The sequence below is a fragment of the Dysidea avara genome, chromosome 2 (assembly GCF_963678975.1).
Source record: "Dysidea avara chromosome 2, odDysAvar1.4, whole genome shotgun sequence".
Classification (NCBI taxonomy): domain Eukaryota; kingdom Metazoa; phylum Porifera; class Demospongiae; order Dictyoceratida; family Dysideidae; genus Dysidea; species Dysidea avara.
The window spans coordinates 49,642,202-49,714,290 of NC_089273.1; the positions used below are offsets into that span (position 1 = coordinate 49,642,202).

The 72,089-nt window shown below is 37.0% G+C and overlaps 5 protein-coding genes and 1 long non-coding RNA gene across 14 annotated transcripts; all 6 read left to right on the forward strand.

Annotated features, from left to right (window-relative positions):
• Positions 1–3,919: 3,919 nt before the first annotated feature.
• Positions 3,920–5,983, forward strand: LOC136247546 (uncharacterized). The gene is made up of 3 exons (XM_066039302.1): positions 3,920–4,092; positions 4,606–5,025; positions 5,475–5,983. The coding sequence occupies exons 1-3, from the start codon at positions 3,978–3,980 to the stop codon at positions 5,870–5,872; spliced, it is 933 nt and encodes a 310-aa protein (XP_065895374.1). The 5' UTR covers positions 3,920–3,977; the 3' UTR covers positions 5,873–5,983.
• Positions 5,984–12,664: 6,681 nt separating this feature from the next.
• On the forward strand, positions 12,665–14,564 carry LOC136247566 (uncharacterized). The gene is made up of 3 exons (XM_066039327.1): positions 12,665–12,837; positions 13,171–13,590; positions 14,053–14,564. Exons 1-3 carry the CDS (start codon positions 12,723–12,725, stop codon positions 14,451–14,453), a joined length of 936 nt encoding a protein of 311 aa, XP_065895399.1. The 5' UTR covers positions 12,665–12,722; the 3' UTR covers positions 14,454–14,564.
• Positions 14,565–22,404: 7,840 nt separating this feature from the next.
• On the forward strand, positions 22,405–24,652 carry LOC136247568 (uncharacterized). 8 transcript variants are annotated; one of them, XR_010697646.1, is made up of 8 exons: positions 22,405–22,922; positions 22,971–23,069; positions 23,211–23,304; positions 23,616–23,680; positions 23,741–23,769; positions 23,853–23,945; positions 24,376–24,440; positions 24,500–24,652. XR_010697646.1 is itself a non-coding variant. In XM_066039333.1 (8 exons), exons 3-8 carry the CDS (start codon positions 23,302–23,304, stop codon positions 24,573–24,575), a joined length of 372 nt encoding a protein of 123 aa, XP_065895405.1. In that variant the 5' UTR covers positions 22,407–22,922; positions 22,971–23,069; positions 23,211–23,301; the 3' UTR covers positions 24,576–24,652. The 8 variants fall into 8 exon arrangements, 4 of the variants coding, with proteins under 4 accessions (XP_065895405.1, XP_065895404.1, XP_065895403.1 ...); XM_066039333.1 differs by having other exon boundaries at positions 22,407–22,922; positions 23,211–23,312; positions 23,820–23,945; XM_066039332.1 differs by having other exon boundaries at positions 22,407–22,687; positions 22,742–22,922; positions 22,971–23,312; positions 23,820–23,945.
• A 1,029-nt stretch (positions 24,653–25,681) lies between these two features.
• Positions 25,682–27,098, forward strand: LOC136246244 (uncharacterized). Its single transcript, XR_010696326.1, has 2 exons — positions 25,682–26,385; positions 26,452–27,098. It is a non-coding gene; the product is annotated as an uncharacterized lncRNA (long non-coding RNA).
• A 21,357-nt stretch (positions 27,099–48,455) lies between these two features.
• Positions 48,456–56,873, forward strand: LOC136247548 (outer membrane protein A-like). Of its 2 annotated transcripts, XM_066039304.1 has the most exons (3): positions 48,456–54,066; positions 54,112–55,509; positions 56,610–56,873. In XM_066039304.1, exons 1-3 carry the CDS (start codon positions 50,123–50,125, stop codon positions 56,683–56,685), a joined length of 5,418 nt encoding a protein of 1,805 aa, XP_065895376.1. In that variant the 5' UTR covers positions 48,456–50,122; the 3' UTR covers positions 56,686–56,873. The 2 variants fall into 2 exon arrangements, with proteins under 2 accessions (XP_065895376.1, XP_065895375.1); XM_066039303.1 differs by having other exon boundaries at positions 48,457–55,509.
• A 7,118-nt stretch (positions 56,874–63,991) lies between these two features.
• LOC136247549 (52 kDa repressor of the inhibitor of the protein kinase-like) lies at positions 63,992–67,505 on the forward strand. Its single transcript, XM_066039305.1, has one exon. The coding sequence runs from the start codon at positions 64,730–64,732 to the stop codon at positions 67,490–67,492; it is 2,763 nt and encodes a 920-aa protein (XP_065895377.1). The 5' UTR covers positions 63,992–64,729; the 3' UTR covers positions 67,493–67,505.
• The last annotated feature ends 4,584 nt before the right edge of the window (positions 67,506–72,089 follow it).

Genomic DNA, 72,089 nt, shown 5'->3' on the forward strand with positions numbered 1-72,089 from the left:
ACTTGAACAATGTTTAGTATTCCTGACCGGATTTGCAAAAAGGTACCTTTTCACACACTTGACATACCAGCGAACAAAATATCATAATGGCTGCCTCCTTTCACTGATCAACTTTCTTTATATATCAAAATGTAGCCCACTAATGTAGGTTTAATCAAGAAAATTGCAACTAAATGTATGCATTGATACAAAAGTTATGAAGTTTCAAAGTTCAAAACATGGGTCAAATTTTATGTGTGATAAAGGTACCTTTTCGCAAATCCAGTCACATTTTTTGAGTTAATTAAGTTTGGTGAGATGTTGACTTCTACTATAATATAGCTAGTAGCATTTAATAAGTAAAAAGCCTTCAAGTTGGTCACATGGCTGACTTTGTTTATAAGTGCACGCATGAGATGAAAATACTCCATTGTTTTGGTCCTGTGATTGGAATATAAACAACTGTAATGCTATAATATTACAGTGAAACATATTATGTAAATATTATATTGTCTGAGATGTACATTTATTGTCATTGCAGGGAGGATAAGAACAGAGAAATGGTTGGCTGTGACAACAAAGACTGTGAACATGGATAATGGTTCCACCTCGCATGCCTTAAAAATTAATGAAGAATACCCCTCATACGAGCAAGTGGTATTGCCCAGATTGCTGCAAGTTACCTTAGTTTACAAGAAAGAACCAGAAAAAATAAATGTATGTATGTTTTGCTGTGATTTTACTTTGCAGTGACAAATTAGCTGTATTGTAACATGTCATAAGTAGTATTGATTTTAATTAATGTTGGTCACATGGCCTAGAATGATTGGTTTATAACTGACAGAAAGGAAAATATAATGTGACAACATCATATTATGGTGAGTATACATTGTGTGGTAAAGTAATACAGTTAAACCTGTGTATATATTACAGACACCTTGGGAGTTGTGATTGAACAGTAGTGTCTTCAGTTTAGATACTGACATACTGGTATATTTTGGGATTGTTACCAAAGTCAAAGGTGTCTTCATTTCGTCTGCATCCACTGTATAAGGTATCAGGTGACTACTGGTATTATAGTGTTGGATGGTGTGACTATTATCCAGTATGAGAGAATATTATTATTTTTATGGCAAATTCCATGGCATCTAATAAACATTAATTTTACGGCTTCTGATAAAGTCGATTGAAAATGTTTGTGATCATCACCAAACCTTCACATAAATGTAATGTCTGGCTCCTTTCACAACTTCATAGATTATAAGGTGAATGCCACTCCATACTGCTGCATGGTAACCATACTAGCAGTAGCATTAATTTCTTTACATCATGTATACATTATGTTTATTTAATTGCCTACTTCATTGATGTATGCAGTCACAATTTCTAACAACTTTTTACAGTGCCAGTGATACAAACAAAGAAGTAAAACCTGTGGCAAGGGTCACATGGGCGAGTGGTTACGGAGTGTGTGCGTTCATTATCTGGACAACCACTTAAGCACAACTGATAAAAGTACATGCAAAGGTACAACATATTTATACACACAAGCGGTTGCTAAGCAATACAATATTGAAAGTGACCTGAAGTGATGCAAAAGGATGAGGTGAGATATAGTGTGGCTTCTGTTGGTATAGTAATGGCTTCTGTTGCTATGTAGCTGGTGCTGCTACAAACCTGTCCTATGGCTTCCTTTCAAATGAGTTGGTGAACTCAAGGACAGTGCATCTTGAAGGGGAATGCATAAATACAGTGGAGCGTGTGTTAGCGGTTAACTTGTATAATGGCCAATGTCACAAGGTCCCATTATAATATTTTCCCATGGCATTAAAAATATTACTGAACATTCCTGTAAGTCCCATTAGTATTCTTCTAAAACTTTGAATGTGTACATGTTCCGTGGTTAGGTGACCTTCATGGAGCAGGAAGTACTATGGTGAATATATAGTATGGGATATGGTTTCTAGTGCTGGGTAGTGTGACTGTTTTAATCAAAGCCTTCTGGTTTCCATGGGACTGTATCTTTTGCAATATGTCTTGTAGCTGAGTATTGTAGCATTCCTACTGGCATTCCATGGCTTCTGATAACATCACAGTTTACTAAGTCAGTGTTTGTAGTCACCACTAAACCGTCAACACATATATGTAATGTCTGGCCCTAATTCTTTTATTTACAGTGGAACCTGTCTTTGTAGCCACCCATCCTAGTAATGGAAAATAATCTCAGTGCACATAATAATTATGCGGTTGATTTCTGAATCAGTTTATTGGGGAGGTGAAATTGGTCAATCCACATAATATACCCAGAATTTCTGAATCATGTTGAAATAGCAGATGTAGTAGTATATGGTAAACGATAATGTTCTATGACAGACATTACTGCAGTCATTATTGTGATTCATTTGTTATGCATCACAACAACATGTAAATGGTAATGCTAGGTGATGCCACAGGTCTAATGATGTTCGTGTTTGACTTAAACCTGGTCTTTTGAGTAAAAGTTCCCACAATTTTGTTTATGCAGAACTTATTGGCAGCCTTTTCAATATTATGAGTTGTTGTTTTATTTCAATCACTTATACTAGTCTTGATAATATTAAACTGCTCTTGCTATAACTGCTTCCATTATATATCTGCACTGACAAAGTGTGATGTCGATACTGATAAAAAGTCCGTGTAAGTGTGTGGCCTTGAGAGGCTTTTTTACACAGAAATCAGACTAGTGTTCATAGTTTTTATGCATGGGACCAGGAAATAATAAAGGTATGTAGTAAACATGCTAAAAGACTCATTGGATGAAAGTAGACCTGATTTCTTAAGTCATACGTGTTTCTTAAGTTATACATGGATGCACATTGTATTGCAAAATTATTACATACTTCAATTTTGCATTAAATTTTTATTAATGCTATTATAGAAAAATGCATACGGCTACCCAATACCTCCCTGTGTAAAGATCCACATGCACTAACTGTTTTGTTGTGTCAAGAAACATCATAGCATGTTGAGTTCAATGGTCTCAATTATGATACATCATGGTTATAACACAAAACAACTGAAGTAACATTGTTGACCAATCAATAAAGGCATTTACACATCCATAAATAAGATGTTTACATAAGCGTTAATAACCTTATTGCAAATTCAATGAAAACAGTTCATAGGTAATTATAAAGCTTCTCTTTACCACACATACAGTAAGTAGCTAGACTTTCTATTAGCTAAAGCATGCATCATTATCAGTGTAACTTTGCTACATCACCGTTCAATAATTATTGTGTAGAGCTTTGTTAGTCAGATAATTGTCTTAGCACCACACTTTAACAATGGCAGAAAGTAAGAGCATGTACCTGAGTTGAAATCATTAATTTGAAATCTGATTTGTGATTTGAAATCTCAATATCTTTGTGATTTGAAAATTCTAACATGATTGTAATAGTGTGATTTGTGAGGTTATTACTGGTTCTGAAGGACAACAAATCATGATTAACACTAGTTTTTGTTTTACTGTGAGCTTGTGTGTTCTTTAATGATAATAGTAATAATAATGTTTGCACAACTAGTTTTCAATCAATTTTAATTATTTGCGTGGGCAGAATTGCTATAGTAATTTATTGATTTGTAATTGCTAGCTGAAGGAGTACATGATTGCTAGAAATGTCATACACAGATCTAGAATTACAAAAGGTTACTTATAAAAAAGGAACTGGATGCATGCAGTTTATGGAAGTGATGAAAATGGAAATTAATGTTGAGTGTGTGCATGAGTTAATTTATGACGTTGATCAGTTTCCGTTTTTGGCAACATACTGTTGGCTTCTGTTATTGTAGTTGATGGCTTCTGTTAGGTGACATAATGATGCTTCTATATACTTATGTATATTAATTGGCTAGCTAAATAGCTACTGTATGGATTCAGATTGCTATAAAAATGTAGAGGTTATTAGTGCAGTAACTTTTCTACTAAAAAGACAGTATTGTGTGATCAGTATTTTGTCATGATGAATTTGCTTGTGATTTCTGTTGTTCTGTGTACTTTGACTTTGAGTTATGCTGCTCCTGTGAGAGTGAACCTGACTCTGTCTGGAGAAATGAGTAAAAGAAGTTCTCAGGGTATGTTTATATTGTATGTGACTGTTTTAGCAAAAACTCACATAGCTAGTTTGCAGCAGTGTACTATTTGTTAAGTACAAATATGTCTCAGCTAATCACTTATTTGTATGAATGATTACAGTGTGTGTGTGTGTGTGTGTGTGTGTGTGTGTGTGTGTGTGTGTGTGTGTGTGTGTGTGTGTGTGTGTGCTTGTGAGTGTGTGTGTGTGTGCGTGTGTGTGTGTGTGTGTGTGCGTGTGTGTGTGTATGTGTGTGCATGTGAGTGTGTGTGTGTGTGTGCGTGTGTGTGTGTGTGCGTGCGTGTGCGTGTGTGTGTGTGTGTGTGTGTACGTGTGTGTGTGTGTGTGTGTGTGTGTGTATGTGTGTGTGTGTGTGTGTGTGAGTGTGTGTGTGTGTGTGTATGTGTGCAATATGTGATTTAATTGTAGAAATAGTAATGCACTTATAGTATACTTGTTATTCATGTAGTATAGATACATATGTTACCTTAGTTGTAATTTATTTTAATTTTAGGGTTTTGCATCAAGTACATCTACGTAATGGCGTTCACATCAGCTCTACCAGATGCTGCGAGTAATCATGCAAAGTTTATTGGGATCAAAGCAAATGGCAAATCTGATAAAAATTCATTTGCTCTATTAGAATTGCCTAACCTTCCAGGAGATGACTATAAAGGAAACAAAGGTGACTTTTGGAAGGTATACATTCCTTATTCTGAGTGTGTAACAGCGGAAGATATAGGAGAAATCTCAATTGCTAATAGCGGTAGTGATGGCTGGAATATTGATTCAGTAGTGACTTTTGTTGCATCTGACCAACATCCACTGCAGTGGCAACTGAGCAGTGTTGATCTGGGTGTCAATCAATGGATTGATGATCAGATTTCTGGAGCTCAGAATTTTCCACTGACTCTTACACAACCTCTAAAACAGGGTAAGTAGCCAATAAAGCCTGTGTGGGCATGGAAAGGAAGTGTTAAGAAACACAAAAATAAACATGCATGCACGTATGTTAGTTACAAAGAGGATGAGGGGAACCACTCACAGCAATTTCAAGATATACATATATATTCTTTGGGCAGCCATGATACACTGCAGTAGCATTGCTTTTGACACTGCAAAGCAAAAATCACGTTCCAGTATTGCCTATACTAACTCTATCTGTAAAAAAAGTGAACAATGTTAATATCATAGACATTTCTTGTTTTCAAATCGTCTCCTAGCAAATGTGTCAGAATTTTTTCACTTATTTGCATCAATAATAATACAGTTCAAACATGCAATTTTCAATTACAATGTAGAATTAGATTTGCACGTAGAGATGATTAATTTATACAACTCATCATAGCTAGCAATATCACATGTGTTTATTTTCAATTTTAGGATTTTGCATCAAGTATCTCTATGTAATGGCATTTACATCAGGTCTACCAGGTGCTGAAAGTGATGATGCTAAGTACATTGTGATGAAAGTAAATGGCAAAGCTGTTACAGATTTGTTTGCTCACTTGCCTGACCTGCCAGGAGATGATTATAGCAAAAATAAAGGTGATCTCTGGCAGATAAATATTCACTTTTCTGAGTGTGTAACAGCAGAAGATATAGGAGAAATTGCAATCGCCAACAGTGGTAGTGATGGTTGGAATATTAATTCCATAGTCACTTTTGTTACATCTGACCGGCAGCATTGGAAACTGAGCAGTGTTGATCTTGATGTCAATCAATGGATTGATGATGAGATTGCTGGAGCTCAGTATTTTCCACTTACTCTTACCTTATGAACTTTGCATGGCTACGAATGACACTGTTCCACTTTTGTGACTAAAAGGCACACACTATGCAAGCTACATGTAATTGTTATGTGCAAATCAATGAAAAATTGTCATACAGTACGTATCATGAGTATGTGAACAGTAAAGTCAAGAGGCATAGATAAGGGACATACAAATCACCCTGTGAAGAGTTCAGCTACAAACAAATTACCCTGTAGAGAGATCAGCTAGAAACAAGTCACCCTGTAGAGAGTTCAGCTAGGAGAAGTCACCTTGTAGAGAGTCAGCTACAAAGAAACCATCATGTAGAGAGTTCAGTTGCAAACAAATTACCTGTAGAGAGTTGGCTACAAAGAAACCATCATGTAGAGAGTTCAGCTGCAAATAAATTACCCTGTAAAAGTTCAGCTACGAACAGATCACGCTGTAGAGAGTTCAGCTAGAAACAAGTCATCCTGTAGAGAGTTCAGCTACAAACAAATCACCCTGTAGAGAGATCAAATAGAAGTTACCTTGTAGAGAGTTCAGCTACAAAGAAACCATGTAGAGAGTTCAGCTGCAAACAAATCACATTCCTTAGGCAGCCAAGTATTGAGCAACATATATGCAATAGTAGTAACACTAATATGCATAATAGCATTTAGACCCTTTTTGTGGTGGATTTTGTGGATTTTGGAGGTGTCTAAGTTACTTAGACCCTTTTCATGATTACTTAGACCCTTTTCATGTTTATTACGTGGAGCGCATCAATTAATTTGAATCCGTGATTGTGTTGTTACAGGTGGAGCGATGGCTTGTTTCTACTAATTAATGATGCATTTCTCTTTTAAAAGCAGCTGTCAACAATGTTATGGTACAACAACTACATAAAGGGTCTAAATAAATTAGACTTCATACCACAGGGTCTAAGTAATTTAGTAACCCTCAGGTCTTGTAGCAGTGCCTGGACTTAGCTAAACGATAAAACATTTTTTTATATTTATCTATAGCCACCATCCAAACACATCCAATTCATCAACTTTAAACAACTGTAACTCGAACACTTATATATTGACCACACATGTTTCCATAGCATTACAATATAGCAGGTCAAACTTTGCAATTGATGGCATAGTACTATATTGAGTTATGGTCCTTTTAAAGTCATCTTGCTTTTGTCAAACTCAATCGGACTATCTGTTTCACCACATATTATCATGGTTGGCAGGCTTCAAATTTGTCACAATGCATATTAAACCGATTAATGGGATTTACATATTTAACTATCTACTGACTGTCAACTCCTAAAATATCATACTGTCCTCAGTCAACTCTTGATACTACCATATCAAGTAACAAGTTATACTACACTGGAGTGTTAGTTATCCACGATTCTTCCTGTAAACAACATGTTAACTAAAACAGCAAATCTGTGTGTAAAGAGAGCAGGAATCAAAACAGGCTGGTTTGAAGGAACAGCTAATAAATTGCTGAGTAATATCAGCGTCAATTAATTACATAAGAAGTAAATTAGTCTTAGTGTTCCAGCCAAAACTTACCCATCACCCTTTGATTCAGTTCATCTAACTTTATTTAGACTTATTATTTTAACTTTTGGATTAGACATTGTAATAGTGTATGCAGATCCAAAGTTGGACTGTAGTTGTGAATGAAGCATGCATATCCTTTTCACATTAAATTCTCTGGGTAAATATAATTAATACTATAGCAGAACCAGACAGCATAAAATCTGTTATTTCACTATGTTCTTCATGACTAGCCTCTTAGTCTTTCCATCACAAAAAGTTACAGAAAGTTTACACCTTGATGATTTATTAATTAAAGTTACCAAGGAAATTTAACTTGTTTTCATAAGTAGCTTGAGCAGTAGTCATGACAACAGCTAGTAGTACTGACTACTTAATTGAGTATTTTGATGGTATTACCACTATGGTTCATACCATTAAAGAGTTTGTATATTGATGGTTTAGCAACGCTTAGTAATGTTCAAGATTCAGGAAATGGACAGGACAAAAAAAGTCACCTCCAGTGACTTGTTATTTACATTTAACTGATAGAAAATTCATATTGTAAAAGTGCTGTACTGTATCTTCTAAAGTATGTAAAACCAGAATAAAATTGAGGAGAAATTATGAAAATAACAAAAACAAGTTTGAAAGTCCTAATGGTGGCTATATAATTATAGCAGGTTCAGCTCATTCCGATTCTCCACTTTAGCAAACCCTACTATCTACAGATGGATAATCCATAAGAGATTATAAGCACATGTCTCTTACAGCCAAGTGCTTATTATATAATCTAATCCAGTAATGCCATGCAAATAATAAGGTCTGGCAAAGCCCCACGCACAAAATATAAGATCCGTAAAAATAGTTTGTCTATGTTATTATGCAATCAGTCGTTAATCATTTGACATAATACATTTTGATTATTGAATATACTTTGAATTATGATATTGTCATCAGTCAACTCTTGATACTACCATATCAAGTTAAACAATATACTACACTAGAGTGTTAGCTATCCATAACTCTTCTTGTAAACAACATCAAATCATGATACCTTAATTATAATAGTTGTAGAAAGGATTTTTAATTATGATTAAAGTACTTGGTAAAGGCAGAGCCTGTATACCAGAAGGCCTTATAAAGGCCTAAAATGTTTATATTAACTGCACTAAGTATGTTTTAAAACTAGGAGGCCTTCGGGGTTATATGCCATGTTTGTTGCAAATCCTGTCCCAGTGAGTAGTGCTGATCCATTATTGCTCTTATGGCATTGCAACAGCTCCACATTTACCACTACAATAAATAGCTGTGTAAGTTTGCTGTGGAGCACCGAGTCATTGGTGATAAGAAAATACACCATCATGTCCATTCAATGACTCGTGGTATCTCTTAGTGGAATGAAATTCACTAGTATTGACAGTGAGCAATAACACTTGAACAATGTTTAGCGACCGGATTTGCAAAAAGGTACCTTTTCACACACTTGACATACCAGCAAACAAAATATCATAATGGCTGCCTCCTTTCACTGATCAACTTTCTTTATATATCAAAATGTAGCCAACTAATGTAGGTTTAATCAAGAAAAATTGCAACTAAATGTATGCATTGATACAAACGTTATGAAGTATCAAAGTTCAAAAAATGGGTCAAATTTTATGTGTGATAAAGGTACCTTTTCGCAAATCCAGTCACCTTTTTTGAGTTAATTAAGTTTGGTGAGATGTTGACTTCTACTATAATATAGCTAGTAGCATTTAATAAGTAAAAAGCCTTCAAGTTGGTCACATGGCTGACTTTGTTTATAAGTGCACGCATGGAATGAAAATACTCCATTGTTTTGGTCCTGTGATTGGAATATAAACAACTGTAATGCTATAATATTACAGTGAAACATATTATGTATATATTATATTGTCTGAGATGTACATTTATTGTCATTGCAGGGAGGATAAGAACAGAGAAATGGTTGGCTGTGACAACAAAGACTGTGAACATGGACAATATTTCCACCTCGCATGCCTTAAAAATTAATGAAGAATACCCCTCATACGAGCAAGTGGTATTGCCCAGATTGCTGCATGTTACCTTAGTTTACAAGAAAGAACCAGAAAAAATAAATGTATGTATGTTTCGCTGTGATTTTACTTTTCAGTGACAAATTAGCTGTATTGTAACATGCCATAAGTAGCATTTTATTAATGTTGGTCACATGGCCTAGAATGACTGGTTTATAACTGACAGAAAGGAAAATATAATGTGACAACATCATATTATGGTGAGTATACATTGTGTGGTAAAGTAATACAGTTAAACCTGTGTATATATTACAGACACCTTGGGAGTTGTGATTGAACAGTAGTGTCTTCAGTTTAGATACTGACATACCGGTATATTTTGGGATTGTTACCAAAGTCAAAGGTGTCTTCATTTCGTCTGCATCCACTGTATAAGGTATCAGGTGACTACTGGTATTATAGTGTTGGATGGTGTGACTATTATCCAGTATGAGAGAATATTATTATTTTTATGGCAAATTCCATGGCATCTAATAAACATTAATTTTATGGCTTCTGATAAAATCGATTGAAAATGTTTGTGATCATCACCAAACCTTCACATAAATGTAATGTCTGGCTCCTTTCACAACATCATAGATTATAAGGTGAATGCCACTCCATACTGCTGCATGGTAACCATACTACAGTAGCATTAATTTCTTTACATCATGTATACATTATGTTTATTTAATTGCCTACTTCATTGATGTATGCAGTCACAATTTCTAACAACTTTTTACAGTGCCAGTGATACAAACAAAGAAGTAAAACCTGTGGCAAGGGTCACATGGGCGAGTGGTTACGGAGTGTGTGCGTTCATTATCTGGACAACCACTTAAGCACAACTGATAAAAGTACATGCAAAGGTACAACATATTTATACACACAAGCGGTTGCTAAGCAATACAATATTGAAAGTGACCTGAAGTGATGCAAAAGGATGAGGTGAGATATAGTGTGGCTTCTGTTGGTATAGTAATGGCTTCTGTTGCTATGTAGCTGGTACTGCTACAAACCTGTCCTTTGGCTTCCTTTCAAATGAGTTGGTGAACTCAAGGACAGTGCATCTTGAAGGGGAATGCATAAATACAGTGGAGCGTGTGTTAGCGGTTACCTTGTATAATGGCCAATGTCACAAGGTCCCATTATAATATTTTCCCATGGCATTAAAAATATTACTGAACATTCCTGTAAGTCCCATTAGTATTCTTCTAAAACTTTGAATGTGTACATGTTCCGTGGTTAGGTGACCTTCATGGAGCAGGAAGTACTATGGTGAATATATAGTATGAGATATGGTTTCTAGTGCTGGGTAATGTGACTGTTTTGATCAAAACCTTCTGGTTTCCATGGGACTGTATCTTTTGCAATATGTCTTGTAGCTGAGTATTGTAGCATTCCTACTGGCATTCCATGGCTTCTGATAACATCACAGTTTACTAAGTCAGTGTTTGTAGTCACCACTAAACCGTCAACACACATACGTAATGTCTGGCTTCCAGCCTAATTCTTTTATTTAAGTGGAATCTGTCTTTGTAGCCACCCATCCTAGTAATGGAAAATAATCTCAGTGCACATAATAATTACGCAGTTGATTTCTGAATCAGTTTATTGGGGAGGTGAAATTGGTCAATCCACATAATATACACAGAATTTCTGAATCATGTTGAAATAGCAGATGTATAGTAGTATATGGTAAACGATAATGTTCTATAGCAGACATTACTGCAGTCATTATTGTGATTCATTTGTTATGCATCACAACAACATGTAAATGGTAATGCTAGGTGATACCACAGGTCTAATGATGTTCGTGTTTGACTTAAACCTGGTCTTTTGAGTAAAAGTTCCCACAATTTTGTTTATGCAGAACTTATTGGCAGCCTTTTCAATATTATGAGTTGTTGTTTTATTTCAATCACTTATACTAGTCTTGATAATATTAAACTGCTCTTGCTATAACTGCTTCCATTATATATGGACAATATATCTGCACTGACAAAGTGTGATGTTGATACTGATAAAATGTCCATGTAAGTGTGTGGCCTTGAGAGACTTTTTTACACAGAAATCAGACTAGTGTTCATAGTTTTTATGCATGGGACCAGGAAATAATAAAGGTATGTAGTAAACATGCTAAAAGACTCATTGGATGAAAGTAGACCTGATTACTTAAGTCATACATGTTTCTTAAGTTATACATGGATGCACATTGTATTGCAAAATTATTACATACTTCAGCTTTGCATTAAATTTTTATTAATGCTATTATAGAAAAATGCATACGGCTACCCAATACCTCCCTGTGTAAAGATCCACATGCACTAACTGTTTTGTTGTGTCAAGAAACATCATAGCATGTTGAGTTCAATGGTCTAAAAAAGGCATTTACACATCCATAAATAAGATGTTTACATAAGCGTTAATAACCTTATTGCAAATTCAATGAAAACAGTTCATAAAGCTTCTCTTTACCACACATATACAGTAAGTAGCTAGACTTTCTATTAGCTAAAGCATGCATCATTATCAGTGTAACTTTGCTACATCACCGTTCAATAATTATTGTGTAGAGCTTTGTTAGTCAGATAATTGTCTTAGCACCACACTTTAACAATGGCAGAAAGTAAGAGCATGTACCTGAGTTGAAATCATTAATTTGAAATCTGATTTGTGATTTGAAATCTCAATATCTTTGTGATTTGAAAATTCTAACATGATTGTAATAGTGTGATTTGTGAGGTTATTACTGGTTCTGAAGGACAAAAAATCATGATTAACACTAGTTTTTGTGTTACTGTGAGCTTGTGTGTTCTTTAATTTAATAATAATAATAATAATAATGTTTGCACGACTAGTTTTCAATCAGTTTTAATTATTTACGTGGGCAGAATTGCTATAGTAATTTGTTGATTTGTAATTGCTAGCTGAAGGAGTACATGATTGGTAGAGATGTCATACACAGATCTAGAATTACAAAAGGTTACTTATAAAAAAGGAACTGGATGCATGCAGTTTATGGAAGTGATGAAATGGAAATTAATGTTAAGTGTGTGCATGAGTTAATTTATGACGTTGATCAGTTTCCAGTTTGGCAACATACTGTTGGCTTCTGTTATTGTAGTTGATGGCTTCTGTTAGGTGACATAATGATGCTTCTATATACTTAAGTATATTAATTGGCTAGCTAAATAGCTACTGTATGGATTCAGATTGCTATAAAAATGTAGAGGTTGTTTGTGCAGTCACTTTTCTACTAAAAAGACAGTATTGTGTGATCAGTATTTTGTCATGATGAATTTGCTTGTGATTTCTGTTGTTCTGTGTACTTTGACTTTGAGTTATGCTGCTCCTGTGAGAGTGAACCTGACTCTGTCTGGAGAAATGAGTAAAAGAAGTTCTCAGGGTATGTTTATATTGTATGTGACTGTTTTAGCAAAAACTCACATAGTTAGTTTGCAGCAGTGTACTATTTGTTAAGTATAAATATGTCTCAGCTAATCACTTATTTGTATGAATAATTACAGTGTGTGTGTGTGTGTGTGTGTGTGTGTGTGTGTGTGTGTGTGTGTGTGTGTGTGTGTGTGTGTGTGTGTGTGTGTGTGTGTGTGTGTGTGTGTGTGTGTGTGTGTGCAATATGTGATTTAATTGTAGAAATAGTTATGCACTTATAGTATACTTGTTATTCATGTAGTATAGATACATATGTTACCTTAGTTGTAATTTATTTTAATTTTAGGGTTTTGCATCAAGTACATCTACGTAATGGCGTTCACATCAGCTCTACCAGATGCTGCGAGTAATCATGCAAAGTTTATTGGGATCAAAGCAAATGGCAAATCTGATAAAAATTCATTTGCTCTATTAGAATTGCCTAACCTTCCAGGAGATGACTATAAAGGAAACAAAGGTGACTTTTGGAAGGTGTACATTCCTTATTCTGAGTGTGTAACAGCGGAAGATATAGGAGAAATCTCAATTGCTAATAGCGGTAGTGATGGCTGGAATATTGATTCAGTAGTGACTTTTGTTACATCTGACCAATATCCACTGCAGTGGCAACTGAGCAGTGTTGATCTGGGTGTCAATCAATGGATCGATGATCAGATTTCTGGAGCTCAGAATTTTCCACTGACTCTTACACAGCCTATAAAACAGGGTAAGTAGCCAATTAAAGCCTGTGTGGGCACGGCAAGGAAGTATTAAGAAACACAAAAATAAACATGCATGCACGTATGTTAGTTACAAAGAGGATGAGGGGAACCACTCACTGCAATTTCAAGATATACATATATATTCTTTGGGCAGCCATGATACACTGTGGTAGCATTGTTTTTGACACTGCAAAGCAAAAATCACGTTCCAGTATTGCCTATACTAACTCTATCTGTAAAAAAAGTGAACAATGTTAGCATCATAGACATATCTTGATTTCAAAAGGCCTCCTAGCAAATGTGTCAGATTTTTTGTCCAGCTGGTCACTTATTTGTACCAATAATAATAAGTTCAAACATGCAATTTTCAATTACAATGTAGAATTAGATTTGCACGTAGAGATGCTTAGTTTACACAACTCATCATAGCTAGCAATATCATATTATGTGTTTATTTTCAATTTTAGGATTTTGCATCAAGCGCCTCTATGTAATGGCATTTACATCAGGTCTACCAGGTGCTGAAAGTGATGATGCTAAGTACATTGTGATGAAAGTAAATGGCAAAGCTGTTACAGATTTGTTTGCTCACTTGCCTGACCTGCCAGGGGATGACTATAGCAAAAATAAAGGTGATCTCTGGCAGCTAAATATTCACTTTTCTGAGTGTGTAACAGCAGAAGATATAGGAGAAATTGCAATCGCCAACAGTGGTAGTGATGGTTGGAATATTAATTCCATAGTCACTTTTGTTACATCTGATCGACGGCAGCATTGGCAACTGAGCAGTGTTGATCTTGATGTCAACCAATGGATTGATGATGAGATTGCTGGAGCTCAGTATTTTCCACTTACTCTTACCTTATGAACTTTGCATGGCTACGACTGACACTGTTCCACTTTTGTGACTAAAAGGCATACACTATGCAAGCTACATGTAATTTTTATGTGCAAATCAATGAATAATTGTCATACAGTACATGTCATGAGTATGTGAACAGTAAAGCCAAGAGGCAGGGATAAGAGACATTAATTTTAGCCCTAGGCTTTTGAGCACAAACAGCAGATAGATTTGAGCAGCAAGTTCTGTATTACAAGGGAAAACTGTATGCTTGCTGCTGTCAGATTGATTGTGAGTTGGTGTTTGGTGTCTACATAGTAATACAGTGGAACCTCTGTGTGTATTAAGGACACCTCGGGACCAACCAAAAGTTTACAGTATCAAGGTGTCCTGATTTTTCCCGGTCAGTTTACATGCAAAGGATAATTTGGGACCATTACAGACTGTACCAAATGTCCAGACTATGCAGGTGTATTTATAAACTTAAACATCCTTGTGTTAGCATATTCACATCAGCAATTCACCGGAAATTTATACAGTGTATACATGATAAGCAAACCCATCAGTGGCATAACCAGATTTCCATGTTTAACAACAGTGCAGTGGGCACAACTATTGTAGTATTCACTCACAAATTTCATCTGACAAAACTAAGATGCAAACACATATATCTCACACTCTACTTTATATAATGACCTAGCTAACTACGTATTGTGTGGCCCTGAGGAAAACAGATCCTGTAAAACACATGGTGCATGCGTGCATGCATGCATTCTGGAGATGTTCATGTACGGTGGTGCCCATTTTGTCCAGACCGCATACATCGGTCAACTAAATACTCAAGCTGTATATCTATTGATGCATACTGTTTGAACTCCGAGTCACATAAATTAATTTCGAGTCTGTATGTCATTTGGGCCAGTGGTAGATTCAATCCTGCCAATGGTACAATCACATCCAACTGATACCTTAGATTAATAATGCATGAATAAAATAACACAGGCTAACAATTGGCTTACTTATTACTTGATTGTTTAGGTACTGGCACAGAATGTCAGTATATTTCATCAACAATTTACTAACCTTCCTTGTCACACTACTAACCTTCCTTGTCACACTACTAACCTTCCTTGTCACACTACTAACCTTCCTTGTCACATTACTAACCTTCCTTGTCACAGTACTAACCTTCCTTGTCACACTACTAACCTTCCTTGTCACACTACTAACCTTCCTTGTCACACTACTAACCTTCCTTGTCACAGTACTAACCTTCCTTGTCACATTACTAACCTTCCTTGTCACATTACTAACCTTCCTTGTCACATTACTAACCTTCCTTGTCACATTACTAACCTTCCTTGTCACACTACTAACCTTCCTTGTCACACTACTAACCTTCCTTGTCACACTACTAACCTTCCTTGTCACACTACTAACCTTCCTTGTCACACTACTAACCTTCCTTGTCACACTACTAACCTTCCTTGTCACACTACTAACCTTCCTTGTCACACTACTAACCTTCCTTGTCACACTACTAACCTTCCTTGTCACACTACTAACCTTCCTTGTCACACTACTAACCTTCCTTGTCACACTACTAACCTTCCTTGTCACACTACTAACCTTCCTTGTCACACTACTAACCTTCCTTGTCACACTACTAACCTTCCTTGTCACAGTACTAACCTTCCTTGTCACATTACTAACCTTCCTTGTCACATTACTAACCTTCCTTGTCACACTACTAACCTTCCTTGTCACACTATTAACCTTCCTTGTCACAGTACTAACCTTCCTTGTCACAGTACTAACCTTCCTTGTCACACTACTAACCTTCCTTGTCACACTATTAACCTTCCTTGTCACACTACTAACCTTCCTTGTCACACTACTAACCTTCCTTGTCACATTACTAACCTTCCTTGTCACAGTACTAACCTTCCTTGTCACACTACTAACCTTCCTTGTCACACTACTAACCTTCCTTGTCACACTACTAACCTTCCTTGTCACAGTACTAACCTTCCTTGTCACATTACTAACCTTCCTTGTCACATTACTAACCTTCCTTGTCACATTACTAACCTTCCTTGTCACATTACTAACCTTCCTTGTCACACTACTAACCTTCCTTGTCACACTACTAACCTTCCTTGTCACACTACTAACCTTCCTTGTCACACTACTAACCTTCCTTGTCACACTACTAACCTTCCTTGTCACACTACTAACCTTCCTTGTCACACTACTAACCTTCCTTGTCACACTACTAACCTTCCTTATCACACTACTAACCTTCCTTGTCACACTACTAACCTTCCTTGTCACAGTACTAACCTTCCTTGTCACATTACTAACCTTCCTTGTCACATTACTAACCTTCCTTGTCACACTACTAACCTTCCTTGTCACACTATTAACCTTCCTTGTCACAGTACTAACCTTCCTTGTCACACTACTAACCTTCCTTGTCACACTATTAACCTTCCTTGTCACACTACTAACCTTCCTTGTCACACTACTAACCTTCCTTGTCACACTACTAACCTTCCTTGTCACACTACTAACCTTCCTTGTCACACTACTAACCTTCCTTGTCACACTACTAACCTTCCTTGTCACACTACTAACCTTCCTTGTCACACTACTAACCTTCCTTGTCACAGTACTAACCTTCCTTGTCACACTACTAACCTTCCTTGTCACACTACTAACCTTCCTTGTCACACTACTAACCTTCCTTGTCACACTACTAACCTTCCTTGTCACATTACCATAACCTTCCTTGTCACACTACTAACCTTCCTTGTCACACTACTAACCTTCCTTGTCACACTACTAACCTTCCTTGTCACACTACTAACCTTCCTTGTCACATTACTAACCTTCCTTGTCACATTACTAACCTTCCTTGTCACACTACTAACCTTCCTTGTCACACTACTAACCTTCCTTGTCACACTACTAACCTTCCTTGTCACACTACTAACCTTCCTTGTCACACTACTAACCTTCCTTGTCACACTACTAACCTTCCTTGTCACATTACTAACTCGGCTTCCATCATTGTAAATTGACCAACTAAAAATGCTCTTAATTTTATCTGTTTAAATTGTGGATACTAATAATGTACAGAAACAAGCAGATGCATGATTGCTAATTATACTGTAAGTGCACAAGTGACCACATACTTCAATTGACAAGCACTAAGGGCTATTACAGGGTCATAGCCAGACCTTTAATTTTAACTAGGCAGGTTTTGGATGAAAAGCAAACCTCTTTGTGTGGTGTGGGTACGTTTATATTAGGTATGCAAAGTATGTTGAAGCAGGGGGTCTAGAGGCATGCCCCTCTCCCCAGAAAAGTTTTTGAAAATAGCTACTTAAAAAGGCTGATCATGACTTTGGCAACTTATCTGGACTTGAAAGCTTTTGGCACTGAAATGTCACATTTTAACTGAAATTGTTAACCTTTTTCTTCACAAAGGGATTCTTCAGAACCCCCACATATGGGCCTGTATTAGGAGAGTACATGTGCTAGCTCTCAATATGCATGTGTGCATATGTAATAGTTATACCATGGGCAAGAGTGCTTTGCCTGATATATATGCACAAGCCCGAGGGCCACAGGCCTGAGGGTGAGTGCATATATACAGGAAAAACATGAGTGCCCATGGTATAACTAATATGTTCTACTTTAGCATGTAGACTCACCTAATTGGCAAAATCTTTACTTGGTATACCTTTCTCTTATATAGGGAACCAAGTAAGCTGTGATTGTGGGATTGAACTTCGCCAAACAAACTGTGATTGTGGGATTCAATTTTAATACATCAAACAGTAGTTTGATTTTATTATTGCTAATATAGCAATTTTAAGAGACTAGTGTTAATTATGTTACTAATTAATTACTACATTTACAAAAGTAAAAAAACAAACCACTGTTGATGTATTAAAATTGAATCCCACAATCACAGGTTGCTTGGCAGAATTCAATCCCACAACCACAGCTTGCTTGATTCCCTATATAAGAGAAGAGGATAACAGTAAAACATCAAAGAAATCTGATGATTTCTGGATATAGTGTGCACACCTATTAGTATGCAATGTCTCAAGTTAACGAGATATACGCACTGGTGGCAGTGTGTATATTTCGTTAAGGCAGTGTGTAACGAGATATACATATATCTCATTAAGGCAGTGTGTAACGAGATATACATATATCTCATTAAGGCAGTGTGTAACGAGATATACGCACTGCCTTAACGAGATGTACGCACTAGTAGCAGTGCATATATCTTGTTAACATTTTGAGTCAGTGCAATACATGATATATATGCACTGGCTTTCCTTTGATCTGAGGTGTGAAAGTGGTACATACAGTACATAAACAGGCCTGCTATGTATAATACAATATGTGACCGAATTTGACAAAACAAGGCTTCCACACAAATCCAATTTTCTGACTTCAACCAACTGTAACTTGACTACTCAGAAAGCTATTAACCTAAAAGTTGCCAACAATTCTTCCATAGCATGTAAAATAACAGGGCAAAATTTGAAACTAATGGCATACTCCTACATTGAACTATGATGCTTCAAAGTGGATGTGTGTGGAAGCCTTATTCAGTCACATATGTACCAAGACCATCAGTGCTAAAGTCATGGAGCATTATCATATATCACTCTATCATGAGCCACCTAATAGGCTTGAGTCTATTATGCTCCAAAATTTTCTTATTATGCCTTTTGGCATTTCCCTAATTTTCTGCCTATTATGCTTGTTTTTATACTTTTCAGAAATGCATTATGCTTTTATTTTGTGCTTTTTTCTAAATAAGAGATGTTCTTCATATGATAGAGCGCGAATAAAAAGTGTCACTTCAACTTTCAACATACAAAAATTAGCAATAGCTTGAAATTGCAATGTGCTCCAGAGTTTGTAGACATTTTAGAGCAAGGGATCTGGGGGCAAATCTATGGTCCCTTAGAAGCTATAGACATTTTATTGTCTAATATCTTTGTAGTTTTGTACTATAATTATTGATAAAAATAATATTATGATAGGTCTTGTGAGTTTTAGCAATTGGTATTCAAAGGACAGGAACTGCCCAGTACAATATTATGCAACTTGCATTTGCACCACCATGCCAAGAACATATTATTAACCTCCGGAGTAAACACTCTGTGGTTCTCATTCTCACTGTTACATGCGATGACTGTTCTATTAGAGTGTTTGACTGTTCTTTTAGAGAATCTCAATTTCTGAAATATTTTCAAGGTTCGATATTAACTTCAGCCTCACTGTAGACCTGCTTCACTATTTTCAATGTCCAGACATTCACTAGCTATACTGACTCATCACTAACTTTAATTATCAGAGCTTCTCTTATAGCTATTGTCTTCCAATCGAGCTTTCAATAATCATAATCATCATAGCTATCACATTTTATTCAAAATCAGACGATGAGACACATTAGATATAGAGTTAACTATCGATTAACGGACAATACGATGTTCGTACAGCTGCCACTCACTTCTTAGAAATCCTGCAGCTTAGGTTATTGTACCAAAAGGTAGGCTACACTAAGCAGTAATTATCCTCCAATAATCAGCTTTGCATGATTAATAGCTTGAGAATTGCTATTGGCAATAGTGGCTATGCTTGGTCCAATAAATTCAGGGTCGGAGGAGGGAAAATTGAGTTGGTCAGGCCATTGACTATAATGTTGAAATTGCTACTATATACATGACAATGAGAGAGGAGCTATTATATAGTGTGCAAAGCACACTCTGCGAAGTGCAAAGCACAAGCATTCTAGGGGGATCTGGGGGCATGCCCCCACGGGAAATTTTTGAAAATTAGACTCTCGGATATGCAATTTTTGTGATATTTCACTGCTAGCTAGCTAGCTATATAAATATGTTCAAGCCTATCTGTTGTTCTTCAGACTTTCTATACTATCCACCCCAAAAACACCTTCCCTGTAAAAAAGGCGCGCCCAAGAAACTACAAGTACCTGGAACTCAATGTAAAAAACAAAAAGAAAAAACAGCTTAGCTGAAGTGAAAAGTAACTGGTAACTTAAAGAGCTGATATCTGAAGCGGCCAAGAATACAATTACTAAAGTTTAATCCATGCAAGAACACCTTGGCTATAAAACAGGTGTATACATGAAAGTAACTGGCAACTGAAGTGGCTGATATCTGAAGCGGCCAAGAATGAATGGTCATATACAACTAATTCAAAAATTTAACACTGAACCTTTATAATTCAGCTGTGTTCTATATTCACTCTTGCTGCATCGTAAAGTAATTTCTTTTAACTCTAATTGGCTGGTAATTTGGCCGCTTTTTTTAATAGTCAGTATAATAGAGCAAAAAAAGGCGGCCAAATTACCAGCCAATTAGAGTTAAAAGAAATTACTTTACGATGCAGCAAGAGTGAATATAGAACACAGCTGAATTATAAAGGTTCAGTGTTAAATTTTTGAATTAGTTGTATATGACCATTCATTCTTGGCCGCTTCAGATATCAGCCACTTCAGCTGCCAGTTACTTTCATGTATACACCTGTTTTATAGCCAAGGTGTTCTTGCATGGATTAAACTTTAGTAATTGTATTCTTGGCCGCTTCAGATATCAGCTCTTTAAGTTACCAGTTACTTTTCACTTCAGCTAAGCTGTTTTTTCTTTTTGTTTTTTACATTGAGTTCCAGGTACTTGTAGTTTCTTGGGCGCGCCTTTTTTACAGCGAAGGTGTTTTTGGGGTGGATGTCACTCATTTTTGTCAGTGATAGACTCTACATTTGGTTTAAAAGGTAATTTTTTTTGGAAATGAACAATTAACATTAATGCAGAATATTATCTTGGAGAGTCAGTAAAATCCATACATAATAATGATTGTTTCATAACACCGTAAATTCGGAAGTATGAATTTACGGTGTAGTATGACTGTTCTATTAGAGTAAATTTATCTTTACTGCCTGCACGTGATGAATATATCTCATATCTGTGCATGTTAAATGCTTCAGACACCTAATTAAACTTGCAAGTGCCTAATTAGTTCACAGTTGCTACACAGCTATAAATACATTTGTAATTGTTATCATCATAATCATTTATCATGTTATAACCATTTTTTAATATTTTGGTCACAACTTCAGGATTAGAGCAGCAGAGAAAGGAATAGAGGACTCAACCATCAATACTTGTATATGGGAGATGGAACAGTATTGCGATGGACAATGCCAGTACTAACCCCTCAAGGGTGTTGCAGTACAGTATAGATGCAAGACCAGAGCCTCGATCGTCACCTTTTGACTGTGGTCACAACTTCAGGATTGGAGCAGCAGAGAAAGGAATGGAGGACTCAATCATCAAGACTCGGGGAGATGGAATAGTATTGCCATGGACAATGCCAGCACTAACCCCTCAAGGATGTCACAGTGCAGTATCGATACAACCACTCCAACCAGTGCATAAGACCAGAGCTCGATCATTACCTTTTGACTGAAATTTTTATACTTGATGAAGCAATTAAAACAAAAAAGTTGTAGTACTTATACTTTCCTGAGGGAGCATGCCCCCACAGTCCCAGACTCCCTTGCCTGTTCAGCAGAATAATAAGATTGAGCCTTACTACCACTTTCACCTTTATTCTTGGCCTGAATGTACATATCAGCAACATAATACAGTAGCTGTAGATAATGCTAGTTAATGCCCCTAGGCAGAGCTATAGGGGTGGGAATTTTTCCCTACTATCATACTATCATAGTAGTTCTTCTCGCAGTTCTTTGCCTGGCCATCATCAACTGCTGTCAAAACATTAGTCTCGTCCCCCAGACTCTTCCTCAAGCATGCTTATCACACAAAAATAACTTAGTTTAGCAGTGCACAAACGATTATTCATTGACAGTTTATACTATAATAAAGTACACTTACCGCATTGTTGAACCATTTATACCACCAGAATCCACCAGATTGACAACTAACACGTGATCTATTTAGGGGAAATCTCGTGGAAAGTCCCTGATTACCTTAAGCAGACACTCATGATACGTGGTTTTAAATTGAATGGTTTAAGAATGTAACTGGATGGTGAGGCGTACTTTAATCGGCTCGACTTTACTGAGAAACTCGAGCCCCTTGTGAGAAACTACATCGCTTGAGCAACGCTTGAAAAAGTAAGAGTCAAGAGTACTGAGGGACTCTATGACATATGCCGGTCTTGATGCTAACGAAACGAGGAGTGAAGTTTGTGCAACGTGTCACATCGCCACACACTGATTCACCGTATTTGTGCGATAGGGTTTTTGGACCTGTCCACCACATGTTGAAAGGAAATTCATTCCAACTTGTGAAGTTATTGGTATACTCATTGTTGGGGTCCATGGGGACATCGATGATCATTTACCAGTCAGCTGTAAGTAATTTCACAACAGAAGGAAAGGAACCATTTCCATACCCCTATGGCATACTGATTTTCCAGGTCAGTTTATGTACACCCAACCACAGAAATGTAGAACTTTGGTTGCAGGTGGAAAATAAACACCTTTTTACTCAGTTACAAGAGATTCACCCAGCTGGGATAAAATGTTGAAGTGAATGTCATTAGTACCTACTTGCGGTTCATCAGGTATTGGACAATTCCAATTGTCCAGATTATGCAGTTGTCCTCATGTTCAAGTTTACACGTTTAGGCAAGCTCCACAACATCCTATAATCTATTACTATATCAGTGTGGAATAATGCTAATATGATATTTTTCATATTCCAGGCTTTAGGTGTATTGTATTTAACACCTGCTTGTTGGTTTTTGCCGGCCATCTGGGTCATACCGGTTTATCCACTAGCAGTAGAATGTGATCATGGTACGTATGTAAGTTGAGACCGTGCAGGAACAAAGATACAGGTATCATGAATTTCAGGTCAATTAACGTTCAGAGGAATTGTATTATTGCAATTGTTCTTTTTGTAGTTATCAATTATCAGTGACCAGTTTATGATAGCGTACTTTTGTTTGACTAATGACCAAATGTTCTGGTTTACATGCTTACCCAACAGTTATGTTACTCACTTAACCTGCATATGGGATATATATTTTTTAGTTCATTTTGATTATTCATCCTTTATTGGTACAGCCTGGCATATTGATTTTTTGCACATTCTCTTTTTAATTCAGTACCTGCTGGATTGTTTCGTCAGATATCAAAACAGATGTCTTTGGTGTTGCGACCGATGTTCCAGGTCAGTTTGCATGTGTGTTTAATTTAAGGTTGACTTCAGTGCCTGCTTATTCTTTTACAGGTCTCGGTATTGAGTGTCATGAATTTCAGGTCAGTTGACGTACAGAAGAATTGTATTATTGCAATTGTTGTTTTTGTAGTTATCACTGTATACTAGTGATGTGAATTTGCAGGTCAGTCTACTCAGATGTATCAGGCATAGTGTTGATGGGTTCGAACAAGTATCCAGTGTAGACTGTAGTGGCATCAAGGGTGTTAATTTCCAGGTCAGTTTACATGTTGTGATGTTAGTGATTTTTTCCTAGTACCCAGATGTTAAGTGTATTGTATTTAATGCCCACCTGTTATGTTTTTAAATTATGGTATATCAGTGTAGACAGTGCAACAGTAAGCCTTCTGTGTTGTAGTAACTATTTGTTTCATAATATTATGCTGTTGTCCCAGAATGGCACAATTTTTGGGCAACCAGTGTGAAGTCCAGTGGTACAAACATTGTATTATGACCAAGTTGTGATAGCGTACTTTTGTTTGACTAATGTCCTAATGTTCTGGTTAGACTAATGTCCTAATGTTCTGCTTACCCAACAGTTATGTTATTCATTCACTTAGCCTGGGATATAATTTTTGTTTATTTTGATTATCCATGCTATTATTGACACAGCCCGGCATATTGATTTTTATTCTCTTTTAATTCAGTGCCTGCTGGATTGTGTCGTCAGATATCGAAACAAGTGTTTTTGGTGTTGCGACCGATGTTCCAGGTCAGTTGCATGAGTGTTTAATTTAAGGTTAACTTCAGTGCCTGCTTATTCTTTTACAGGTCTCAGTATCGTCATGCTGACATACAAGAAATCATCACTATTGTTGGAACTATTTTTAGTCAAGTCTTGATGTGATGTTAATTAACGTTGTTACACATTGTTGTATGTTTACCATATGGCAAGAAATTATCATGGCCATCATGAAATTTGAATATTGTGTAAGTTGTGTGGAACAATCCCAACTCATACATGGTCACTGGCAAACCATGAACCACATTCGAGCCACAACACCACCAACCACATTCGAGCAATCCATTACAAAATTTTGTTGCACCATTTGTGTGTGCATAATACTTAATGAAAGCCACACATTAGCAGAAATGCGGTGACTACTCTATTAGGGAGTTTTGTCGTAATTCAACTTGCATCTCCAGTATAGTTGTAGATCTAACTTCAGTATTCAATGGATCCTTGAGTGGTGGTTCATTATGGTATGTCTGCTTAATTAAATCCTTAGAAATGCTAAGCGTGTTCATATGGCTTTCGGCGACATTCGTGGTCATGTGTGGTAAATACCTATCGCCGAAGATTTTCTTAACGTGATTCATACCACCAATGAATTTATTACCACTTATGGTGCATTTTGTAGTCTTCTAATGGATCGTGGTATAGTAAGCTACTGGTTTACTTTCAATTAACTGAAATCCACAAAATTACTATAATAAAACTCTCTAATAGAGCGTTCAAGAATTTCTGCTAATGAACACAAGCTACATGGTACACGCTACATAGAGGTGGTAACCCCTAAAGGCTTGTTACCTTTTGTATTCACCTTACCAGCTTTTGTGGTTAATCTATTAAAAATTACATGTAAATAGAGAATTGAAGAGTATGCTTAAAGCACCTTCGCTAGTGATTTTGTTCTTCAAACCATAAGACAACTGGCGATTTATAAACGCTCGCGTGGGGTGTACTAAACGGAATTTAAAAGATTTCTGCTTAAAACGCCATCCCTAGGGAACTTACGGTTCAGCACGCTGTCACAACTTGTTTATTAGGCATTAGAGTTTGTGTCCACGTCGTGTCTTTAAAAGTTATTGTAGGGATTAGAGATTTGATTGAAGAAAATAGGTGGGGTCTATTCTAGTCTCGCGTGGCCAGACCCTTTCCTCGCAGCCGCTTATCGATTGGAAATTATAAGCGCCGCGCTACAAGGGTCTGGAATAGTTCACAAACTTAAAAAAATCTACAATCCCCAGTGGTTGGGGAGTGTAAATTGGCTCACGCGATCCCTTAATCGCCAAAGTGATCTGATTACTGAAGAATGAGCTGAAGAAGGCCTCTGGGGATGACGAGTATCGACCCGTGTAGGTTTTTCCTTCTACCTACTACTGAATCTTCAACAAGTACGGCTGAATAAAGACAAACAAGCTCAGTTCATCTCGAGTTACAAGGAAAGTAGGCGAAAGGTTTTAAGCGGATTTGTCGATCAAAACAGACTAAAGATTCAAGGGAACACACGTTGCATTTTGTACCTTTGTATCTTAGGTGTTACCCAATCATTCAATTGTCACCAATAACGTGTCGAAAAAACTCATGTTCATGAACTATTCCATACCCTTGTAGCGCGGCGCTTATAATTTCCAATCGATAAGCGGCTGCGCGGAAAGGGTCTGGCCACGCTAGACTAGGTCTATTTTACGGAACGGAACGGAACGGAACGGAATGATGGACTAAACTGCGGAAGGGAATGCTTTCTCAGATTGAAGCAGCTTACCATTGCTGTACAAGTTATCAGTGGCACTTCCAGCAGGTAATCAAACGTACCCCAAGAAAGATAAAACGAATTTAAGGATCGATTGTGGGTTCTTATTGGTTGTCATTAGTAACGAAGTACTAATTGTGGGAATAGCTGACTCAGTGTGTTCATCTTCGGATATATCAAGTAGGGAACTTAATGCATGACTTGTTTTTACTAGTATGTGAGTTATTTTTACTTACTTGACTTTAGAATGTACAGTCTGAGGCCCAGCCTTTCTAATCGGCATAAATCAGTATGTGTATAGCTACACTACAAAGGAAACAAGTATGGTGACAAGCTGAATCAACTCAGTCTAAGCAGAATCTAAAGGAATTTTGTGCAGTGTGTGAGGAGCAAACATTCAGATACCTCAAGGAGGCTATATTGTGTGAACATCAATGATTCATTAACAGAGTAGTGGACTATTGTCAGATATCTCAGCCTGAGTACTGAGTTGAATTCTGGATGGGGTCTATTTTACAGAATGGAATGCTTTCTGAATCAACTTGCAGCTTGGCTAACTGCTATCATTGCTGAAATTGCATTTTATCAGTGGAACCTCCAGGAAAATGGAATAGGATAATTATAAAACATTAATTGATTGTTTAGGTAATCATGACTTTATTCAGTCTAATAAACAGAATATATGGTTGATTGAGTGAGGTATCACTTTCAGAATGTTCAGACGACCAGTGATGAGATGCATGGATTCATCGAATTTTTGTTGTGGTTGGAGACATTAAATATCCAAAAGCAAACTGACTGTATAATATTAATTCACTTTCTTTATATTTTCTCAATTTTGAGCCTTTATACAAATAATTGAATTTTCTTTGTCAATAGAAATCCTAGAATAAGATGGGAGAGAAACTTATCTTTGTTTACCTATACTGTACAACCAAGAGTTCGTAATACTGATTTGTATGGGGGAGAGTGTCTAACTCTCAGTATGGCCTGTACAAACACCCTGCGTAAAGTTCACCTTTCATCAAATCAACACCTTTACTGGGGGATAGAAAACTGTTGATTAGTGTTGCTGAAGAAGGTAAAGCCTTTGTTCTGAAATAAGGCCGAGGTGTTACTTTAAGCAGGGTGTTTGGTGAATGCATTCAAGTTGGACACTCTCCACCTTATTATGAACTCTTGGTACAACTTCAAAGGAAAATGAAGAAAACATACAGATGAATCAATAAAATCACTACAGTGAGGTGAATTACAGACTAGTGAGATCTTGGTTAATTAATGACAGCGGTTGGAAATTAAGTGTGGTAGTTTCTTGTTCTTGAATATGTTGCAAAGTGGAAGTACAAATCAAAATGGGATATCAATTTCATTATGAAAAATTTGTATACATAAATAATCTAGCATTACTATTTCATTTGTCCTCCACTTAAACATGCTACAACAGTACTAGTGTCAATACATTGGCAGTGAGTCTACCTTGAAATTTCAACTCTAGGGTAGATCCAACACAGAGCAGCCTGCACTGTAACAAATACATGTGATCCCATTGTAATTTCATGGACCAGCTGGACTGGGAATCACTTGAAAATAGACGAACAAATTTAACCTGTTTTGTTTGAAGTGAAGCATGTGAAATGTTACACTTAAGAAATCCTAGGATTCTTAGGTGGTATGTAATTAATGTGAGTGTTCCATTTCAGGTCTGACTAGATACATTGAAATTACACACACATCCTGGTCCAAATCACGTTTGCCTGGTGGCTACGGGCATGGTTTCACATGCGGCTTATAATCGAGATTTGGCTGATCTTGGAGTTTTGGCATTTAGCCTGATTCAAGGCTAGCAGTCAGACACATCCTTGAATTGTGCAACAGATAAAATCAGCTCACTATTGAATACGGCATTAGTCCACTGCACCAGCTGTTAATATATAAATAACTCCATGCATACACTTCAGTGATGTTTGCAGAATATATCCTCCTTGCGGTCTGCCAAAATATTTGCTCCTCACACACTGCACAAAATTCTTCAAGTTTTAATTCAGCTGGCTCTTTCCTGTTACCAGTATCTTCCTGCTTGCTTTATTTATACACTGACTTATGACTTGAAAGACCGGCCCAGACTGTTTTCTAAAGTCTAAATAAGAAAAACAGCTCACATAAAGTTCCCTTCCGTATGGATGAACATCACTGATACAGCTCATCCCACAATAATACTTCGTTACTAATGACAACCAACAAAACTCACAATCGATCCGTTAATTCTTTTTATCTTATGTTTAATCACCCACTGGAGATGCCACTGCTAACTTATAAGGGAAGTTTCAGCAATGGTAAGTTGCAAGCTTCAATTTGAGAAAGCGTTCCGTTCCGTGGTTTAGTCCATCATTCCGTTCCGTTCCGTTCCGTAGAATAGTCCCCACCAAGAAAATACGCGTATAGGCAAACCAGGATTGGATAATGTCAGTGCTAGATGGACTATACAAACACGGCTATGTTGACTGGTTGACTGGTATAACGTGACAGTAGTTGTAACATAAGGTAGAGAAATAAAGTGAAATACGCCTATTTTTTATTTTGCGATGGTTACTTTTTTATTTTAGCGAGGTCGCAAGAAAACTATGATGATGATAACGACTCCTAAAGATTTTTTTATCACGTAACGCAATACAAATCTATTGAGAGATGTTGCGTAATTTAGGACTAATATTGTGAAACCGGCCCTACACGTAAATAACTCACAGTAGTGGCCGCGCGTCTTTTAATTGGGCGTGCGCTTTGTAGTTTCTTGGCCGCGCTACTCACTACCGTGAGTCTTGATGTATAATTGTAGACCTGACATACAGGGGACACAGCCTGTCGGAAACTTGCTGTATGGTTCATTTAGTTATAGATAGCAATTAGAAATTCAAAGGGGGTCTGGGGGTAAAACCCCCAGGAGCTGCAGAAGTTTTGTAATTTAAAGGTTTGAAAATGCCTTAAAATTTAAAATTGATGCTAAACTTCAAAGTAAAACTAGCTAGCAACTTGCAACTTTCCCCCAAAATTTCACAGGGAACTCATGCAGCATGACCCCCTTTAGCTAGGATATAATTAACTATACAGTGAATTCACGCAGCTACAAAAATACAGTATACTACTATACTGGTTTGTATGAAGTGAACGGATCATCACGTAAATATACTGGTGGACAGTCACGAGACCAACCAGTATTCGAAAATGGCGCGATGTGGGTGAGACTGAGAGTTTGCTCAGTATCTCGACAGGACGAGTGGGTAGTTGAAGAGGAGTGGTTTCTACTCAACATCTCATCCAGATGGCCACCATGTAATGTATGGGTGTACAGCTTCTTGCCGCGGAATGAGTCATCTGGTTTGTCACACATATGTTTTGTCACTGCCAGCCCTTCGCCCAGTAAAAGAAGTCAAGAGAGACAAGCCAAGGAATGCTAATGATTATTTTATGAAGATTGAATTGTGATATAAGTGTGCTGGTTTACAATCAAAAGAAGGCACCTGTCTTACAAGTGAAAATGAACTGTCTGCACACGTGATACTGTACGTAGAACCCACAATCATTTCTGTACGAGACGATACGATTGCTATGCTGTACTGTAAGGTAATAGGAGGTACTATACGTGTAGTTCTGTGCTTTAATTAGGCTGAGAAACTAGGTAACTACTCTTGTGCATTTTCAATAACATCTGTAAAATATACGTAGCTTCATGTAGATGTGATCGTCCAAAGATTGCATGAGAATAATGTAGTTCAGTCGAGCTGGTCAGTTAGTTGGTTCAACTCCAGATTATTGGTTCGGGCCTGACTAACCGGACCGTGCGATTTTTTTTTTTTGGACGCACTTCTGACTTAAAAATTTTTTCATGTTTTGTGAACTTACCGTTTTTCTTTGTTTTACGGAAAGCAACATTGTTTGCGGAGAAGGGAAAGGTCACGCTGAGACTATTCGCCCCTCTGTATTAAGTGAGTTGGTCGTCTTCAAAGATGTTGTGAACAACGGACGAGATGGACATTTCTTCCCTGCCGCCCGCCTGTCATCTCACAACACTGGCGTGACTTGTTGAAAACTTCTAGGCTATGGGTAAACACCTCGAACGGGCTCTGCCTTCTGTGTACACCCTCCAGTGCCTAACTGGTAAAGTAGATAAAAACAACAACACTGAACAACAACAACTTAGAGTGAAGGCATGTAAGGATAGAAGGACACTTGTAAGAAGGTGTCACAAGTAATAATGACAGTTGGGAACTGAATATGTATTGTGTGACTATTGAGAGCTGTAATGGTAGACTATGGGTATCTAAATGTTTGTGTTATCTGTATAGCAACCAGAACTGAAGGTCTACATGCACGTCACTAATTACAATATGTAGCTACTCAGTGGATTTGAAAATATTGCTACTTGTGTACTATAGGAATAGTGTTTTTTTGCTATAACATCTATGGAGCTCCACTACAGTGAAACCTCTTTTTATGATTGGACACATCTTATCCAGTAGTCTAACACTGTACTCCCTGTTCCATCAATCATCAAGGATGTACCAGGGGCAGATCCAGACTTTATAAAATGGGGGGTTCCACTCTGGAATTGCAACTTCAGCGTAGCTGTAAGTCAAAGACCAAAAAAAAAAGAAGGTCATTACCTGCTGACAATAGCTACCTCTCACCATAGATGTTCTCACCTACTACATTATAACTCCACATGTAGCCTGCTACACTGCTCCCCTTAAGAATACCGTGACTGCTCTATTAGAGTATCACGGTCTTGACTACTCTATTAGAGTATCTCGAGTAAGAGAGACTCTTTCAAAAGGGGTTCCATGGAACTCTTTGGACCCCCCTTGGATCCGCCCCTGATGTACCCAGGTTTAGAATACAAGAAACAAGGTTAGGCCCAGAGGATTTAGTGTGGGGCCTTAGGCCACTCCAAATAAATTCTCTGTTTCCTGTCCACCGCCTGCATCTAGTTACTGTCAGCTCTAACTATTCCATATTCTTCCATTATTTTCCCGTTATTCTTGCATACTGACAGACACAGTAAAAGCCATTTTGAAACAGTGTCAGCAGTGCTATATCAAGTCAGCACAAACTTCATGTTTGTGCTATTTTTGCAACTTAAATAGGAAGAAACAAGCTTATGCATGCTTTTATGGTTGTACTAGGCAGACAATGGCTTGAAAAGCTGCCAATCGCCCACATGGAAATATGCTTGAGTCCAGGATGGGAAACAGAGAATTTATTTAGAGTGGCCTTAGCTATATACTTGCATAAGTTAGTGGTGAATATGTAGCAGTTGGTATATTATGGTGAGTAGTGGTAGCAATATTGTGGTAATTCAGTGGCAGCTGGTCCCGACCACTGTGGGCACATCCCTGAATCATTTAACACTATCCCTTGATAGTCAAGCAATCTTGATTATAATTTTAGTTTAGATTTAGCCTTAATAAAATATACAATCTTTTGAGCATCAGGTTATTGAGGTTTCACTGTACTTGTGTTAGCATTTATTACACTTGTTCACAGAATTGATGCAACAGCTATTCAAACTTGACCACTACTCAGTATAAAACAATGTTTTTTAATACTATGACACTGCTCAAATTCGGCCATTGCTAAAGGTGTGGTGGTGTTTAGCTACGTAAAAATGGTACTTGTATTATGCATGAAGTATATAATTATACTTAAGGCTTGGGACCTGGATGTTATATCATGGGGTGATCTTTCAACAAGGTCTTAAAATACACATGAGCTATGTTTGGGACCTACTTGAGTTGGTCACTTTAAATGAGATAATCTTATTAATGAGCTTGTCGAGTATACCTTAGCTATGTTTAGGATCTAGCTACTCAACGTGGTCACTGTAATGAGGTAGTCTTAATGAGGTCATGCAATACATCTTTAACTAGGGACATACTTGACATCATCACTATAATGAGGTGGTCTCAATGAGGTTGTCAAGTACACCTTAACTATGTTTGTTACCCAACGTGAGTATTACTATATTAAGCATTATAAGGTATCACTGTGTATGTATGCACTTGTCGTGTTCACATACTGATTTGGCTTCCACGAACACAAAATTAAACTCATCTTTTGAATTGTGGGCTAAATAGACTACCACATTGGAACTAGAGAGTCTGATTTCTATAGTTTTGGCACTTTTATAACCATGGCTTTGTTGGAAATGATGTTTAGTGAGCTGGAAACAATGAAGGGCCAGTCGCATATACACAAGAAGCCAGTACAATACTTAACGCATTACTGTAGATTCATACATGAGATAACTTGGAGTGTGTGTATGAGGTCTGTAAAATAGTGTACTAGGAAAAGTAAATGCTATCACATGTTTTAAAAAGCTGCTAAAGATATGTGACTAGATTTGTTAGCTCACGTACGTACGTACGTACATGCTTGTGAAATTCTCAGGTATCACATTAAAATGTTCAAAAATGACAAAGCTATGTCCATCTATACCTTCGCTGCTTGAAGACATCTTACATTTGACAGCCTTGTACAAAGGCAGCTGAATGTATTGCTCAAGTGGAGCAAGGGAAATTATGTATGGATATAACAATCAAGTTGCAGGGTAGTATACCAGAGTTGCAGATTGTGCCAACTGGTCAGATTTGGTAGATCCAATCAGATATTGCAAATCAATATATGTGACCAGATTTGTGAAAAGGAGTCTTCCACACACATCCAATTTACGTAATTTGACGATTAATAACTTAAGGTTGGAAAAAGATATTGACTTGAAATTTGGTCAGTAGTAAGTACTGACATAGCTTAATGGATGGAGACAATGTCAGGTTTATATGTTAACTGAACACTAAGTTATGGTCTCCCAAGTTTAGAGAATTGGATGTGTGTGGAAGACCCCTTTTGCAAATCCGGTCACATATGGGCAAGAATTTTTTATTAATCTATAAAAGTACTGCAGGTCAGTCAGGCTGTATTTTAGGCTGCTTGTGAAATGCAATTGAGCAATTTGCATATCTGATTTGCAAACATGAATGTTCACACATGCTTTAAATATGTGAATAACTAGCTCAATATGTCCATGGCATTGTCTAATGATCAGTACAGTAAGTTGATTGCATTATTACAAAGGATGTGGTTGTAAAGAATAGCTCACGTGCAAATCGCTAAATTGCATTCTGAAATCGATGGTAGAACTGAATTTGCATATGCAAAGTAGTTGTTAGTGTAAACAATTACTATATATAACATACTGGTATATGCATGTCTCTATTGGGTCACCATTTTCCAGCATTTTGTATTCCAAGTTGTATGTTTCCAATGAGGGAATGCCGTCTTTTTCCTTAGCCTTTCTGCGTACTGGCATACAGTGTGTAAAGGAACTCTTGGCTGGACAGCCAGCTGTAATCTTCCCTTTTCCACGTGACAATCCCGTTCTTCTCCGTCCAGCAGAAGCAGGTTGAATGGGAATTCTCTTGCCATGTCTTATTTGGCCACCCTGTATTCCTGTTTTGGTTCCCATTTCCCACCCAAATTGGTGAAAGGCTGATGACAACTTTGCAAGAGATCGATAATCAGATAATTTCTCAAATCTGGTTAGAAATTTATCGACTCCACTCATTAGTTGTGGATCACAGGAGGTTGGCAGTTTTTCTTTAAGAGTGTTCATTGCTTGATCTAATCTTACACACATATCATTGCATTGCCTTTCCTTGCTTAACTCAGCATTGCTTGCTTGTTCATAGTTTTCCTTATCTAACGCTGGATCAAAGTCCATGGCACCAGTTCTTATCAAGTCCCAATGCGAACCTTCCATAGTTTGCTCTTCAACTTTATCTTCTTGACTAGTAAGTCGTTGATCTATTTGCTTTTGATTGATGGATGCATAATATTCAATGTCATCATTAGCATTTACTCCAAGAGCTAATTTAGCTAGATTATGTTTAGCAGTTGCAGACATCATGGTGACAAAATTGCATGAGTCATCTCCATAAGTAAGTATGACAGCAGCTTGATGCGCACATGGGGAACCATCTTTACCTTGCAGACATGTACATACCCCTATTGCAACATTGGTGTCGTAGAATTTGCTTCGATCTGTTTGGCTTGGCACTTTGTACCACCCTTCTTGGTCACTTTTTGTTATACTATCTTGGCAAACTTTTTTCACATTTATCCCTTGAAATCTCAAAGCAATGTAAGTTTGTAATCGGCCATTAGCTATACTTACCAACTTTCGCTTGTAGTACAACTCCAGTGTTTCAATAATAAAGTAAAACATTTGTACTAAGTTATATGCTTTAACTCGACAAAACACCATTTCTTTTATTATTTTTATACCTGCTTCAGCATAGTTATTTTTATGATTTCCTCTTATCAATAAGGACTGACCATAACAGTGTGCCCAGCTGAATCGCTTTTCCCATATTTCCTTAAGGTGCTTGATAAAATTTGGATATTTATTTGCAGTTACTGAGGTAAGTAGGTGTTCGAACTGTGTCTGTAATGCAGATTCTGTTTTGCAGTACGTAAGAGATCTCACATCTTTAATTAGTGATAGTCTATCAGCATTTGTTATCTTGTTTTGGCCATTGTGAAGCCACGTCCACTGTCTTTGTAAGAAATGAAAGGTGCACAATAATATCCGAGCTGATGGCCATTATTTCAAAAGAGCAGTATGCTCTACTACACTGTCGTCAATCATGAACACCGCTGGACCAGTTTGCATGCCACTTCCAAAAAATGCAGAGCTAGGCAAAACCTGTTTGACTAATTCCAATGCTTGGCATACAGTGTCTTCTGTTTCATCTGATACCATGAAAACTGCTAGTGGTATACCCGAGCAAGCTGTTGTTGTTGACAACACAAATAATGATGTGTTAAATCTATCTAATGACGATGATGAGTCACAAAATACTATTTCGCTTGATTGGCATACTTCTTTATGAGCTCTGGCCATCAGTGGAGTGCAAATGGCTAATATCATTGGATTAACTCTCTTCCTTTTCTTGCGTTTAGGTTCTTCACCTGCCTCTGTATCTGTGTCGACTATATCATCAGCTTCTGAAGTTTGTTCATACCACTGTAACATGGCCTTCCCACCTATTTCATTGTTGGCAGTATTATATTCATCGACTTTCTCTTGAAGCTTTTCAAATAATTCTTTTCCATCATCTGTGCCATAGTGTGTTTCCCTCCATTTTGTAAACAGGCGACAAATATCTGACAGTAATGGATTTTTTGCCCTGTCAGCTAAAGACTCTTGTGCATCCATCTCTGTATTAGATTGTATGTAAAGCATTTGTTCATATGCATGACGTGCGGACAATGGGCTGTGACCATTTTCAAAGAGTTCATAAAATTGTTCTTTAGTGTCATCTGAAATATCGCGGAAACTTAGAGCATGAGCTGAAGTAATAGGGTGGTTGTGCATAAACTCAAGGTTTAACACAGTATTATGTGTGAGCAGATAGGGTTTAAAGTTTTGTGCCATTCTTTGCTTTTTAGTTGGTATTTGTACAGTTAATGTAAACTTTGATGAACACTGAGTCTTTTTGTTCCTAAGTTCTCCAGTTAATGGTCTTTTGGCCTTTTTACACTTTGTCATTGCTGATGCTGCAATTTGTTTTGGTGTTAGTTTTTTCCTAAAATGTTGGCAGTGTCTTTCTGTTTTGTACAAAACACGAGAACACCCTGCTTTAAATGTCCGAGTTACACGGTAAGTTGTTAGACTATGAGCTTGCATTCTGTCCAGCCATTCTAATGCTTCAACTTGATCACTAATATTTATATGGATCTGGCATGAAAAATTGAATGGAGGGGCACCATCAAAGCATTCCTGTGGTACGGGTTGAAACAACTCTATGACATATGTGTACTTCTCATTTGGTGGAAACACTGTTTGAAGACTTTCACACAGGTTTTCCCAAGCTAAAACATCACAATTTGAATCACTATCTGGTAGATGAATAGGTTTTTGGAGTGGGCTATCTGGTTCACTACCACCAGTTGAATCTGTTAGCATATCAACCTGATCAGTAGCTTCACCAGTTTTAATATTACTCTCTAGTGTAATACTTTCAATATCGGAATCATTAACCTTAACCAAATTACTCTGTTCAGGAATCACAATCAGTTTGTTGGTATGTAGTTCTTTGACCATATCATTTCGTATGGAATGCATGTTTTCCTACAGATATTAGTAAATAACATTTTATCATTACAGTCTATAGCAGTACATGGCTCAAGAACCATGTGGGTATCAATTCCTATTCTAGATCTGCTGTTTACTGAGTGTTGATGCAATAAAACTTTAGTTGTTATAACCACTAATACTCAAAAAAAGCAAAAAAACAAGCCAATTCATGCCCATGGCTACAACTTGTTTATTTTAAAACAACAGCTAGGGGTGTTGGGAATTAGTTTTATGAAAAAGGCCTCTTCAAAATATCCGAAAATAAAAAACCCTTTGAAATTTCCTGCTATACAGTAGAAAATAATTGTGTGATTCACCTGGTATAAAAAAATTAATATCTATTAACTTACTTGTGTGAAGCTCATAGGAAACTTCCCAATGAAACACTTTGCATACTACAAAAGGAGGATGTAACAACAGTATGGCTTATATGCCTGCTCACCTGAAGCACCACAATCACTGGAATTATATTGTTTAGGTATATCCTGTGTTTTGCAAAGTAATCGGCAGTTTTGTACTATCTATATTGTTTACCTTTTCATTAACAAAAGTCCACTGACTGAGGTTTATAGAAACATTCTCTTTTTCTGCTCTCTTCTGAAGAAATTCACTATATACCAGTACATATTACAACTCTTAGTGCTTGTGTACAGTGTATATGGATGGTAACCTGGTAACATCAAAGTATGGAGATGACTTCACATTCGAGTCAAAGTAAGTCATTTTCTGTTCTTGCAAGTTCACAACCTACACAATCATAAACATATAATTTTTATTACAACTGAAATTATAGAGCAGCATATTTTCACCTACCATTAGTGTCCGATGGCACTCCATGTGGTTATACACAAACGATATGTAGTCAGCCTTCATCAGCTTGAGCTGCGGATATCAGACACAATAACTAAAGCCAGTAAACTATATTAATGGTTTCTCATCCACAAAATTGGGATTTTCATGTGGGCGGGAGTTTTTTCATTATTTATTCTTGAAGAAAATGCACTGCACCAGCAAGCTATCAGCTACAAATGTTATAAGTATGGCTGGGACAAAAAGTGAAATTTACCTTTGGACATTCACTAATAAAATGTTTGAACATTTGAAGCTTTTCAAGCTACAGGTTTTCTTGCATTTGTTCAATCACATTGTTCTTACGTTTTATCTTTCTAATCCTATTTAATAAGTATTTGGAAAGTGCATAGCAGTGGCACTGAATGACGTGATTGATTGATTGATTGAAAATGGGCGTGTCTGCTATACTGCAACCATGTACAGGCAAACATCAACTAATGGCTAAAAAGGACATTTTCCATGCATTACCTATCACATTATAAGACATGTTAAGGCTACAACTACGGTCATAGGCGGATCTAGGAGGCATTGTCAGGGGGGGGGCAAGGGGGGGCAAAAAGTTTTAGTGTACAAAAGTGTTTATTCCACTAAGAGGAATTCTAGTACACAAGTTATATTCAGTTACATAACTTCATTCAGTATAGTTGGATGAATGATAGACATACGGTTGTAAGACTGTAGTTGGCGAAAAAATTTTAATATTAGACCTCCTAGGTTTGAATCTGGGAGCATTTTTGATAGCATTTAGCTAACAAAGTGTATGCTTACAATGCATAATATAAAGATTAGTTAGCCTAATTGAGATAAAACCTATTTGATGGTAAAGTGTGCTAAATAGAAATAAGGTGTAGCTATAGCTAGTATTGTTGTAATGACATTACAATTGTGACTGTTCTATTAGAGTAGTGACTGCTCTATTAGAGTATCTCGATCTTGGCACAAAAATTCAAACTTATATGTCTCACTTTCTTTACAATGTACAGTATAACTGTAAAGTACATTTACAATTGTTGTCTTCTATTTGCCCATTTGCTTTCTATACTTCTGAATACAGTATGAATACATGATTCCAGTTTCTGGTATCAACTGTGAGCCCAAGGGGGGCAAGAGAAAGGCCAGGGGGGGCACAGCACCCCTTGGCCCCCCCTCAGATCCACCTATGACTACGGTAGCAAACTAAACTGTGATGGTTTAAAAGTGGGTGTGGCACATGAAGATTGTAAAGAGACAAACAATGTTCACACAAGATGAATAAGCAGCTGCAATAAAGATAACGATGTTTATTTGTAATTCTTTCATAGGCTATAAATGCATTATGAAGCTTTGAAGGATAGATTTAAAATTCGAAGATAACTTAACTTTCGAACCCATGAAACATTCGAAGCTTCGTCCCAGCCCTAGTTAAACCCAATCCTTCTAATAGTTTAACTCAATCCTTCTAATAGTTTTTGCTGTTTTTTGAGCAGCACGATGCCTCCTGTACTGGCTGTCAAGGTTCCTCAACCGATAAAATATGCAGCCACACATGTTCTTAGTAGCAGTTAGAGCTGAAACATTTGATTCACTTGGATATTTGCTTGGTTGTGCTTGTATTTGACAAAGTGACAATAATCTTTTTTATCAAGAACTGCAGCACATTTTGATATTCATCAGAGATTTGTTTTCAATTCTAGTTTTGATATTCATTTTAGCTCTAGCAGCAATAATGAAATTTAAGGTAATCAGGTAAAACTGATGTGGGACGAAAGGATGAGAAACAATCAACTTATTAGTAAAAGGTTACAACTTACATTACGGTAATACTGGATCACTGAGTCTACACCTTCTGTAAGCATCTTTCTGATAACTTGACTATTCACTATTTCTATACGTATTTCCTATACATGTAAAATAGTTTCATCATCAAATAATGATATCTATAAACACATACATGAGTGTACAAAAGAATTCGGAAATTTTCAAGTAGTAATGACTTTACAATAGAAGTACTTGAACAAAGGGATCAGCACCCGAAGTGCAAATATCATCCTACAATAATTCCTAATCTTCCTGGTTCCTTACACTTCTTTGTTAAGTCTTTTTGTGTGCTAACTACCCCAAATTGACAAACTTGTGCTGCCAGCAAAAGTGGGAACAAAAAAGCAGGACAAATGTAAACCCACGGTGTGTGTAATTGTACTGTGCATGATATCTCTAACAGTGAGAAATCAAAAGCCTATCGTTATTGAGTTACAGTTTTCTGAAAGCATCAGTTAGAAAATGGTAAGCATAAAATCCTTTGATCTTTGGAAATATGGGGTCTTTAAAATCACTAAGAGACCTCTGAAGAGGTTTATAGACAGTACAAAAAATCTACTTAAAAACTTTGTAACAACATAAACTTAATTATTAGTTTCTTATCCTGCAACACTGAAAATAGCAATATGTGGGAGGACAGATTTCTATTTTACTTTACCAGTGGTACAATTGATGTAGTAAGAAAATGAAAGTGAGGGTGGGGATAAGAAACTAATAATTATGATGACATGGCCAAATTTAAGCATTTTGGGACACAAAAAGGCACTTCATTAAATATAAATATATTACCAATAGCATAATTATCGGCCAGCACCTATTATCAACTCGACCATGCATCCACGAATATTTCCGTAATCTGTGATAGTGACATGTAGAGCTCTGGTTGCTGCTGAATTTTTTTATATGCACCCATTTATACGTGCCTGATTGAAACCAGGATGAAGACGCCGCAGGAAGGGACTCTTGACAACCGATCAGAACAAACAACAGCTGCTCACTCTCAACACTATCAACTGAAAACAAGGAAAGAGACACTATTTGTTGTATTTGCAATCAAAAAAGCAACAAAATTCCCAATAGAAAATTTACGTGATCACATGGACTGAATAATAGTAGTTGCACTTGCAAAAAGTGTAATAGAAACTACTTCTCATTGTTCTTGGTTTGACACAGCTGGTTTTAGATCCATTATTAAATGGTTTTGTCAATATCTCGTTTGAAAAGTATGGAAAGGATGTGAAACTTGGTGGGATAATGCACTAGTAGCCACTGAATAACATCATAATAATTAATATCATACTAAGCAGAATATAGCAGAGTTTTGTTATAGCCAGTAGTAGCTGGGAGTCAATAATTGTGCAATTGTAAATGTATGGCTTAGCAATAAATAGCAAATTTACACAGTCTTGGTCTAACACGCAGAGCTTGTCAGTGGAATGGCTCATGTGAAGTTTATGAGATAGCTCAAGGAAAGATGAAAAGAATGGTGAAAAAGGGAAGTTGATAGGATGTACAAACTAAAGTTATGATTATATAGAAGGACCAAACTTAGTTGAAAATTGGCCACTTATATGCTACTGCCAATGTACCATGAAGGCTGGTTTATGGTTACTGAGTGTTTTTGTGGAAAAGTACAAACCTTCATGGTTCCTATATAGTATTGCTGTAGTGTATGCTAAGCGTGATAACATTAGTTTAGTAGCTATCACTTACCAGTGACACATTAGCATACACCTTAATCAGCTGCAAATATCTTGTGATGACCTATGTAGCACAACCGTGCACACCAATAGTTACGGCATTCTGAATGCCGAGTACTTTCTTACTTTATCACTTAACCAACCCCCTGTAGTCAAGCAAGACATGTCTTCTTCAGTAAGGCTTGACCCATCACATAACTCAGAATCTTCATCACTCAGACTCAGCACAATTGCATCATCATTCTACAAAGACACGTAACTTCAGTGACGTGTGGCGTGATCACTTCCAAGTGTTTTTGAATTCAAATACAGCGCAATCAATAGAAGTGTATAGGCACTCATAAAACAATTTCACATACGTTCATGAAACTCTACAAGTGGTTTCCCACCAATGAGCGAGCAATGAGAAGGCACGGACTAATAAAATTGTACTAACCAAGACTAATGTTTCAACTTACATTGTTATCCATGAAGGATAATCCGTCCTAACATAGATCCAGCGAGGAAAAAACACAGGGGTTCAACGCCTGGCGGCAGGTGGCGAGCCAATATGCGCCAATATTTACCACAAGGTTAATACGCATGCGCATATTTTGGAAAGGAAAATTTTCTAAGTCAGAAGTGCGTCCAAAAAAAAATTCGCCTGGACCATCTCCTCCGGCCTTGAAATTCTAGGGTTTTACTCTTTTCACCACCTTTCATAACCCTTACGTAATATTAAGCTCAAAAGCATCCAGACTTCCTACTGTAGTTGTTGCTCTCTCTCTTCGACTTTTGGGCACGCATCTAGTAGTTGCCGCGAGTAGTCGACTTTAGGGGATGCGTCCAGTAGTTGCCGCGAGTAGTCAACTTTAGGGGAAGCGTCCAGTAGTTGCCACGAGTAGTAGACTTTAGGGGAAACGTCTAGTAGTGTTAGCGTTAGGGTTAGGGTTAGAGTTCAGCTTTGGTTTCTTCTTCACCTTTAGGGTTAGGTTCTTCTTACTATATACAGCTTATTTCGTTAGTCACATTTATAAGATACAAAAGATGGGAATCAAGGGAGCTAGCAGCGGTAGCATAATCGGTAGCACAGTGGACCATCACACTGGGATCTTGGGTTCGATCCCTCTTCAATACTGCACTTTTTTTTCCGCCTTTTTGGTTCACCGTTATTTTTCTAAGTTCTGTAGGGTTATGAAATAGGGTGAAAAGAGTGATACCCTGAAATTCTACGTTCGGACAAAACTATCAGTTTTCGGACTTTGATTTTTACTACCAGTAAACAATGTCCAATTTATTTCAAATTTGTATACAATATACCTGTATTCATTAGCTATTAATGGCCAAAAAATGGTTTCGTTATCTTTAGTATAGAGCATTTTCAACACGTGATCTACATTACGTAACTTAAAATATCGCCTACGCGTCCGCCATACTGGTGAATTTTTTTTCCCCGGGGTGCCTGCACCCTTTGCCACCACCCCCAGCACCAGATGGTAAAAGTGCTGGACAAAAAGACTGTAAACTCAAAAAAAATCAATGAGATAGCAACACTTGGCCTTCCGAAATAGCAAGGTCAAGTGCTCCAGTGGTCACAGGGCTGCCACGGTGTGACCTTGCTCCATGCAAGCAGGTCACTGCTGACCTGAGCAAAGAGAAGCTGGTGGAACATCTAATCCATGACACAACACTGCTGTAAGATTGGCCCCATTGAGTAGATAGCATAGAAGCTAGACGCTTATAAGCAACTGTAGCTGCACTACCCATCCCTCCAAACGTGGAGAAAACCAATGGAGTGAATGAGCCCATTTCAACATCTCTTATTCTCTGTTCATACATCCTTTGTTTATCTCTTTCAAACCTTCTGTACAAGGAAGAAACCGCTGTGTTTCGATAACTGGGAGCAGTTGGATTGAAAATTCTAACATCAAAGAAAGCCTTCTGATGACGACTTCCCTAAAAACCATGTGCACTTACATCTAAACGTGCCTCATCCTCCACATTAGCTGTGGCATAGCGAAAGGACTCACCAGACAGGGGTTGCAGCACTGGTTCAATGGCCACATTATGACATACTTCAGACAAAGCAGCAGCAGTGAAGTCCCTAAGTTCATTGTGACGTAGAGTAGGGAAACCACCTGTAGCACAATTCATTGCATGATCAACAGTAAAGCCATGACCACAGACACACTTAGCAGGTAGACCATTAGGCAACCAACCATATCGTAGACACAGTGCATCCCTAAATGCACCTTTATGGAGTGCAAAACCATGTTCTTCAATAGGAAGCACTGATAACCATGATGAGGTACCTTTCTCACTAGATAAAGAAACAATACGACGTAAACTAACTGGCAACTGTGGTGTGAGTTCCGATTGCTTACAAACCAGCTGCCGATGTCTCAAAGCTATAACATCAGCCTTAGCTTGACGCTGGGCACTAACCACTGACATCCTAAAGCAAGTCTGTTGTTCAATGATCTCCTTGGTTAAAGATGATGTAACTTGAATGGAAGAATCAAATTCAAAGTTAGCATTAACAGAAGGGTTTCCCAGACCCAGGCCTCCCATTCGTGCTGGAAGAGAAAACAATTCTCGCTCTAAATCACTGACAAATTTTCCAGTAACAGCAGGAATAAATTCTGTAAAAATAGTTGTTTCAAGAGGTTGAAGATAGTCAGAAATTCTGGGCAGCGTTCGTAAAAAATATGTCCACTTACTAATAAGACCATGCGTGAAAGCACAATAAGCAGCATGAGGCTGAACCTTTGCAATCACACTTAACTTCCGCACACAAGATACCCAATACTCAACCTTCTCATTCACATAATGCTGGACAAAGGTAGGAGATCCTATAGCAGCGCCAAGGTGACGCTTACCCTCCACTGTGATACCCACACCACATCCATCAAAAAGATTCTTAGCTAAATCTAGATGTTCTGCTTTCACAATCAGCCATGATTTAGATGGTTTTACATTGTAGCCAAATGTAGGACCCAAAGACACAAGGGCAGACCACCACTTGCGCAACCCAGTCAAAGAGCCAGCAGCAGTAGCATCGTCAGCAAACCAGCCTTCTAAAGCACTGCCAATACTGGTGAACCAAGCACTGGTGAACCGTATAATAGTTCGCTCAGTGTAGTGTGTTTACAGTATTCTTCTGGCAGTGGAAAGAAGTCAGGGTTGCTGTGGAAGAGAACTGCATCTTTGGCAGTGCTTTAGAAGGCTAGGAGGGTGATTAATAAGCACGAAAGGTGCCGGGGCTGAACTGAAAGAAGCCGTTCTTTATAAAGAATCTCGAGGGGATTTCTCCGTGTTAAACACTCGTTTCTTGGTATCCCTGACAAGAGTGATCATTCCAGTGTGTAGTGGTTCAATGTCAAAAGGACTGGGATGGGTAAGGCTGTTCAACTACATGTCCGCGTAAGGGAGGGGGGCACTAGCTAGTTAGTTATATTGGAATAGCAGCCTTACAATTTTTAGCGATAAATTCGGACGCATTTTATTTTTAATTTAACTATGCCCACCAGTAAAGTTAATGCTTTTACAATAATTGCACCACAGAAGCAGGTAAATAAATATCTTTCAAGAGTAGAAGTGTACTTATAAAGTTTATATTCAGGATATTTCCGTTGGCATGCTGCATTTTGCTCCTAAATGAAGGAGATGCACGCAAAGTAGAAAAATGAAGTTACTAGAAATCTCCTGACCACCCGCTTATGTTAGTCTTGGTGCCCAATCACAAATACCGCCCTGGAAATTGAAAGGCGTTTCTTTCTCTACCTTATATGGGTGCATAAAACGGCATTTACGTGCATTTTTGGACACCCGTATAAGGTAGAGAAAGAAACGCCTTTCAATTTCCAGGACGGTATAATTAGCTAATAGTAATAATAGGACGGTATAATAGGAATTAATAGTAATAGTTACAAATAGATCCAAACTTGGACGTACTTGGCTTACTCACTGCTCCCATGTAGTGTGTTGTGTTAACTTAGATAGTGAATCCTCGAGTCCAGTACCAGTGCTTTCTGGAGTCAGTGCTCGGACCATTAATGTTTCTGTTGGTACATTAATGACATTACTAAAGATATCAACTCACCACTCCACTTGTTTGCTGATGATTGTCTACCTTACAGAGTTATTAACAGTGCAGAAGACGCCAACATGCTTCAAGAAGACCTGAATAGGTTATCAGAATGGGCCAGCACCTGGCAACTTACATTCAATGTTAGTAAATGTGTCCTTGACACCATTCAATCACGTCTATAGCTATACCCTCAATAATTGCATCTTAAATCTATTTGATCAACATGCTTACTTGGGAGTAATCTTTAATACATCACTATCTTGGTCACCACACATTTCTAGTATTGTTACCAAAGCATCTAAAACACTTAATTTTCTGAAACACAATTTAAACAAATGCTCAAAACAAGTTAAAGAATCTGCTTATCTAACAATGGTCAGGCCACAACTAGAATATGCATCTGACGTCTGGGACCCTCACCAAGCTGGAGATTTTGTAGAGCTAGAATAAATACAACGAAGAGCAGCACGCTGGGTAATGAATGATTATGGTAGACTTAGTTCTGTCACCTCAATGTTAAATCAGCTATCATGGCCAACTCTCCAGACTCGCTGCAAATTATCTTGACTACAAACATTACACAAAGTTTTTACCAACAGATATCACTTACAATTCCTCCATACTACCTACCAACATCACAATCTACGAGACAGTACCATCCACTGCACTACATCTTACCACATGTATCTACCACAGCACACCAAAATAGTTATTTTTTAAGAACAATTAATGATTGGAACTCTTACCAGTAGATCTTATTAAATTTGTTACACATACTACAACACCCTGAATCTTAAAACATTGTTTCTCAATAATGGTAGATACTGAGGATGTCCAGGTAACAGGTACCATCACTGGCTCTTCCTGGGTCTGCAACATGGTAGCCTTTGGGAATCCCCTGGAACTGCCACTGTTTCGTATTCTTCAAACAAGTTACAATCAGTGAATTTTGTGACAACTGGTTTAGTGGTCACATAGTGAGTTTCAATCTGGAAATTCTAAGGGAAACTGCTTCAGCAGTTTCAGAAACCTTTCAAATTATTTTATAGTAGTACTAGGCACCAGCCTATATGATATGACTATTATTATTGTAGTTTACAATGCAGCCAAATTCTTAATGCACAATAAGCGTTAACTTTTACATTTAGCCAGTTGTTCATAAGCAAAAGTTTATCATTACTCATTAGAAAGTAACAAAACATGGGAACTGTAGCAAAAATTGAGCATAATTGTGAGCATAATAGGTAAACATTTTGAGCACTGCAGCATAGCATAATAGGTAAAATTAAAAGCATAATAGGCTGGTGCCTATATAGTACCATAAATTAACACCACAAACGTGTTTGGTTTTTATCATGGACTGACATACAGTAAGATACTAGCTACGTACTCTGTTTTATTGGGCAATACAATTGTTCAACTTCACAAAGCGTATTGCTAGGCGAATTTTCTTTGAAAATGTAAAATAATACTTCGAAATGAAGTAGGGGTCTATGCAATAAAAAGTAGTCTTGGTGGGAGAAAGTCCCTACTTTGGCATAGCATTGAGCAAAATTATAGCTAATGTATACCAAAGTAGGAACTTTCCAATCGAGCTATGCTGTAATACCATCGTTCATCTCTTGTTTCACTGATTTTTATTGCATAGATACTATACCTACTGTACTTCATTTCTAAATTAACGATTTTTAAAATACTAGTTTGTTTAGTTTTTTGTTGTAGTACAGCTAGTTACAGTGTAACTTGTGAGCTAGCTATCAGTTTCCTGTACAGCTTATTAAAGTACATACTGTGGAAGTACTTAGGCCCATAGTAACGTGCATAGCTTACTTTTGATTGTAGTAGTAGCAGTGGTGCTCAGATCTATGACTTGTCTCAGTATGATGGTCCGCATTCTATACACTCAGGCCGGAAGCTGTTCGAACGAACAGGCCCTTTCAGCTGTCTGGAGCTTAGTCTTGACTAACAGGATGAAGTAATATAATTTCCACTAGAGTACTATCCAATTACTCAGTGATCTCACTGTCCGGCACTGAGTGGCTGAGTCAGTGTGTTCAGAGGAAGTAACAAATCTCTTCATCAATTGCAGTGAGTGAGTGAGACGAAATTCAGTTCAAGTTTTGGAAAAATTTCTGTATCTGGTCACCAGTAAGTGTTTCTTGTATTTAATGCTGTATTTCATGTTAGATGGACTAATATTATTCCGTAAAGGTGATTTTTATGGCATAAGATGTCTCTAGGATAAATTTTAAAGGTGGAATTTTAGGTGGCGCACGTCGTTTTTGGCGGATCCCTACTTAACAGTAGTACTGTACTGTTTGATTACACATCGATCTATTTCATAGTGACTCTAACTTGTGATAAACACCATGTATATATACACTAATATGATACTGCTACTGTTTTCAAGCATTATTATAATATTTAGTTATAATTCATTCTGTGGTGGTAAAAATTTCTTGTGTCCAATTGTGTTCAAAACAATTACGGTCTGACAATGAAACATTATCCTGATCTAATCAGTCAAACCATCATGTAGTTGACATCATTTTAAAGCCATTGTAAAAGTTCATAGAAACAGGATTCCTGTAAAAGTGTACACCCATAAATTGTCCTAATTCATCCCCTCCCTACCAATTCCTCTTTCATTTTGTTAACACATGTTTAAGGAAAGGCTTATAGTGGCAGTGAAGTCACTAAAATGTTTATTTTGCTCAGAATTATAGCTAAAACAGAATGCTTGTTTGTGCAAATATATACAAACCATGTAAAAACACATCAAACAGGCTTTGCTTCTTTTCCTTGTTCATATTTCTTTATCCAGACCTGCCAAGTGATAATGAATACAGCCTATAGAGTTTAATACATACTTACTACAATAGGGTTTTACTTGAGATGGCTTCCTAATTAATGTAATACTTGATATCAACTGTAGTGGATGTTCCCTATGTTGGTATGTAGCCGCAATATAATCAGTAATTGTAATAAGCAACATGATATTTTTAAAGCCATTATTTTTGGTTTAATAATTATTATTACTGTGAAAGAATCAAATGAATATATTTGGCCACACTTGTCTGTTATTCTCATCCTTGACATAAAAACTCAAAATTGACATGGTCTGTAAAACTTTAGTGTGCGATTTGCTTTGTATGGCTCATATATGCAGGTGCGAAAAAGCCTTTCCAAATTGTCATGTTAGACTAATCATAACTCCTCATGATCATGTTTTCAACCTATCACCTTCGTATTACACAAAGCCATGGTGCTATGTTAGGGTTATAAAGGGACCAAATTTCGGGGTGATTCCACATTCACAAGTCAAGTTACAGATTGCCAAGTACATGAAAAGACTATAAGACCCCTTTTTACAGACCGGATCACATGATACTGTGTCTTGTGCATGTGCTGAAGTATTAAATACTGTGATTGGTTGGAGATTGCCTTATACAGTTGATCATGAGCTTGCATTATACAACCATCAACTTCGCTATCTTGGATATCTGTTGGTTACTTGTACAGTTAATGCTTTGAGAAGTAAGGAATCATTACAAATGTTCAAAAATATTACTGCTGTTATATATTTAGTCATGTTTTGCTGTATAGTATGTAGATACTTATGTAGTGATTTCATGTTTGTATAGTTGGAAGCAATAGGCTATAATAGCTTGTTTTGTTAGCTGGCTAGCGTTCCAACACTTTTTTGTTCATCAAAACTGACTTTTATCAACAAGACTAAAGTGTTAAATCCATTATAAGGTATAACAATGCCAGAATTTGATGTCCTCTATCTCTATTAATACTGGGTATACACAAATGACATGTATAAGGTAAGAAGCTGTAAACTCACCAGTTAACAAGAGTAATATTTTAATGAGCTGAAATGTTCCAGTAAATGTATGAACCAGTTCAGAAAAGTGTTCTTCCATTTCTTACAGAACTTGCTGGCCTAAAGAACAACTTGCATTTATAGCTACTGTACAATAGTTGAATATCAAACTTAATATTATCTAAATAGTACACAGAGTAATATACCATCATGTGGCATGAGTGAAGATGTCACTAATTTTAGTCTGTTAACTTATTATGAGTTCGAGCTCGACTTCCCCTACACCATCCTCCCCTATGCACTAGTGATTTTACATGTCTTTAGTTAAATTATCAGAAGTGAGAATCCAAGAGTCAGACTAATTCATAGTGACAGGCCACCTATACTTGTCTTGAAATCTTTAAACTGTTCCTCTCAAAACTACATAATTCTGTACTTGATGTGTGGTTTAAAATCAGTTTACACAATTGTTCTTTACAGCAATTGTGGCAAGACAGTACTGACAGACCATCGTGTAGTTGCTGTGACTACCTTTAACTGATATTAATTTTTACAACAGATGATGTACAAGTGTAAATTCATGTACTGGTACAGCCATTGTAAAAATTCCTAGAAACTTAAAAGTGTAGGAAGTAAAATTGAAAATGATCCTTGAATATTGTGAACAATAAGAAACTTAAAAGTGTAGGATATTGAAATTGAAAAAGATCCTTGAATACTGTGAACAATAAGATACTTAAAATTGTAGGAAGTAAAATTGAAAAAGATATGTGAATACTGTGAAAATAAAAGTATGTAGGCATTTGTCTATACAGGTTGCCTCTACAGCACTCCAGTGATCAAATCATTACCTGGGTTGGGAAATCATTCAATGGTGAAACCAGTGTAACGTTTTGAATCATATTATAATCTTTTTATTTGAACATAAATTATGCTGATGCCCATCCCAACACCCTTAACACACATTAAGTACTATGTTAATCCAAATTATACAGCAACACCCATAAAACTTTTAATAAACAAGTAATGCTTCTTATACTCGTGATGCTCTCTGAAAGACCATGAATAGATCCACCACTAGTGAAAATTTTACTTATTTTTCTGGCAAGGATAGTGAATTGCTGTTTATTAATCTGTAAAATACTTTTATTATTTTATCTTACAGCAAAAGTTCTGAATGTGCAGTTGTGCTCCAAAGGTCAGTTTTTATTACACAGGCTGCACAATGATTAGTATACAGCTTACTAAGCATCACAAAGATATATTACAAAAATAAAATCACTGCATTACAGCACAATTGAGGGGCATTTAATATTCTGTATAGCAAAGATATCAATGGCTAAGGAACATGAACTGATTGTAAAGTGACTTCCTTATTCACTAATATGGTTGTTTTATATAGTGAAGTTATAAATGGTTACCATTGCATCATGTTTCAGTGTTTATAAACCACTGAAGCCATATATGGTCATCATTACATCATGTTTCTGTGCCTACAAATAGTGTGTGGATCACAAACCAGCAGTAGTTTGTGTGTTTCTCTGCTTTTTAATAGTATCTGTAGTATGATGTTTACAAGACTGATAGTGCTACTACTACTAATAATCCTTTGGAATGTTGATGGACTCAGAAGAGTTATGCTTGAGATTGATGTCCATCCTAGTAATGATGCTGAAGATGATGTTAGTGGTTTAAGCAGTGATAAGGATGAAATTCCATGTTGTAATATTGGAAACTATACTTCCTATTCAATTGTTGATGTACTGAATAATGTCACTACTAGTAACACCATTATCAATATATCAACTGATGTTGTGTTGTCTTCAATTGTGACACTTGAAGGTCTCAAAAATATTACAATAATTGGACAAGGAAATCCCACTGTGAACTGTAATGATATTGGATCTGTGAAGTTTGTATCCTGTAATAATATCACTATTCAAGGTGTCAATTGGGAGAGGTGTGGATCTATTAAACTACCAGCGTACCCTGGAGTGAAGTTTTGCAAATCATCTAATATATTTATTAAAGATTCCTCTTTTCATCACTCAAGACAACATGCTGTTGTACTGTCAAACATGTTAGGAAATGTGTACATTAACAATTGTCAGTTTACACATAACAAATACCACAAAGGTCATGGAACAGCTATTTACTATACAACTAGTTCTGAACAGCATACTCAGGTACAGTTGGTAATTAACAATTGTAATTTCACTTTTAATGGACCAGCTGAAAGTGTTGTTTACATTGATAATTCAAATAATAAAGTTAATGGCCATATTTCTTTATTACAAAATTCTACATTTATCCAAAACAAAGGAGTACCCATTTATATTTCACACACCAGTCTACTTCTCAATAACAGTGTATCATTCAAGGATAATAAAGCCACTACTGGTGGAGGAATTTATAGCAGAAATTCTATTATCAAATTTGATGACAAGTGTAACGTGAGCTTCTACAGCAATTCAGTTAGCAATAAAGGTGGAGCCATCTATCAAACTCATTCCAAGATGTTCATCAGAATGAATACTGTAGTAATGTTTGTAAGGAACTCAGCAGTTAGATATGGTGGTGCTGTATTTACTGAAGGAAGATCACTCATCTCATTTGAAGATCAGTCACAAGTAACATTTGACGATAACAGAGCTAGAAGTGGAGGAGCAATATGTTCCGTACAGAACAGCAGTTTATTATTTTGTAGAAACTCAGTTGTTGAGTTCAATCATAACGTAGCAGTAGAGTTTGGAGGAGGAGCTATGAACTTTGCTTCTTATGTGTTAATATATGATAATACAAGTATTTCATTCCATAACAATACTGCCAGATGGGGAGGAGCTATTTCTGAGTTTCGTAATTCAAATATTGCATTTGATGGAAATTCAAGAGCATCATTTACAGAAAACAAGGTCACTGGTAGAGGAGGAGCTTTGCACTGTAATTTCAATTCTAGATTCTCCTTTGATGGCAACTCATTGTTAACATTCAGTGACAACAGTGCTGTGTATGGAGGTGGAGCTATAGACTCAAAGTCTGGAGGTAACTGCTACACAAGGTTTCATGGAAACTCTACCTTGTCATTCCATAACAACATAGCCAGGTATGGAGGAGCCATACTCTCTGATCGTACTAGTAAAATGTCATTTACTGACAATGTAACGATAACATTCACTAACAACAGAGCAACACTTGGTGGTGCTTTAGAGGCTAATAATTGTGATGTATCATTTGATGAACACTGCACAGTAACTTTCAGTAACAATATTGCCACACATCATGGTGGTGCTATACATTCTGTACAGAACAGCAGAATAGCATTTTATGGAAACTCAGTTGTTGAGTTCAACCATAACAAAGCAGTAAATCATGGAGGAGGAGCTGTAGACCTTAGATATACGTCTTATGTGTTAATATATGATAATGCAAGTGTTTCATTCCGTAACAATACTGCCATTTTTGGAGGAGCAATTTCCGATTTTGGTAGTTCAAATATTTCATTTGATGGAAATTCAAGAGTAACATTTACAGAGAACAAGGCCACTGATAGAGGAGGTGCTGTACACCAAAATAATAACTCTAGACTGTCATTTAGTGGTAACTCAGTGTTAACATTCAGTGACAACAGTGCTGTGTATGGAGGTGGAGCTATAGACTCATTCTCTGGAGGTAAATGTTACACAACATTTCATGGAAACTCTACCCTGTCATTCCATAACAACAGCGCCAGGTTTGGAGGAGCCATACTCTCTGGTCGTACTAGCAAAATGTCATTTACTGACAATGTAACAATAACATGCACTGACAACATAGCAACACATGGTGGTGTTTTACATGTAAATAGTTATGATGTATCATTTACTGGCCATGCCGTGGTGACATTTACTAACAACACAGCAACAGCAGGTGGTGTTTTATTTGCTAGTAATTGTGATGTATCATTTACTGGCCATTCCATGGTGACTTTTACTAACAATACTGGTATGGATAGAGGTGGAGCATTGTACTGTACTCACAACTGTCACATGAGTTTTAATGGAAACTCAACTTTGACATTTAACAACAACAGTGCTATGAATGGAGGAGCTATGATGTCTTATGTTGATAGCAGTATTTCATTTGATGACAGTTCAACAGTTATGTTTAATGGAAATGTGGCCACTGATAGAGGAGGAGCTGTCTATGGAGGGGGAGCTATAGACCCATACTTTGGAGGTAACTGCTACACAATATTCCTTGGAAACTCGACAGTGTCATTCCATAACAACAAAGCCAGATATGGAGGAGCTATACACTCTGATTTAACTAGCAATGTGTCATTTAATCACAATGTAACAATAACATTCATTAACAATACGGCAACCTCTGGTGGTGCTTTAAATGCTGATAATAGCAATGTGTCATTTTCTGGATACTCACTAGTAAATTTTAGATATAACACTGCTGTACTAACAGGGGGAGCTTTAAGTTGTACTAAAAGTAGTTACTTAACGTTTCATGGAAATTCAACAGTGTCGTTTAAAAGTAACAAAGCTGTATATTCTTCAGGAGGAGCTGTAGCCTCTAGTTCAAATTCACACATGCTATTACATGGAAACACTTCAATAACTTTTGATCACAATATTGCTAGAGACGGTGGAGCTGTGTCTATTGTGCAATCCAATCTGAGCATTTCTACACACTCCATATCAATATTTGTAAACAACACAGCTAAAGGGCATGGTGGAGCCATATATCTCAGCGATAACTTTACAGCAATACTCAGTGATGGCTCTGATATTGGGTTCAGTTATAACACTGCCACTGGATATGGTGGAGCTATCTATGGAGAAATTTCTGGTGCTTTTCAAAATAAAGTAATACTGAACACTACACTCATTCATTTCTATAACAATACTGCTCTTGTAGGTGAAGATATATTTGTTCATATACCATCATCTTGTGATGATTTGTGCATAAAGAACAGCATTGTGGGTGATACATGCTTTTCACAATTTGGAAAACACACCATCAGAACACCTCGCAGTAAACTAGTATTAGGTAACCCAGCTGTGTGTATTGATGAAGACAATAACACTAATTGTGGGAAATATTATATAAACAACATAATGCTTGGTCAAGAAATTATCATTGATGCCTGTGTACGGGACTATTATGATCAATCTGCTGATGTTACAAGATTTGCGGTAAACAGTAATGATAAAGATCACCACATATTCGGATCATCAAATAATGTACAGATTTCCTGTGACAGTCTAAGAGGAATAAGTGTGATAGGAAATAAAGTTATGACCACATCAAATATTTCTGTGACTCTTACTTCCCATGATGGAAGTCAGCCTGACTTAAAAACGATATCAGTAGAACTAATAACTGAACTATCACCATGTCACCCTGGTTTCTATTATGATAACACAACACAAAGGTGCGTATGCTACTATGACGATGATATCATAATTTGTTCTGATAGTACATCATTTATCAGGAGAGGTTATTGGTTTGGAGTCGTCAGTGATAGATCAACAGTGACAGTTTGTCCAAACAATTACTGCAACTTTGCTTGTTGTGAAGCCACTAAAGGATTTTATGAACTCTCACCAGTGAGAATGAATCAGTGTAGTTCACACAGATCTGGTACTGCTTGTGGTAGTTGTGAAGAAGGCTATACTCTTTCCTTTGATTCTGTAGAATGTGTAAGTGTTGACAAATGTACAACTGGACAGACAGTAATGGTAGTCACATTATCAATGGTATACTGGATAGTCATAGTTATACTAGTGTTTATCATGACATACTATCATGTTGGAATTGGTTATTTGTATGCTATTACATACTATTACAGTATGATGGATATTTTACTGAGCCAAAATTTATACCAATCAAATGGATTGTTTACAACTGTTACCACTTTGTCCAGTCTTGTGAAAATCACTCCTCAATTTCTAGGACAACTTTGCTTAGTAACAAATATGAGTGGAATTGACCAACAATTCATTCATTATACGCATCCACTAGCTGTCTCAGTTATAATAGTAATAATCTGTCAATCAGCAAGAATATCTTACAAATTTTCATCATTTATTAGTAGAGGAATTATCCGTACTGTTTGTTTTCTTCTGCTCTTGTCATACACATCTGTGGCCACAACTTCATTACTGTTGTTGAGATCACTGACATTTGATAATGTGGATAAGGTTTACACTTACCTATCACCTGACATTATAGAGTACTGTCACGGTCGTCATCTACCATATTTTATTGTAGCAGTGTTATGTACACTAGTGATTGTGATTGGTCTACCACTTCTACTGCTACTAGAGCCATTTCTCAACCACAAGATCAGCTTTACCAGAATGAAGCCATTACTGGATCAGTTTCAAGGATGTTACAAAGACAAATATCGTTGTTTTGCAGCTTATTACATGATTTGTCGACTTGTTATTATTGTGATAATCATTGCAATTCCATCCAACAATAATCTCTCCCAGTTTTTGCTGATCTTTTCTAGTGGTGTTTTGGCTTTAGTAGTGATAGTATTAAAACCTTATCAACACAAGATCCTGAACATCTTTGATGGGTTGATTTTACAATTAGTGGTCCTGGCTACACTGATACCACTTGCGGACAATGTTAGCCAACAATTATCAACAGCTACTATTATCATTGCAATGATTCTACCACTGATCTCCTTCATTGCTCTGGAACTGATAGTACACAAAGAGACCATCAAGACTATTACTACAAAAATAGCTGCACATTTTAAGACTGAGCCAGTTTCTACCACAAATGATAATAATGAGGTACCAATGGGTGATATTGGAATAATCATTGATGATAATATGAGGAAGAATGCTACTATCTGTGAAATGTAAGTATACACTATAATAGCTAGTTGTCAATGTCAGCTATTATAAAGTATGCAATTAAATCTACAGTAAAGTGATGTAAATGCCGCTGTGTTTCTCTAATATAGTTGGCTTAAAAGTTAAGAATTTATTTTGCAGTTGTCAAGTTAGTATTTAATTCTCAATATGTGACTCAGTGATTACATCAACAGTAATTACATATTAATTTTGTTACCAAACTTGGCAATAATACCCATATAACTAGCTTTTGCTGGTAATAGTTGGACAATAAAATGTACTGCGTGTTGTGTAGTTTACTATTTAATACTATACCTGTTTCACTGCCCATACAAAAGTCTCAATAGTAACAGTGAAATTTATCCCGTATTTCACTGGTAGCAGTGAAAAAGTTGTAATTGCAATTTCATTGGCTAGAATTTATGTTAACAATGTAGCGCCAATTAGTGTTTATGCATGTTTAGTACATAGTGACAAATTGCGTACATAGCAATGTTAATGCACAGCATGCGTATATGAGGTTTATATGCAACGAGTATGGTATTAACTGGGAATAGCATGGGTATAGCAGTGAAATTTTGGATAAATACCACTCTTTTTGTATTGGAAATGGTAAATTTCCAATACAACACTCGTGGTATTTATCCCAAATTTCACTGCTACCCATGCTATTACTAGTACATATTATTTTTTTATCAAGTACTGTATTATAACTACATACACAGCAAAAATAGTGTTCCAATACTACCTATTCTAACCCCATCTTTATTCAGTATTGGAACAACTATTTTAAAAAACTCCCTATAACAAGACAAAACGAACCTCAAATCCATAAATGACTCTAATGTTATTCACTATTGGGGGCTGTGGTCTGTTTTTGTTTGAGCCAAGGTAGAATTTTTGGACTATTAGTTCCAACACCTAAACATAGATGGAATAAATACAGTCAGTATTTGTGTATGAATTATGCTGTGATACATCACACATGAGGTAGTATGTGTTTATTGTTTATAATGTTACTATAATGGCTTACCTAAATGTTACAATTGTACTATAAACAATAGTAGTCAGTTTCCAGTGTGTATTATGTTGTTGTTTATAACAGTCATTCAAACACAAGTGATGATTTTACCCACTACCGGGATTCTTTCTTGGAGGTGATGGATCAGATAGAAGACTGATGTATACAGTGTGATCAATAACAATGACACTAATAATCATGCATACACACTTTTCATATTGATTTTAGTAGCTACTTGAACTATGTTATCTTGTATACTACACTGAGCTTGTAGAAATATAGTTATTATTGTATTAGATGTACTTAGCATTCTCTAAGTCAGATCAGCATTAATTTTCTTAGTTATTATCATACTAGATTATGGATTAACACAAGACAATAGGGATCACATGAGACAAATGGATCACATGAGACAAACGGATCACATGAGACAAATGGATCACATGAGACACATGGTTAGATAGCACACAACAAAACTTCAATGTTCGTACGTATGTATGTTTCAAAAATAAGGGTTCACGAACACACACACACACGCACACACACACACACACACACACACACACACACACACACACACACACACAATAATATTACTGTATGTATATGTGTACAACACAAATGACGGCTCAATAACACAACATGGGGATTTTTGAGGCTATAGAAACTGTTAGAGCTAGGGAATAAAATTAAGGGTCATGAAGGTATGCCTCCTTGAGATTTTGAGATTGGAATCTACGTTACTTTTAGTTATTCCAATATTTTAAACATTCAAATAAGATACCTGTAGGGATAAAGTTACCCTAAACTGTAACATTGATATATAACAGCTATGGTGAACTTCTACAACTATAATTCTTCAGCATTTGAAGAGTTCACTATGATCATGGATTTAAACTAATCTAGATAGGTTATGTGGTTTCAGTCAAAACCAATCTTACAAGCTTTATTATTGCTTTCATCTGTTAAAATTTATCCTAGCAAAAAGCCTGCACCACCAGTATACCTGACCAAACTTTAGAAAATCACCTTTAATTATGGGCACATTTGATACATTAAAATTTTGTTTTGAAACAAAGCATTATATAGCTAAATTCCTACCCATTATAGGGTAGAATTAACCATAGATACCTTGAATTACAAAAACATTTTTAGAAATATTTGAAAGTGTTTTCTGCTATTAACAGCCCAATGATAGTGTTAAAAATTCTAATTGTTCAGGTGCAGCCATGAGGGTGTTTTTCCAAAATTCGGTCACTTTACATGTATACACACTGCTTGAAATTTCTTTGTTTACTAGAGTGGTACAGGTATATCTCCAGTATATGGAACAGTTAATTGTTTGGTATTTTGGTAGTTTTTCAGTAAACCTGCATTCACTGATGTTTTACTGAGAGTTTAAAACTTAGTAAAACAATTATGTTCCAGTTACTGACACTTTACTATGGGTACAACTACAGTTAACAGTAAAGCAGCTTAACATATTAGTAAACTAAGAACCTTCCAGCAGTGATACATTTAACTGGCATCCATTATGGTCATGCCAATACAATAAGACTCCATGTTTCCAATCACCCCAGGAAGTGAGGATGGGTGGTTATTATCAATATTTTCAAAGACAATACACTATATATCCACCATGCCAGCAATTTGGTTTCAAACAACCAATTATCTATTATGGATGCTTCAAACAATAATTTTTAAAACAGGCAACAACAAAATAGATTCCAATAAATTAATTCATTTAGAGGAGTTTGAATCCATAAAAATACCTCCAATGGTTTTGATTGCTAAAGTAAGATTAACTGTTCTATTAGAGTATCTAGAACTTTACCACCAAAATAATTTAATAATCATTTATTGATTTTAATATAAAACATGTCTCTTCTAGGGCTGTACCAATACCACAATTTTACATATTATTCATATCCAATACTAATTTATCATCAAGTACTATACAGATATTTCAAAATTGTAACTAATATCCCCTATTAATTTTGATATACAAGTGTTATGTCACATTATTTATGGTTAATTCAAAATTTGTGAGATAACCAGTCTTATCACCCATGACACAAGATTTGAATTTTTACCAAGAACACAAAACTATTTGAATAAACTACGTATAGGGTTGAGGTAATTATGCTCATAATTCTTTGCATTATTCTATTCAGAATATCCTGGAAAAAGCTTATGCATTATTCTCAAAATTATTCCAATAAATTGAAACAGAAATGTAGACTAAGAATTGACTGTTTATTTAAAATCTATGGTTAATTATTGCACATAAACAAGATATTTGATTCTATAGAGTAGTATGCAAAAATAAGATTGATTGCTTTATTAGAGTAAATATAGGTGAATGTTCTATTAGAGTATCTCGATCTGGTGACTGTTCTATTAGAGTATCGCGATCTGGTTACTGTTCTAGTAGAGCATATCAATCGTTCATTCATGAAATCTGTAATACTTCTTTCAAAACGCTAGCATAATGCTAGAATAATGATTTCTGGCATTATGCTGAATATTATTTCGGCATAATTACCGCACCCCTAACTATATGTATCAAATTTATTATTTAAATCAGCTAGACCTGAGTGGTCTGCTGTTGCTGGCTGATTTTTCCAATCTTTACAAGCTGTCTGGCGTCCTACTAGCCAGTCTGGGGATGACTAAACAGTGCCGTGGTGATGAATATCTGCATGTCCTTTCACTTTAGCCAGTTTTGAGAGCTGAATGGTCCATAACTTCCTTATGCCTTCTACCTCTTTAAGATTTAAGCACCCTCTATAACTTAGTGGTTGGTTACTTGCACAATGGGTACTCTGGGATGTAAGGAATTGGTATGAAAAGGTTGTATAACGTAGCCTCAACCATTGGCAAGCAACACACTGAACAATCAAAACCCACCTTGCTTGTTATTTTTAATAGATGTTCAGACCGGTTTTCCTAAACTGGGTCATTTGTGACCCAGTCTGACAAAATTAGTCTTATAACCCATTATATTTTGACTATTATTGAAGTTTAAGAACTTTCTCTCTGAATATGATGATGACCACATAATATTTTACCACTTAAGCAAAAATTGTTGGAAATTTTCCTCAGACTGGGTCACATTTAATATTTTTCAGCAATTCAATACTGTATCTAGTTACTTATGATTGTTTATAAAAGACTATTGTTTAATTTGTTGGTATAGTACAACTCAACTGTACAAAAAAAGATGTTAAAAAAAGGTGGTAGCAGCCATGCCAGAATCCCCTCCCTCATACAGGATTTCAGCAGTTCCATTACACCATGAAGTCACTTGCACAACTACTTGACTTATAATAGTACATATGCAGCATAAAGTATCAGTAATATATACCTCATAATGGACTGATACCCACACTTGTGATATTGGAAATAGCACTAAAAAGGTATTGACACTGATAGAGCTGTAGTGTAACTAGTGGAATGTGGGAGGGTGTAGAAATTGACTATAATGGGCTTTAGTTTATTATTAACCTTCACTCCTTCCACAACACTATTGTTAAATTAACAACTTGACAACTTTAATAATATTACAATTTTCATGATGCTGTTTATGCATGATAATACTGGCAATATATGTGACTGGATCTGCGAAAAGGGGTTTTATATATATATATAGCCTTTCCAAATTTCCAATTTTGATGAGTCATATCTCATCATGTGTTTAACTTATTGTCTTAAGTTACATCCAGGAATAGTGCTACAGTAGTCAAAAGTGTAAAGTGACCAAATTTCAGGCTGGTACCATACTCACAAGTCAAGTTATGGATTTCCAAGTACATGCAAGTGGAAAGACTATAGAACCCTTTTTGCAGATCCGGTCACATATAACTTATTACAGCCTCACTATACAAATACCATTAAATGGAATCTATGGATGATTATCATAAAAGTTAGTTTGTAATGTACAGGACAGAAAATTGCTCAGGAATGCTTAAAGAAAATTTTAACACAAGATAGATGAGCACGCAGTACCTCATTTAAGCTATAAAACAGAAAATTGACCAATGTACCAAAAAGGTAGGATTTCCAAGATCAGGTCATATTAGCTAATTCTTTCTAGCTCAGTATATAACTACTATTAGCATTTATACTGTACTTCCAGTGTTGAGCTCCTAAAAATTGCCACCAAATTTAATCTCAGAATGTTAAATTTTCAAACTTCCTTAGGGAAGGGGGGAGACATGCCCATGGACCCCTAGAAAGCTCATGCTTTGCAATTCACAGAGTGTGCCGAAGCACACTGCATGTGGAGTGACTTCTTCTACCTGCATTCCCACCTTAACAGAATCCTGGATCCACCCCTGTCAGCAGTCTCAGCACATGTATTATGTAAATCCCATAATCATTACTTACTGTACAAAACAATGCAAATGCTACATGTAAGTACTAGCTGTACATGTAGTTTTGTACTTTGTAGGCTGAGAAACTATAGGTAACTACTCATGCCATACATTTTCAACAACATCTGTAAATGGTACATGTAGCTAGATATGATTGGGCAGACAAGTGGCAACTTCGATTGAATGCATCCAAATGTGAAACTTTTCTTATTTCAAATAAATGTAAAAAATTTCTTATGATTATTTCATAAACCGCTCTCTTCTATCCTGGAAATCCTCTGTGAAATATTTGGGAGTTTTCTTTCAATCAAATTTGTCATGGTCACACCACTGCAAGTATGTTGCAGCCAAAGCCAGCAAGTCCTTGAATTTTCTACGTCACACTTTGTGGGGTGCTACAACTGAGGCCAAATCCATGGTTTATAAGTCTTTAGTGTGACCTTCACTAGAGTAAATTTGCACCGTGTGGAATCCTCACACTATTTCTGATAAGTCCACAGTGGAATCTGTCCAACAAGGAAAATTGGGCCTGTGGAAGTCGTTGGTCACCATTACATAAGTGTTGGAATAAATCTTCTAATGCTTGTCTACAAGAGGTAATTACACTGGCCAAAACTGTTATCTTGAAGGAATTATTTGAGCATGGCTATGTTTTATGACATCCTAAAAGGTAGGTACAATTATTTGAAGCTATCAAATTACTGTAATTTCAATACATCTTGTATCCGAGCACATCCTCTCTCCCCTGTTCCGCTACAGTCTTCTATCAATTCTCATAGACACTCTTTCTTTGTGAACACTGTTTTCTTATGAAACACTCTACCGTGTGATGTATTTGATCTCAGCTCGTCTAAGTTTCGCCAAGTTGTGTATAAACTGTTTTGTTGTAATTAATGTATGTGTAGACTATGTGTTCTTTCTTGGTTTTTGTAGCTGTGTATTTGTCCCCTCCGCATTTAGTTTTGTATCTTCTAGGGAAACACCCTTGTACAGGCTCTGCCTTTTGGTGTCACCCTGTCTCTTTTGACAAATCAGATAAATAATAATAATAATAATAATCCATAGATAGTACGTGATCACATGGAAGTAATTAGGCACGCCCCTATTATGCCAGCATAACTTCAGAAATAATAAGGTGGTTGAAAGAATTGGAGAATATTCCGGATTAATCAGATGAGTTCCAGGAATAATTGATGAATTTTCCTTGTAGCCTGATGCAAAAAATCTTTTGAATACACCACTGAAACAGTGCAAGCATAAAAACGGTTGAAAAAATCGAGATAGTCTAACAGAGCAGTCACTTACTCTAATAGAGCAGTCATTCACTCTAATAGAGTAGTCAACTTTGAGCCCATAATCAAGACGCACATAGCGTGTCGTGCGGCCCATGAAGCTGGCGTGCAACACACGTGAGTATATTATATTGACAGGAAGAATGAAAACACAATTTTCGCACCTCCGTAGCTCTGTGCTGCCTTGATGAAACGACGATTTTTGATGTGGACACGTCCGCCAACTTCAGTACTCCACATACCAAATTTGAGCGAAATCGCTTCAAGTGCTCCCGAGAAATGCGACTTCAAAAATGTGACCGTGCCTGCGATAATAACTATAGGGCATGTGGGCACATAAAACTCGCCTACTTTTCAAATTTTTATACATCATAACTTGGTATGCTTGGCCATGAAATTTTCTGCACTTATATATGAAACATTTAGCTAGTTGGTTTAAAACAAAAGTTACAGAATGAAAATATTCTATCCCAATACTGCGATATGAGATGTTATGTGACAGGGTGTAGTTTGTGCCCACATTCCCTATTTTCGCAGGCTCAGTTACAAATTGGCTTAGTTTCTTCATTTTTGAGAGAAGACCATCATGATTATGATGAATGTGTACAATATTAACAACAACAAAAAGAGACAAGTATGTGAATCCTCAGACTAACATGCGACCACAGATCTGATCTACACAGTAGTCAGTTGTGGGCATGGCAAGGAAAGAAAAAGTGTAACTACATGCATACGTACATACATGTACATACATACAATAAGAAAAAGCCCTATAAGGTAACTACAAAATCTAGTTCAATCAGTCTGGGTCGATAGTCCATTCTTTACAGTTTCTCCCAAAAAAGATCCTCTGAGATGCAGAAATTGATGCCCCAGCCATTTCATTCAAAACAGCTCTAACACTGGCTTTTGAAAACAATAAATCTTGATCCATGAAAAAAACTACATCTTTAAGTGCATTGACTGAATCGGGAAGGTAGTGACCCAAGACGCTAACTTCCACAGTACTGTAATAATTAGCGATATTCAAATGGTCCAACTCTGCAAACAGCTGCAAATATTCAGGCTTTTGTTGCTTTCGACAGTGAGCAGACTCAAGGTGCTGTTGTGAGTCAAGAGGGCAGGTTAATTCAATAATACCCATCAAAGAATAATGGGAATTATAGAGAATGAGGTCAGGACGATAAGGTGTGATCAATACTGTTGAAGGAATAATTTCCTGTGGCAATTCATTAAAGTGAAAACCGTTTAAGTCAGCATACACCCTGACATCTTGGTGATCAGCAAAAAGAGTCGTCAACTTGGAGACTAGAATATTTGGCAGGAAATTTTGCAAACAGCTACAAGTACTGGAAGTGGTCTGAAAGGTAATAGAATGTTGCATCTATTGTGTAAATTTCACATGTGTGCTTGCTATCCTTGGAAAGTTATGCTGACTTGAATTCTTTAAAACCATTTATCTCGAAACTTATAATGTTACATTGGATTTTTTTTCCAAAATCCAGTCACAATATTTATTGGTGAATCAAAAAGAATAATTGGAAGATTTTGGGGCATAATAGACTTAAGCCTAGAAGTAATAAAGTTCGAGCTAGTCAGCTATGCAGTTGATACAGCTTCAGATTATTGGTCTGGCTCTGGCCTGACCAACAGGAACGGCGTCTTCTCTGGCCCTGTGGATGGGAAGAGAAAATTTAATTGGAGTGGCCTAATAAAATAGCCAGTCACTGTGCTGAGTTAAACTTATTTTATTATGAAAAAGATTCCTAAAATTAATATTCTAAAGCAACAACAGGGGCTGATCCAGGAATAAATGAAAGGGGGTGGCTGGCTTAGTTCACAAGCTTTACATGTGCAGTAAGGGTGTAGCTATACACTGGTGAGAGAGGTGACTGCAGACAGCGTGCGGAGCACGCTTAGCGAAGTGCGAAGCACGAGCTGTCTAGGGGGGTCTGGGGGCATGCCCCCCCAGGAAAATTTTTAAAATTAGGTGTTCAAAACATGCTATTTAGATCAAATTTTACTTAGTTTCAAAACTTTTGTTCTTATACAGTAACTGTTGGCTGCTACTGCTACTGCCCTAACTACACTATAGTGTACAGATACAATATCCTAAAAGGGTCCCTTTAGGATAAATTGTATCTGTACACTGTAGTGTAGTTAGAGCAGTAGCAGCTAAGAAAAGCAGTAGCAGCTAACAGTTACTGTATAAGAACAAAAGTTTTACCGTAGCCCCCTTCCCTCCACCCTGAATCCACCAAAGAATTAGATTGAATCTGGAAGTGATTTTGACTGAAAAGAACAATTGTATGTAGCTACTAGCTAGAATTTCAGACAGTGTACTAGCTGTTTAGAAGAAACACTGTAAAGCTAGCTACAGCATATAGTTTAAAAACTTGTTGGCAGCTGTGCTATTATGTCCATTTAACAACTGCAGCTGTAAATGAACAAAACCATAATAATAAATGTCCACCTGAAGGTTTTGCTTCAAATAAAGTGCACTGTTAGTGTAGATGCCATGTGCTAGTTTGTACAGATGTCCAGGTCTATTTTAGATTATTTTAGATCAAAAGTTATAGCCCAACAAGGACAGAATCCTCTAAGTGAAACCCTTACTACTGATGGAAGTAACAGTGACAGTGAAGTTGGGGAAGAAGGTTTGATTGACAATGAGACTGAGTCTGGAAGTGAAACTCCAGTCACAATCACTAATGAAAGTGGTATCAACAATGACAGTGATGGGAATGAATGTCAATCTCAGGGCATAAATGAAGAGACAGAGGCTACCCCTTCCACTACTGAAAGTATTAGAGTTAATGCGGATTTCATTGAAGCAGCTAACTGGCCAGATAATTTGACAGTGAGCCTTCAACAATCAACTGGTGAGCTTTGCCGTGAGGTTGCACCAGAAACTTTCCATGATAGTGATCCTGTTGAATTTAATAGCAATGGTGAGCCATCTTATCCTAACGTGAACTTTGTATCTAACTCAGAATCTAGTGATATTCTGCAAGTGGCCATTAGTAGATCAAGAATAATAAAAGATCATGAAAAATATGAATTGATTACTTCATCACAAAGCAATCTAAGGAGCACTGATTTTGACACAGTCTACTTCACTGTTTCTGGAGGAAGGAAAAGAAAACAGATAACTTTTCAATCTCGATGGCTTCAAGATTACAAATGGTTACGTTATGGTTTGGAGAATAGTCAAGGAGGATGGTGTTTGCCCTGCATTTTGTTTTTAACTGACAGTGAAAAGACACATCTCGGTGCATTTGTGTGTACGCCCTTCAAGAATTACAACAAATCCAAGGAGTTGATGGAGAGGCATGCCAAACATGCATATCATTTGAGAGCAGTAGATCATGCCTTTGAATTTACAAGAAGGTGGGCTAATCCTGAATCAAGAATCGATAGTCAGTTAATTGATAAAAGCTCTAAGAATTTTAAATTTAATACTGAAGTATTGCCAACAATTGCTGAGACAGTATTATTGTGTGCAAAGCAACGAATTTCTCTCCAAGGTCACAATCAGGATAAGGTGAACTTTACACAGGAGCCATTAAGAAATGAAGGAAATTTCATTGCCATACTTAGATTGCTGGCAAAGAACAATAAAGCACTGAGCGAACACTTAATACTTGGTCCAAAGAATGCAAAATATACAAGTAAGACCGTTCAAAACGAGATACTGGAAATAGCTGCTGACCAAATTCGTGCATTTTATCGAACCTGCATACAGAAGTGTCCACATTTTTCATTAATTGCTGATGAAGCTACATCTCATGGTAAGGAGATTTTGTCGGTTTGCTTAAGGTTCTTGGAAATTGATAATGAAAATTTTCGTGTGAAGCCAATAAAGCACGAAGTGTTACTTGACTTCCATTTTCTTCAGAGGATAACTGGGAAAAGCATTGCAGATGGCATCTTGCAAGTTTTACAAAAACATGAAATTGATGTTAAAAATTGCCGAGGGCAGGCATACGATACAACAGCTTCCATGAGCTCTTCAAATTCTGGTGTACAAGCACATATAAAGAATAATGCACCAGATGCAGAATTTCAAGGTTGCTGCCTGCATAGTTTGAATCTAGTAATATGCCATTCTTCAAAGGTTCAAGCTGTAAAAAATATGATTGATAACTGTCATCAGGTGTTCTTATACTTCCACAACTCTCCAAAGAGACAACGGTTTCTTGAACACATAATTCAGCGCTTGTGTCCATCTGCCAGGAAATCTAAGATAAATGGGCTGTGTAAAACAAGATGGGTTGAACGGCATAATACTTTCACCACAATTTTAGAATTGTATCCTTACCTTATTAAGACTTGGGAACATATTTGTTCACCTGCTGATGATGACAATGAAATTTATCCTGATGGAAATACTTGGAACTGGGATTCTGAATCTCGTAGCACTGCTAATGGTTTGAAGCACATTTTTACTAGCTTTGAGCACGTGGTTGCATTTTTGCTATCAAAAGAATTATTGGAGCCGATTAAACCAATTGCAGAATGTTTACAAGGTAGACTACAAGAGGTATACTTTGGTTTTAAAAAAGTTGATGAAGTCAAGGAGCATTACAAGCAACTTCGTGAAAATGTAAATGCTGAACATAATAGAATTTATCATAAAGCTCTAAATCTATGCAGGGATATTAGCAGCAGCGAAAGTATGCCCCGTGTTATAAGAGGCCGTCAAACTAGACCAAACCCTACAGTAAGCTCACCAACTGATTACTGGAGAGTGACAATTACCATTCCTTTGTTAGACTCAATTATAAGTGAATTGGAAGCCAGATTTTCTGTAGATACACGAGCACATTATGAACTGTGTGCATTGGTGCCCACTGTAATTACCACAAAAGACGAACATCAACTGTGTATCATCTTAAAATCTAAATGGAGTCATTTGCTACCAGCAGAAGATGACCTTGACAGTGAACTTGCTAGATGGAAAGCTCACTGCAATAAATTCCATGCCACTTTAAAGGAGAAGTCTATAACTCACTTGCTGAGTGAAGATGCAGATCCAATATTCTTCCCCAATATAAGAGAACTCCTGTGCATATTGGTAATACTTCCGATTGGAAGCACTGAAGCAGAAAGGACCTTTTCTTGTCTCAGGCAAATTCATTTGTGGTTGCGCACCACTATGACGGATGAAAGACTGGGCAACCTTGGGGTGTTAGCAATGCAAGGATTTAGCTTTCAACTGAATGTTGAACAAATATGTAAAGAGTTTGCAACTAAACATAGCAGAAAAATGTGTACAAGTAGTGTTTTATATGATTAGTATGAGCTGTTAATGCTTAATTTGCATGCCGTGATATATAGTTTAATCCAGGGTGGGTGGCTAGCCACCCCATCCACCCCCCCTGGATCAGCCCCTGAACAAGGCCCCAGTACTGGGGCCAGCCCTGACGGAACTATGGACAATTGATGACTTCAAAAAAAAACTCACTTCTTGGTGATTCACTCGCCCAGACATGACAATTAACAAGTCTTTCAATGCTCAACAATGTCACCATTGGTCACATTATAATCACTTATCATCGCTTAGCAACTGATTTCTAACGAAGTTAACACCTCAGCAGTGTTCAAGTATGGCGGACTTCTGAGAACTGACTCAGGCGTACCACAGATACTGTAGGGTCCGCAAACCGAAAAATCGATATCTTCAAATCGACTTACAAACTATATTCATGTGTAGAGGTAGGTCTAATCAAGAAAACACTAGAGTGGCAGCAAACTTCGTCCATCCCTTCTAGTGAAAATAACGCGAAATACCTTGAATTCCGATCGATTTTTCGCCGTCGTAATTTGCAATGCTATTCTTTTGAGCCAAAACTTTCTCTCAAGCTTTGAGAGGTTGTACACTCTTACTATGGAGTATAAGTAGTTTAATATAATTAATTAATATTTGGTAGTGTTAATATTTGGCAGTGTATGCTGGAGGTCCATGCGGTGTTTTGTAGGTCTGTGTATAGGTAGGGTCCGCAATCCGAAAAATCAACTTCTACAAATCAATCCCCCTACCATTGTGGGATGTTCATTGTAGTATCCCATTGCTTGATCCACCATGAAACCGGAGGCACGATTGTTGTCTTCACAGAAATATTGTTTTCAGTATCTCGCAAGATGCAAAGTTTATTATTTTTAATTTCGTGCTCCACACAAAGGACCAGATGAAACTTGCTACTTAGCCAAATCGTATCCAGAGTTGTTGTAGTTGAAAAGTACGCACAGAAAGAAGTAAATGATTTGCCGGGTGCCCGGCACAGGGTTGCTTTCTTTGAAAAAACAGACAAAGAAATACGAAGTTTCGAATTCAAACTGCCCTATCACCCAGGGCAAGAGAAGCCAACTCTTCCTCATAGTATTTCGATACGGTTGGGTGCATAGTCTGTCTATGCTGTTAGTTTGGAAAAGATCTAAGACTTCTCACCATCTGGGTGACGAGCGTCAAAATTTTCTGCAGCATCAAAGAATTGTGTCGAGCTTTCTAGCCATTTCCAGTACTTCTGCAGCCACAACAATCATCAATTATAAACTAAAACTATGGCAAAAGATGTCCCTGAACGTTTGGTAGCAGCGGTTGTCAATTATTATTTCATCCACGGCTTCCACGCCTCGTTCTAAGCTATGCATCAAGGGAGGCAGCAAAATCGTCCAAATTTGACTTCACCTCTCACGCTCCACAGCAGCTTCAAATCTTCACTAGATCACCCTACATCACCATTATGCTGCAAAACAAACCGAAAAAAACAAAATCTTTCATTTTTGATTCGAGCTGGGTGGAGCTCCTGGTGAGCTGCTGGTATACTGCATCATATGAAATTACAGAAACACCAACTACTACTACTACCAAACGTTTTGATCCATCATTTATCATCATTCTAAACAAAATTAAGTTACCAGTGTGGCATCAGAAGTACTGGAAAGCACTTTGGTACCATTGAGAGAATCCCTTGAAATGACGCACGAAAATTTTGACGTTCTTCACCCAGATGGTGAGAAGTCTCAGATCCTTTCCAGACTAACAGCATAGACAGACTATGCATCCAACCTTAACACATCACTATGAGGAAGAGTTGGCTTTTCTTGTCTTGGCTGGTAGGGCAGTTTGAATTCGAAAATTTGTGTTTCGTTTTCTGCTTTTTGAGAGAAAGCAACCCTGTGCCAGGAACCCAGTGAATCATTTTCTTATTACTGTGCATACTTTTTAATTACATTAACTCTAGATAATATCTAGCTAAGCAGCAAGTTCTATCCTGTTCTTTGTGTGGAGCACGAAATTTAAAAAATAATTTTTGCATCTCACGAAATACTAAAATCGATATTTCTGTGAAGACAACAATTGTGCCTCCGGTTTTATGGTGGATCTAGCAATGGGATACCACAATGAACATCCCACAATGGTAGGGGGTTCGATTTGTAAAAGTTGATTTTTCGGATTGCGGACCCTAGTATAGGCTCTGTAGGTTTAGCAGCTTTTTTCTGCTTTTTGTCTTTTATAAATTAAAGTAGGTTTAACTTCTAGCTAGAGATCGAGGAGGATGGGAGTGCCATTAGGGCCGGAATTAATTTAAAATATATATTTGGTAGTGGCGTCGTGCACATCGACGATCGGCGAAAAAAAAGACGTTTCTTGATCTGGAGCACAGCAGACTTGCAGGAAATACTGCAACATTTACTGCAGTGATCACTTCCAAGTCAAGTAGACTACCTGTGTGCAGAGTATGGTGTGGATTAAAGTTTATTGACCATCTGGCTGAGTAGTCTGGCGGCGCCCGCCCATTCGAATAGAGTAAGGGTCTGGTATGCTTAGTATAGAAGAAGAATAGACGTCTTACTGATTAAGACAAAATATACATTACAAACATACAGGGGCCTAGACACAGGGGTACCATGTGCTGATGGATCAGTACAGGAGCCCTAGCTGGCAAGACTTACATTAACTAAAGGTAAATTAACTTACAATACACAAAAAAAGAAACAAAAAAAAAACAACTATATCTACATATATGTAATACTTAAAGTTTACCTAAGGTGGTCTAAAAGATCCCAGCCCGGGGAGGCTCTAGAATTAAAAATTCTGTAAGAACAGGACACAGCAATGCGAGCTGCCTACTCAAACAAGGATCTTATGGTTTTCTTTGGCACTTCACAAGCAGTAGCCATTTGAGCAATTGTTTCTGGCAAAAAGTGGCCTAAACAACCAATTTCAATTGGAACAAGATTGACAGTTAACCCAGAAAGCTGGAGGTCATATTGCAAGGAGCTATATCGATCTTCCTTTCTAGCTCTAGCAGCAAGAAGAAGTTGCTGGGTATTAGTTGGTACTGTCAATTCGAACAAACAAATGGAATCATTAGAAACCAATACCAAGTCAGGCCTGCTGAGGGTGGAGGAAAGATTGGTTGGGATGGTACTAGGAGGGCTGGAACTAGCTAGATAACGTGGAAGGTCAGCGTAAAGTTTGAATGTTTCAGGTAAATGCTGTTGGAGCCCATGAACAAGGACCTTGGAGTTGTACCGGATTACCAAAAACTGGTGCAACCAATCAGATCGTAGGAATCAGGCACGTCTGATGCTGTTGTTTAAGTTTGTAAACAAATTAATTTATGTTCCAAACCAGTATCTGCCAGTGTTATCTCCTACAACAAGTACCAGGGCAAACCAGGGGGTGTCTATTTTACGGACCGGACCGGACCGTCGGACCGGAAGTTCCTGCTTAGCAAGCTAGGTGTTTAGTAGGTCTATTTTACGGACCAGACCGGAAGAGGTATAATTAATGTATGCATGCACGTGGATAGATGTTTTCATGATCGTGAGTGCTTTTTGAATTCCGTGTGCAAGGCTCTAAAGGCTGAAAGCTGATGGTTTCGCGGGTTTTCGGGCCCCATCAGAGTTTCAGTAGCTATCTCAGCATAATGTAGTGTGCCATTGTTTCGAAGTGGACACTCAGTGAAGAGTGAAGATTTAGCCTCGGCGGATTTAGCCGTACACGAAGTCGTAAGATGGTTAAAGATTCAGTGTAGGTGATTCAGGGACATAGATTGCAGATTAGCCATGTGCGAGGCCATGTGTGACTTCTCTGGGGAGGTATATTTTAAATTTAATATGTAAATTAATTCAGTAAGTAATTAATTAAATTTTGGATAGAGGCGTAGCCTGTACATCCAAATCACACACACAATTAAGTAGCTATACCCATTAAAAATCATTCATTATATTACAATAGTGTCTGTCCAGCAGATTCTTAAATTGATTAGGGGAGTTAGAGTCAATCACTGATTGGGGTAAAGAATTCCAATCGTTAATCACTCTAACTGAAAAGAAGGATGATCTCAATAAGCAATTTGCATGTGGCTTGAATAATTTCATGTTGTGTCCTCTTGTTGTGATTGTGGAGAATGACAAAAAGTTCTCTGTATTTATGCTATAGAAATTGCTAATCATTTTTAAGCCTATAAAAGAGTGTAGTCCATGGAGTAAACTCCCACTGTAGCTATTTGTTGCTAGTTGTTGCCTAGCTATAGCTATATAGGTGTCACTGAGCTGCTGAGCAGTCTGAGCAAGAAACTTCTTGGAAGGATAGTTAGCTATTGCTGCATGCCAGAACCAAAACTTTGTTTCAGTGTGTATATAACCAACAGCAGCATTGATCAAATTAATAAACACTTTTTCTTCTGATATAGATCAAGGAAAATTGGCCAATCAAAAATAATAGCTATGGCCTTTTTTATAATACTTGCAATTGTGTTTTGCGTACGTATAGCTATAACATGTTAGACTGTAAAAACTGCTGTAATGTTACACAGTAAGTTATACTGTAATATTTTCATGTGATATTGGTTTGTATAATTATACACAGAGGACTAGAAATC

Coding starts and splice junctions, on each gene's coding strand:
- LOC136247546 (XM_066039302.1), top strand. CDS start 3,978: ATGATGAATTTGCTTGTGATTTCTGTTGTTCTGTGTACTTTGACTTTG. Junction 4,093..4,605: donor GAGTAAAAGAAGTTCTCAGG/GTATGTTTATAT, acceptor TTTTAATTTTAG/GGTTTTGCATCAAGTACATC. Junction 5,026..5,474: donor TACACAACCTCTAAAACAGG/GTAAGTAGCCAA, acceptor TTTCAATTTTAG/GATTTTGCATCAAGTATCTC.
- LOC136247566 (XM_066039327.1), top strand. CDS start 12,723: ATGATGAATTTGCTTGTGATTTCTGTTGTTCTGTGTACTTTGACTTTG. Junction 12,838..13,170: donor GAGTAAAAGAAGTTCTCAGG/GTATGTTTATAT, acceptor TTTTAATTTTAG/GGTTTTGCATCAAGTACATC. Junction 13,591..14,052: donor TACACAGCCTATAAAACAGG/GTAAGTAGCCAA, acceptor TTTCAATTTTAG/GATTTTGCATCAAGCGCCTC.
- LOC136247568 (XM_066039331.1), top strand. Junction 23,946..24,375: donor TCAAGGGTGTTAATTTCCAG/GTCAGTTTACAT, acceptor CTTTTAATTCAG/TGCCTGCTGGATTGTGTCGT. Junction 24,441..24,499: donor TGTTGCGACCGATGTTCCAG/GTCAGTTGCATG, acceptor ATTCTTTTACAG/GTCTCAGTATCGTCATGCTG.
- LOC136247548 (XM_066039303.1), top strand. CDS start 50,123: ATGTTTCTGTGCCTACAAATAGTGTGTGGATCACAAACCAGCAGTAGT. Junction 55,510..56,609: donor AATGCTACTATCTGTGAAAT/GTAAGTATACAC, acceptor TGTTTATAACAG/TCATTCAAACACAAGTGATG.
- LOC136247549 (XM_066039305.1), top strand. CDS start 64,730: ATGTCCAGGTCTATTTTAGATTATTTTAGATCAAAAGTTATAGCCCAA.